The sequence below is a fragment of the Asparagus officinalis genome, chromosome 7 (assembly GCF_001876935.1).
Source record: "Asparagus officinalis chromosome 7, Aspof.V1, whole genome shotgun sequence".
NCBI classification, from domain to species: domain Eukaryota; kingdom Viridiplantae; phylum Streptophyta; class Magnoliopsida; order Asparagales; family Asparagaceae; genus Asparagus; species Asparagus officinalis.
Window position 1 is genome coordinate 47786806 of NC_033800.1, and position 71250 is coordinate 47858055.

General features: G+C 40.8%; 2 protein-coding genes and 1 long non-coding RNA gene across 4 annotated transcripts; 2 read left to right on the top strand and 1 right to left on the bottom strand.

Moving 5' to 3' along the window:
- Positions 2634 to 4462, top strand: LOC109850563. Its single transcript, XR_002249468.1, has 2 exons — positions 2634 to 3033; positions 4121 to 4462. It is a non-coding gene; the product is annotated as an uncharacterized LOC109850563 (long non-coding RNA).
- LOC109847096 lies at positions 14896 to 15543 on the bottom strand. Its single transcript, XM_020416341.1, has one exon. The coding sequence runs from the start codon at positions 15541 to 15543 to the stop codon at positions 14896 to 14898; it is 648 nt and encodes a 215-aa protein (XP_020271930.1).
- LOC109849511 (heavy metal-associated isoprenylated plant protein 5-like) lies at positions 20797 to 22387 on the top strand. Of its 2 annotated transcripts, none has more exons than XM_020419359.1 (3): positions 20797 to 20983; positions 21098 to 21228; positions 21314 to 22387. In XM_020419359.1, exons 2-3 carry the CDS (start codon positions 21174 to 21176, stop codon positions 22057 to 22059), a joined length of 801 nt encoding a protein of 266 aa, XP_020274948.1. In that variant the 5' UTR covers positions 20797 to 20983; positions 21098 to 21173; the 3' UTR covers positions 22060 to 22387. The 2 variants fall into 2 exon arrangements, with proteins under 2 accessions (XP_020274948.1, XP_020274947.1); XM_020419358.1 differs by having other exon boundaries at positions 21144 to 21228.

Consider the following 71250-nt stretch of genomic DNA (forward strand, 5'->3'; position numbering starts at 1 on the left):
GAAATAGTGGAATGAAGCAATGCAATTCAAGTTGAAGATCCAAGTTCAAGCTTCATCCACAAGTTTACCAAGAAGAGCTTATTGAAGATCAAGATCATAGCTTGGGTAATTTAGTTTTAGGTTTATATTATGTGTGTTAAGTACTTTAAGCTCAATCATATACACACACATTATATTGGTTTTTATGTATATATATATATATATATATATATAGTTATATATATATACACATTATAGTTTTAGTTTCTATGTACATATAGTTATATATATACATACATGTTTTAGTTTTATAGTTTTTAAGTTTTAATATAAAATAATTGAATACAATTGAAAATACATTTCTTGTTTCATACTTATATGCATATATATGATTTCATCAATATCAATTTTATTTAGTTCAATGAAATCATATTTATTGTTTCTAAAAAGTTTGTAATATATGAAATTTTGTGAAAATATTGTATTCTTAGTTTTTGGACTTAACAATAATCATATACATCTTTTATTAAGTCTGCAAAATTATTTTGTAATGTTTCAAAACATGGTTAAGCTAAAATGTCAAAAATCATGTGTTTACATTTTCATGTTTTGGACTATTTTAAAAAAATAATGATATTTTTATTTGGGAGATCCTTTTTGAAAACTAATTTTTGTAGCATGTTTATAATCATGTCTATAATCATTTTCTAAAGTTTTATATTTTTCTGAATTTATTTGATATTTTTAAACCCTGTTTTAAGTTAACATGTGCTGTTTAAAACAGCCTGTGTGCATGTCTTGAGTCGACTCATGAACAATGTTGAGTCGACTCATAAACTGTTGTGTAGTTTATATTTTGTTTCTCTTGAGTCAACTCATGAATAACATTGAGTCGACTCATAAACTATTGTGTAGTTTATATTTTGTTTCTGTCGAGTCGACTCATAACATCATGAGTCGACCCATCAGGCTGAGTTGACTCATGATTGTCATAAAGTCGACTCACAAACTATGCTGAAAAATGAGTTTTGTTTCTACTGAGTCGACTCATTATCCTATGAGTCGACCCATGGTTTATGAGTCGACTCATGGATTTTATGAGTCAACTCATAAGTTGGTTTTTAGTCTGTAACGGCTACTTATGAGTCGACTCATGAATAGTACTAAGTCAACTCATAACACTGTAACGGCTACTTTCAGTTTTTGTCTTCTTCTGACTTTTTGGTCTTTTTACTTAGGTTCTTGCTGATGTTTTGGGATGTTATAAATACCCCAGTGCATTTAACATTCTGACTAACCAAGAAATTTGTTTAATTAAGTTTACAAGTGTTTAAGAGGTGTTTAAAACCTTGTTTCAAGCTTTGTTTCAAAAGAGAAGTTTTTCACAAAGAAGAAGCTTTCAGTTTCAATTGAGGAATTCATCCTCATCATCATTTCTTCAGTTCTTTGTGTTTATAGAGAAGTTTATCTAAACTCTTTTATATAGCTTATTGATTGTCAATTTCATATTCATATCTTGCTATATTAAATTGAATTAGAATTTCATTGTTCTCATTTATCACACACACCCTTATTGAGCTTAGATTATTTCATACAATATATTAGTGGGTATTGGTATGTGAATTAGTGAGAGTGAGCTTCCTTGTGTTCTCATTCATTATAGAGAACAAAACATTGTATTTGAACTTATATTGTGAGTATCACTTGTAATACACTTGTACACCGAGAGTAGTGTGTGGTGAGAGACGGGGTCGAATCCAATAGGAGTGGTGTCGGTTGACGAACCTAGGGAGAGGTTGTATCCGAGCACTTGAGGAGGACGACACGGGCTAGAGACCAACACTTAGTGTGTATAGTGTGATTGCATAGTGATTGTTGTGAGAGTTTTTTGGTGAGCTTGAAAACCGAGCGCGTACAAGTTTCGGCTTCCAAACCGGGTTGTGATAGTAGAGATCTCCTCGAGGTGAGGAGCGGAGACGTAGGTCGTGGGGACCGAACCTCGTGAATATATTGTGTGTTTTTGTTTGCTTGGCGTTCATCTTTATTTGTGCTCACATCATATATCGCTTTCATCTCTTTATTGTGTCACATTTAATTTACACTTGTGTTTATATATCCTTGTATATATTTCACCATATAAGATATATCTTTTTGTTCATATTGCATATTCTTATTCATAACATATTATATATCTATCTTGCAAGAATAATTTATTAATTAATTTTAATTGGTATAAAATCGGATTAGATTAGCATAAGACCCTAACCACTCACCCTCTAGGGTGTAACATTTCTTAATGAAGTTGTCACGTTCACTAGTAAAAAAAGTAGCATCCTAGACGGATTATCCTACACGGAAAAATTTCTGTCTAGGATGACGATATTATCGACGGAAAACATCCGTCTACGATATTCCGTCTAGGATGAATTTTCCATCTAAGACACTTTCTAGACGGAATTTTTTTTAACTAATTTCTTAAAAATGTTGGTCCTGCCTTTTTGGACGGAATTTTTCATTTAGGATACTTCCTATACGAAAATTTTTGTCTAGGAAGGTAGGACCCCGCAAAGAAAAGTAAAACACCCAGTTCACCTGTCCTAGTTTTTGAAAATTTGCCCTAAATTCAAAATTTTCAAGAAAAAACTCTTCTTTCTCCTCCTACTTTCTCCCTCTCGATCTCAAACCCTAACCCCACCAATGCCTCTCCCCGAGGAGCTCGGTTATCTCCCCGCTAATGCCGGAATTGACGTCAACCATGCCGACATCGCCGGTTATCTCCTTTAGGAGCTCGGTCTCCTCTCCGATCTCGCGTTGTTTCATATCAACTCGAATCGATTCTACGGCAAGATCCCCCACAAGTTCGATCGATTGAAGCTCCTCTTCGAGCTCGATGTCAGCAATAATCAATTCGCCGGGAAATTTCCGAGGGTAGTTCTCCGGCTGTCGTCCTTGAGGTACCTGGATCTGAGATACAATAAATACCGTTTCTTTGAGATCACTTCCAAGTGGCAAACTTCAAAGGGTCGAAAACTTTAGAAATCTCCTTGATTGCAGGTTAGGGGTTCTTTCTTCTCTCATTTCGATCTCAAACTTTCTTTACTTTTTCTTAGGGGCTGTTTGGTTGGTATCCTAAAAACCAAGAATAGGAAATGGGAGCATGGAAATCTCTCTTTTCCTATTTTCAACCATTTCCATCCCTAAAACTTACCCTAACATTCAATAAAATATTATTTTATCATCCAACTCATCCAATAAAATATTACTTTTATCATCCAACATCCATATTATTTTATCATCCAACTCATCCAATAAAATATTACTTTTATCATCCAACATCTAATAAAATATTATTTTTATCATCTATTACTTTTATCATCCAACATCTAATAAAATATTATTTTTATCATCACATCATCCAACTCATCTCATCTTATCTCATCTCATATTTAAAAATCAATCACATCATCCAATAATATGGTAACAACTCATCTCATCTCCTTAAACTTTCATCTCCACCCATTTCCTCCAAAAAAACAAGGAAATTGATTTCCTTAAGTGTGGGTCACATCATCCAATAATATAATGACAACTCATCTCATCTCATCTATTTTCGTATTTTTAAGAATGAACCAAACACAAGAAAAGAACCTATTATAGGAAATAAGTTTCTTATAATACATTTCCTTTTTTTTAGCCAATCAAACAACCTCAAAACAAGTTTTCTTAAAAAATCACTCACATATAATACATTTCCTTTTTTTTAGCCAATCAAACAACCTCAAAACAAGTTTTCTTAAAAAATCACTCACATCATCCAATAATATGACGACAACTCATCCAAACAACCTCAAAACAAGTTTTCTTAAAAAATCACTCACATCATCCAATAATATGACGACAACTCATCTTATCCCATCTCCTATTCTTTAATTTCCTTCTATTTTTTCCAACCAAATAACCCAAAATAAAATTTCTAAGAAATAGGTTTACTATTCTTTGATTTCCCTCTTTTTTTAGACAAACAAACAGCCCCTTACTCGAATTCTGTATTTTCATCTGATTCACCTTGTACGATTTGGATTCTGATTCAATTTCCCCCAAAAAAAATTAACTGAATTTCATGATTTTTGTCTACAAATAGCTTGATTGTAGGTATGGGGAGATTAAGATGTCTGAGAATGGATTTGAAAATGAGCAGAAGGATGATTTAGATCACGGCATCACAAAGAAAGATGCTTCCTCGGTAATTCTTTCATAATAATTTTGTAGTATCAAGCGTATGCTAGGGTTTATTACTTATTGTAATTTTGTATTGAAGCTTGCAAAGTTCAAAGTCTAAAAGGAAAATATCGGGGTGGCGGCTTATTTCTAGTGTCCCAAGACTCCCAACCTAAATGAAGCTTTGCATGTAGGCGAATCACTATTATTCTAGGCAAATGAACCTGCTAACCTGTTAATATGTGCTATCTACAACTTTAGTGAAGTGTTAATTGCATTTAACCTTGGGGTCTGTTTGGATTTGTAGGGGGTGAAGGGAAGTTAAGGGAAACTGAGAGAAGGGAAGGGAAGGGAAGGGAAGGGAGTTCCCTTCCCCTTGGTTACACCCCAATTTGGGGAGTAACAAATTTTATAGTATTAGGGGGTGAACCAAGGGGAACTAGGGTGAATTAACTTCACCTCCTAAGTTAGTATTAGGGGGTGAACCAAGGGGAACTAGGGTGAATTAACTTCACCTCCTAAGTGTTCCCAAACAAGATTAATGGAGGTGAATGGTTCCCCTCACTTCCCTTCACCCTCATTCCCCTCAATCCAAACAAGCCTTAGGTAACTCAATCCCCACCAAGATGTACTTTCAGGACATCAAGAAGTGCTATGCCATTTTGTTGTGACAGAGTATATGCTATGATGCACGGACACGGATACGGATACGACACAGATACGAGATACGGTAAAATCCAAAAAATAGGATACGGAGATACGGCAAGGAGTTTTTAAATTATTATTATATATAGAAAATTTTATAAAATTCAACTAACAATCTAAAATATGAATCTATCTCAAAATAACAAGTTTGTAAACAAAAATGAATTGGAGTACATACTCATTCTATCACAAAATAACAAGTTTGTAAACAAAAAGTACATCAAGATGAAGTGGAAGCTAGTCTGATGACTTCTTCATTGCCTTCATCATCGGCTGCATAAACTATAATTACAAAATCAATTATTTAGTCATTATCTACCACTATTTGTATAGTTACTCACATTCTTTATACAACAATAGTAATAATAACAAACTATAATCAAATTTAGAACATAAAATAATTATTTCTACATGAATAATTATACCATGCATCACGTGCACCACACATATGGTGCATACATATCACATACTAGTATGTACAAAAGAAACAACAATGGCTTGATGGCTTAGATAGGATATTGCCACGCTTCACTATGCGACCCTTACATACAATCAAAAGATGATTTCTTACCAAGAGGGAAAATGAATAAAATTAAAAAGAAAGAATTTTATAAGTATTTGAACTTCTCAACCAACTCCAGAATGTACGTTCTCGTGTCCTTCAATGCTAATTTCTCCATCAGCACGACTAGAACATCGCTCAATACTTAATAGCTAGCAAGGATTTAACGATATGAGTGCAAAATTGCACAACAAAAGCTTAGAGACTTTGGTTGCTAAATGCAACATAGAGATTCTACTTATTGGAAGGACATAATAATGTAAATGACTTATTGGTAAAAAGTACAATATCACGATATAGGGTCTAGTTGCAAAACTCAACAACATAAGGATTAATTTACAAAAAAACAATAAGAGAACATAAGCCTAGTTGCAAAAATGCAACCATATCCAAGGGTTTTTAATTGCAAGGTTGTAATTCCCCAAGCTGCATAAACAAAAAAAAGTTAGGCTCTGTTTGGCAAAACTAGCTGAAAGCTGCAAGATTATAGCTGAAAGCTGTTAAGCTAGCTGAAAACTGTGAAATTGTAGCTGAAAGCTGTTAGCTGTGTAGCTAGCTGATTGACTAGAGTTAAGCTAGCTGAAAACTGTGAAATTGTAGCTGAAAGCTGTTAGCTGTGTAGCTAGCTGATTGACTAGAGCTGTTTGGCAAAAGTAGCTGTACAACTAGCTTAAATTTGTTAAATGACTAAAAGGGACATGCAATATTATTAATATAAAATTAGAATTATTATGGGCAAAACGGAAGAAAAAAATTGACAGCTACTTCCCAAAGACGAACGCTACTTGAGGTAGCTTTCCAAAAGCTACTTGCAAAAGACACAATCTTTAAAATAATCTCCTCCTATTTTTTGTCATCAAACAGCTCTACTAGCTTATTGACCAAGTCAATAAGACACAAGCTCTTAGATAAGACACTTCTTTGGTTGCCAAACAGTGCCTTAGCCTTTTCAAAAAAAAATTAAGTGAAGCGAGACAGAGAGTCTGAGAAAGAGAGAGAGAGATTGAGAGAGAGAAACCGCATCAGAGAGAAAAAGAGAGAGAAAGAGAATCAGAGAGAGACTCAGAGATCGAGAGAGAGGGACGAGGACTGACCTAGCAGCGACGAGGACGAACGACGAGATCGCAGCGAGAGAGAGGAGACGAGATCGAAGCTATAGAGATCGGTCGAGAGAGAGGACGGGGACTGACCTAGTAGCGACGAGGACGAGGACGAGCGACGAGATCGCAGAGAGAGAAGACGAGATCGCAGCGCGAGAGAGAAGACTAGATTGAAGCTGTAGAGATCGGTCGAGAGAGAGGACGATGACTGACATAGCAGCGACGAGGAAGAGGACGAGCGACGAGATCACAGCGAGAGAGAGAAGACGAGATCGAAGCTGTCGTGGCGGCGTCGGTACTCAGGTGAGTGAAAAATTTAGGGTTTAGTTTTGGGTTTGGGTTTTGTCTTTCACAGTTTTTTTTCTTTTTGTTCGGTGAATCTCAGCCGTGTCCCCGCCTACCCTTGACCGTGTCCCTCCTGGATTGACCGTTGACTCGTGTCGGACACGGATTGATCGTGTTCGACACGTGTCGTGATGAATCCGTGTCCGATTCGAGTCGGACACGGATTTGTGGCCTCCAGGGGCGAATCCATGCTTCAGAGAGTATATGTTCATTATCTTTGTTCTTTTAGTATATCCTATAGAATAACTCTAGTTGATAGCATGTTTTCATATTATGAAATATTGTCCCTGTGGAAATCAAGTCCCTGAAGCCAACTTCCTATATATGATAAAAGACGGGGAGAGTATATTTGCAAGTGCACCTTGGCTTTTAAAAGTATAGTGGCTTTCTGTTTTTCAGATTCGTAAACAACCTTTCCCGTTATACTTTGATTTTAATACTAAAGGAAACTATGAGTGAAATTGAAACTCAAAGGAAACCTGCCACAAGTTCTGAAACAAATCAAGGCCTAAAATTTGCAAGCTTATAATTGAAATTGAAGTTGGAACTTCGGAAGCTCATAATTGAAATTGAAGATGCAGGATACCATATTCCAGAGAGTGCATGCACATCTTTCTAGAGAAATATTTTTATTCTAATACATTACCCCTTTTACAGTTTTAGACTTCCCCGTTGGTTACATGTATGTTAATTTGTACCAAGTAATATAATCCCTTCTCTACTAACTTTGATCGCAGTGTAGTTTTTCAAATCTTCTGTTATATTTTCCACACCTATATGCCAGGAAACCTCTATATTCCTCATCTGATTGATATATTTTAATTTGGACCAAAACCATAGCTTATCAGAAGGTGGAATTATAATTACATAACCAACAAGTGGTATTCTAGTTTAAGAAATTATAGTTATTATGATTGCATATGGATATTTTAGCAGTGGATGTTTAACATTAACAACATTATTGAATAACCATGGACTTAGTTTTAAATAGCATGCCTTTCGCCCATTCTCATAAAGTGTAGCAAATCCTGCTTCTGAAATGCAACCGTTCGTTTTCGATATCCCGAAAAATCCATTCCCTTGGTAAGAGGTTGTCTGATATATGCCCTTTGTTTTGATTCTGCTCGATATCCATACAGGTCAGGAACATTTCCTTCATTTCCTTTTCCTCTTTAACAATATTCAAGCTCGATATTATATTTAAGTTCATTGCATATTTTTGTATGTTTGAATTATCATTCATTCATACGCTAAATAGAATATTAACCACAATATCTTGTTCCTATGAATTGATCTATTTTATGTATATATAATTCCGTATGTAAGAATGTTGGGCGCAGAGTCACGCCCTCACGCCGCGGAAGCGATATCACCTGAGAGATAGCCCTGGCTTTCATTGTCACAAAAGCACAAGTCAACCTCTATATTCTTGTTTCTCAAAGAAAACTAGAATAGATAGTGAAACTATATTCTTGTTTCTCAAAGAAAACTAGAATAGATAGTGAAATTCTTATTTCTCAAAGGAAACAAGAATTGAAAGTGATATATTTCATCAAAGTGGTGAAATTCTTATTTCTCAAAGGAAACAAGAATTGAAAGTGATATATTTCATCAAAGTGAAATATACACTTTCCCTCTCATCGGTTCTAGGACTGAAATGTCGAGGGAACCTACAAACTATGGCAATTCACAGATAAGACAAATACAAACATGAGATTTATGTGGTTCGGCTAACTAGCCTACGTCCACGGGAGGGGGTTTCACTATAAAGGAAAAATACCAAACTTACACAAGTTCTCTCTTCCTCTCTTTCTTTTCTCCCAAAAGAACTCTACACAACCCACTTATTTTTCCCCACCCCAATTTCATCTCACAACCTCTCCTATTTATAGGAGAAATGCTCCCATGTGCATTGCTGGAACCAGCTCAAAATGAGCTTGGTGGAGTATGGGGGAGGCAACGTGCCATGCTTGTACCCACTCTCAGCATAGGGGGAAGCAGAGAGCATGGGTACGAATTCTCGTGTCCTCCCCACGTCCCCCTAAGTACGTTGTACCCACTCACGTTCACAATTCTCCACCTCGTACATCATTTAATAAACCTTAAATTTTGGATGATCACCAGAAGAACCCCACGAACTTCACCAGAGAGATCCAGGCCAAGAAACCAGGCCAAACCAGCTGCGCCACTATACCGCGGCTGCCTACCTACTCTCCACCGGGATCAAGCTAACTATAGTTCTACTATTATTCTCCAACATAATCTCCACCACACCTCCATCACTGCCCCGCAGGGCCATGCTCTCTTGGGCAAATCAACACGGGTTGATATGAAGAAAGTCCAAGCAATGCTGGAACTTGCTACCTGTGACCACCTTGGTTAACATGTCCGTGAGATTCTCATTCGTATGCACCTTCATGAGAGAAATATCGCCTTCCTCTATAACATCCCACACAAAATGATACCTGACGTCGATATGCTTGGTACGAGCATTGTGAACTTGATTTTTCGCCAAGTGAATCGCACTTTGACTGTCGCACCACAAGTTCACGCTCTCCTGCTCAATCCCCAAATCTTCTAGAAGACCCCACAGCCACCGCTCTCCTGCTCAATCCCCAAATCTTCTAGAAGACCCCACAGCCACAATGCTTCCTTCACTCCCTCCGTCATGGCCATGTACTTAGTCTCTGTAGTAGAAAGTGCCACTGTAGCCTGCAACATCGATCGCCAACTAACTGGAGCCCCATGTATCATGAATACATAACCAGTAGTAGATCGTCATCTATCTAGATCGCCCGCATAATCTGAGTCCACATACCCGTCGATCTGACATGTATCTCCATCAAAACACAGACCCGAATCCGCGGTACCTTTCAAGTACCTCATGACCCATTTCACCGCTTCCCAGTGTGCCTTTCCCGGATTCGCCATGAATCTGCTGACCACACTAACCGCCTGTAAAATATCTGGACATGTACACACCATGACGTACATCAAACTGCCAACTGCACTAGCATAAGGAACACGCTCCATGTGTGCCTTATCTTCCGTTGTAGTGGGAGATTATTTACCTGAAAGCCTAAAGTGTGGAGCCAATGGGGTCACCACCGACTTTACACTTTGCATCCTGAACCTCGCGATCACCCGCTCTATGTAGCCCTTCTGACTCAAGAACAATCGCCGATTCGCCCGCTCTCTTCTAATCTCCATGCCCAATATTTTTCTTGCAGCGTCCATGTCCTTCATCTCGAACTCTTTACTAAGTTGAGATTTCAGCTTATCTATTTCCACCCTGCTCATTGAAGCAATAAGCATGTCATCCATATACAAAAGAAGATAAATATAATCACCTCCACGAAGCTTCCGAATGTAAACACAGCAATCGTAATCGCTTTGGGAAAACCCATGCTTCAGCATGAATGAGTCAAATTGCTTGTACCACTGCCGAGGAGATTGCTTCAATCCATACAGTGACTTCCTCAAGCGACATACATGATTCTCCTTGTCCTCAACCTTGTAACCCTCAGATTGATGCATATAGATCTCTTCATCCAAGTCTCTGTGCAAGAAGGCCGTCTAGACATCGAGTTGTTCCAGCTCAAGATCACCATGAGCAACAATACTCAATAGCACCCGAATAGAGGTGTGTTTCACTACCGGAGAAAATATCTCATTGTAATCCACACCCTCTCTTTGTACAAACCCCTTAGCCGAAGGATCTTCCTTTCTTTTATACAGCCACTTACAACCTATAGCTTTCTTTCCTACGGGCAATGGGATCACCTCCCATGTTTGGTTCTTCCGGAGAGATTCCATCTCCTCCTCCATCGCAGCCAACCAACTCTCGCAATCTCTATCCCGAATAGCTTCCTTGAAGGAGACCGGCTCATCTTCCTCTACTGAGAGTGTGTACTCAACCAAATTAATCTGCCCATAGTGCTTCAGGGGTTGATCAGCCCTCAGCTTCTGTACCTGCTTGTATACTCGCCTTGGCCTAGTGGAAGCCAAGCTATCCTCGACCTGCTGTTGTTGTAGTGCCTGTGTATTCTCCCGCTGAACCTCCTCCTGCTCAAGATCATCATCTACCTGATTTCCCACTTGAACATGACTAGAACCTGGTTGGTCTTTAGGTTCTATCACAATAACCTAGGACTTGGAAGTCCCAACAGTCTCAACACCATCATCCTTGGGCACCCTAGCAATCATGGACTTCTCATCAAAGGTAACATCCCTGCTGATTACGAACTTCGAATCTTCTGTACACCAAAGGCGGTAGCCTTTTACGCCCTTTGCATACCCCAAGAAAATTTCCTTCTTGGCCCTCGCGTCAAGCTTTCCCTCGTTGACGTGATAGTAGGCGGTACACACAAAAATCCGGAGCCTCTCATAATCTATATGCTCCCCTGACCACACCCGATAGGGTGTATCACCGTCTAATGTCGAATGTGGTGATCGATTCACTATATAGCAAGCTGTAGCAATCGACTCTGCCCACCATTCTTTACCCAAACCCGCATATGATCGCATACTCACTTCTTTCTCCTGCAGTGTTCGGTTCAGTCTCTCCGCGACCCCATTCTGCTATGGTGTAGATCTTACTGTCCAGTGTCTGGCAATCCACTCCTGATCACAGAACTCCTTGAAAGTACCGTCTGTATACTCTGTACCGTTATCAGATCTCAGTGTCTTTAATTTCTTGCTTGTCCTGTTCTCAACCATCGCCTTCCACTTCTTGAATGTCTCAAATACCTCATTCTTATGTTTCAGAAAAAAAATCCAAGCATACCTAGAATGATCATCTATGAATGAGACAAAATATCTAGAACCACCTTTGGAAGTTGTCGAAGCCGGACCCTAAACATCTGTGTGCACATAATCTAGAATCCCTCTGCTCTTGTGCTTGCTCCTCAGAAACTAGACCCTGTGTGTCTTTCCATACACACAATCCTCGTAAAAATCCATGCAATGTTTCTTCATATTCTTTAGCAAACATTCTTTACCAAGCAGATCCAGACCCTTCTCTGACATGTGCCCAAGCCGCCTATGCCATAACCGTGTGTGCTCACATAGGTCTCCACCACTTCCTTCAGCTCCAACTGCTGCATTTCCCGTCACCGTCGTACCCGAGAGAGTATATAGATTACCATGACGAACACCCTTCATTACTGTTAGGGAACCTCGAACAACCCTCTTTACTCCGTTCTCTGTTACAATCTTGCAACCCCCGGAGTCCAAAGCACCAACTGAAATAAGATTCTTCCGTAAGTCAGGAACGTGCCTTACATCCGTCAAGGTTCGAACAACTCCATCATGCATCTTGATTTTGATATCGCCTAGCCCCACCGTTTTACAAGCATGGTTGTTCTCTATCAATATGGTTCCACCATCAATGCTCCTGTAGGTAGTAAACCACTTTCTATTTGAACACATATAGTAAGAGCAACCAGAATCAAGTATCCACTTCTCGGAGGTATCCTCGCCACCCGTGACGACATAACATTCCTTATCGCTCCCTTTCCCTGAAGCGTAGCTCGCCTCTTCCTTGCCTTCTCATCTTTCAGTCTTGTTGTTGTTCTTCTTCCCACCTACCCTCTTGTTAGGACAATCGACCTTAAAATGCCCAATTTCACCGCATTTAAAACACGCTCGTCCCGCAAGAGGTCTCGATTTAGATCTAGACTTTCCTCCCTTGCCTTTTCCTCGCTCATTGCCTCTTCCTCTGGCAAACAATCCCTACGCTTGTTCTTTGTTACCACCAGTAGTCATATCACTAGTTGTAATTTTTCGAAGATCATCCGCTAGAAGCGTCGTTCTAGTCTCATCCATCGACAAACTGTCGCTCATAAGCATCAGTGTTTGAACCAGATTCTCATAAGATTTCGACAGAGATAGAAGTAGTAGAAGTGTCTGATCCTCATCTTCCACTGTCACCTCAATGTCTTTCAAATCCGATAAGATCCTATCGAACTTGTTGATGTATTCCCGGATTGATGAACCCTCCTCCATCTTGCAAGTATACAATTTGGATTTCAAATAGATCCGGTTCGTTAGACTCTTCGTCATGAAGGTGCTCTCTAACTTTAACCATACGCCCGCAGCCATTTCCTCCCCGTCCACCAAGAAAGCTACATCCCTTTTAAGGCAAAGGATAATCGACACTCGTGCTTCCAGATCCAGCTCCTCCCAATCCTCATCAGATATGTCCTTGTGCTTCTTCTCTTTTCCCACCAAAGCTTTGTGCAATTTCTGCGAAATCAACGAATTTTTCATCTACATCCTCTAATAGAAAAAAATCATTTTTCCCATTGAATTTTTCAATCTCGTACTTTCTAACTTTAATTGTTTTACTTGTAGTTGCCATTTTCCGCTTGTCCGCTTCTCTCAGGAATTTCAACAAATACCTTGTGTTTTACCACACAATAATCAACCATCACCTCAGATCAGTAGCTCAACCACCGCCAATCTAAATAAGGGCTCTGATACCAATTGTTGGGCGCAGAGTCACGCTCTCACGCCGCGGAAGCGATATCACCTGAGAGATAGCCCTGGCTTTCGTTGTCACAAAAGCACAAGTCAACCTCTATATTCTTGTTTCTCAAAGGAAATTAGAATAGATGGTGAAATTCTTATTTCTCAAAGGAAACAAGAATTAAAAGTGATATATTTCATCAAAGTAAAATATACACTCTTCCTCTCATCAGTTCTAGGACTGAAATGTCGAGGGAACCTACAAGCTATGGCAACTCACAGATAAGACAAATACAAACATGAGATTTACGTGGTTCGGCTAACTAGCCTACGTCCACGGGAGGGGGTTTCACTATAAAGGAAAAATACCAAACTTATACAAGTTCTCTCTTCCTCTCTTTCTTTTCTCCCAAAAGAACTCCACACAACCCACTTATTTTTCCCCACCCCAATTTCATCTCACAACCTCTCCTATTTATAGTAGAAATGCTCCCATGTGCATTGCTGGAACCAGCTCAAAATGAGCTTGGTGGAGTATGGGGGAGGCAACGTGCCATGCTTGTACCCACTCTTAGCATGGGGGGAAAGCAGAGAGCATGGGCACGAATTCTCGTGTCCTCCCCACGTCCCCCTAAGTACGTTGTACCCACTCAAGTTCACAAAGAAGGTCCATCCTTTACGAACAAAACAAAACCTTACTATAATGCCTTCATATCAGTTTCAGATTGGGTCTGTACAACTTGTTTTTCTTACACTATTAATATAATGCCTTAGGGCATCTCCAACCCATCGCACCAAAATGGTGCAAATTTTGCACCAAAATGGTGCAAAAATCACATCTAACAGTAATTCATCTCCAACCCACTGCACTATTTTTTTCCACCAAAAATGAATATTCTTAGTATCTTTCTTTTTATCTACTTTTATATTATTATTTTTTATTCCCTATATTTTTAACTATTTCAACAATTAACCCCACATATCAAATTTTATTTTTTCACATATTTTCCAAACAAAATGATTTATTATTTAAAAATTAAACTAATAAAACAATAAAATATTATTTTATTAATTAAAATAACTTGATTGCTAAAATATTATATTTTTATTATTGATATTGCCAAAATATTACATTCAAGAACACAACAGGAAATAAAATACAAGGAAATAATTAAACATTAACAACAATGTAAAAATTACAAATTTAGTATGCACTTAACTATCTGAATTAGTGTATTCCTCCCATAGATGATCTATCAATGCATTACGAAGCGCAATATGGGCATCTTTATCCTTGATTTTTCCGTAACGTGCAATAAATTGAGTAAATCTTGTAGTTTCATCTGCTACCATATCAACTTCTGGTGTTGGTGCTTCCCTCACTTCTTGAATTGGTGCATAAAGGTCACGTTCATCCTCGATTATCATATTGTGCATAATAATGCATGCAGTCATTATGTCATGTAATACATGTTTTTTTCAAAAACGTGCTGATCCTGCCACAATTGCAAATCGTGATTAGAGAACTCCGAACGCACGTTCTACATCTTTTCTACATACTTCCTGTTTCATGGCAAAATATTTTTTCTTTCTACCTTGTGGCTGTTGGATTGTTTGTACAATAGTAGCCCATTTTGGATATATACCATCAGCTAAATAATAATCCATATTATACTCTTTTCCTTGAATAACATATTGAGCGGGAGGAGCAATACCTTGAGCTAGGTTAGAGAAAAAATTAGATGACTCCAGCACATTGATATCATTATTGGTGCCTGGCATACCAAAATATGCGTGCCATATCCAAAGATCATAATCTGCCACAGCTTCAAGGATAATAGTTGGTGACCCACTACGTCCTGTGTATTGCCCAGACCATGTTGTTGGACAATTTTTCCATTTCCAATGCATACAATCAAGACTTCCTAACATTCCTGAAAAACCATGTTTTTTACCAATATAGAATAGCCTAGCAATATCGTTAGCGTTAGGTGTTCGTAGATACCGCTCTGCGAATATCTCCACCATAGCACGACAAAATCTTGTCATACTTTCAATTGTTGTTAACTCACCTATTTTAACGTATTCGTTCGTAGCATCAGCTGGTAGACCGTATGCCAACATGTGGAAAACAGCTGTTACTTTCTGTAATGGTGATAATCCCATTCTACTAAGTCCATCACTTCGTCGTTGGAAATAATGGTCATGATCTTTCACTGCATCAACAATACGAATGAGCAAACTTCTTGACTCCGATATCGACGACGAAACATATCTTCTCCAAAACGTGGATTATCGACAAAGTAATCTATGACCAAATTCTGATGCGCAGTTTCTCGATCGCGGTTAATCACTGCATAACCGAGAGTCGAGCCACCATGGATCGGTTGGTAGTTTTGTTAACGTAAATTGTTAGCGATGATCATGTTGTTGTTGATGTACTCACAAATTACTTCTTCGGTTTCATCAATCTCTGCAATGATATTGGTCAGAAAATTATCATCATCCGAAGATGAAGATGATGATAAATATGATGGACCTCCAACATCGAAATTCATTTTTGGAGTAAGAAAAGAATGATTGAGGTATGCAGAAATAGAGAATAATAATTTTAACACAACAACGAATAATTGTGTGGATGTACCTAATCTAGTATGCTATTTATAAAACTTTGCTGAGCTGTGTATACGTTGGACAATGTGTAAAGCTGACCAGTTTTCAAAAAAATGATTCCCACTCGTACAAAGCTTTCACACAATTCAAAGAAAGCTGACCTGTGTATACGTTGGACAATGTGTAAAGCTGATCAGTTTTTAAAAAATAATTCCCACTCGTACAAAGCTTTCACACAATTCAAGGAAAGCTGAGCTGTGTATACGTTGGACAATGTGTAAAGCTGATTAGTTTTCAAAAAATGATTCCCACCGACAACGTTGGACAATGTGTAAAGCTGATCAGTTTGTCCACAACGATTCAATTTCAAATGTTGACCACCGACAAATTCAAATTCAAACAAAAAAAACAAATTTGGATTGGCTATAAATAACATTCACGGTTTCTACTTCAAACCACCCAATTCGAAGTATTTCTTCAAAGTATTTCTAATCTCCAAACCAACCGCTTTTTACAAAAGAAAAGTCTGTTCGATCATCTGGATACACTATTACTGAAGATGTGCTCCTTTGTCAAGTATTCTTGGATATTTCTCAAGACCCTATTATCGGTAGAAACCAGTCTCGAGATGCATTTTGGTCTCGTGTGGAGGACAAATACAATGAACTTCGAGATCAGCATTTTGAGATGCGTACGAGCCGATCAATTCGTTCTCGAATGGAAATCATAAGTAATGAAGTAAGGAAATTGAATGCGTGCTTGAGACAAGTAGAGAATCTGAATCCAAGTGGTGCTTCAGATGAAGATATTGTAAGTATTTTATTAATTATCATTTAAAATTTATTATTATTGTTGAAAAACATAACTTGATGTTCATTACAATTTGCAGTTAGTTCGAGCAAAGATGTTATTTATGCAAGAACCAAAGTACAAAAAAGGTTTCAAATTTGATCATGTCTGGAATATGGTTAAAAATTTCGAAAAATTTAAAGATGATGTTCCCACAGCAAGACAAGTTGGTCGAAGACAACCCCAAAGTGTGAACTTCGACTCGTCACAATTAGATAATCCCACTCCGGAATCTCCTATATCAACATCTCCTGGACTGTCATCATTTACTCCATCTGAACGACCTATTGGGGTAAAAAAAAGCCAAATTGAAAAGAAAAAATGATGATCATGAGTCAAGCGTAGTGGAATCCATCGAGACCTCCAACAACCGACTTATAGACAGGTTAGACAAGGCGAGCTTGGACATGCAAGTAGCATTTGATATCGAACGAGAAAAGATAGCTATGAAAAAAGATAGAGATGAATGGAAAATTATAATAAAAGATTTGAATTCCATTGCTGATCCAAACGTGTATTAGGATTGCTCTTTATATTTCATGGGACTTTACTTAATGTCTAGATTTTAATATTATAATTAATAATAATGTCTTTTAAATTTTAGCATTATTTTTATTTTTAAAAAATAATTTATTTTGTCCAAATTATACAATTGGGGTAAAATTATAAAATTTAAATATTATTGGGGTTGTTTTATACATTTAATAAAACAATTGGGGTCAAATTGTAAATACATAAAAGTATGAGGTAAAAAAAATTTGAAAAAAAAATAAATGAACAGTAATGCGGTGATGAACAGCGCGACGCCATAGGCGTCGCGCTGTTCTTCACCGTTAAAATGGCGCCCAAAATGACGCTGGGTTGGAGACCTCTCGTAGCGGCAAAATCCAGTTTTGCCTCAAAATGGTGCTCGGTTGGAGATGGTCTTACAACTGTGTCTTTCTTTCCAGGTCAACGGTCTGTCATTTAATCATTTCAATAACTGTATTTCTGCAACGGGATCTGCAGATTCAACACTATCAGATGAGAGCTACAATTATATTTAGTGAGTTGCTCCATTACAATTTATTTATTTATTTGTTTGTTTGTTTTTAAAATATATGAATTGTTCACATGTTTACTTTATAAGAGGAGAACTATTACAAATTGAACAGACAAGCAATGGAATTTAAGCAGCTGAACATCCGTGTTTGTGAAGCCTTTGAGAAAGGGTAGGATATCACAAGCAATGGAGTAGATGATAGAAGAATGTAAAAAGATTATAAATATATCTCATTTCGTTCCAATTGTAAATAAATATATAAATAGAAAATTAGTTATTATCTATGTAAATAATTTATGTATCGCTCTTGTATTTTGGTGAATGTATTATTTGAATATAATTGGATTTTATATTAGAATATAATTAGATTGTGTTGGATATGAATGTGATTTGGTGTTGTGCAATATTGTGCATTGTACATGTGAGATTATATGCCGTGCAAAGTAGATTCTTAAAAAAAAAAACTATTGTAGCATCCTAGACAGAAATTCCGTCTTAGATAGAAATTTCGTCTAGGATGACATCCTAGATGGAATTTCCGTCTATGATGTTTATGTGTTATCCTAGACGGAATTTCCGTCTATCCTAGATGGAAATTTCTGTCTAGAATTATCTTAGACGGTTATCTTTTCCGTCTAGAAATATTCTAGATGGAATTTTGTTCCGTCTAGGATGTGTTTCCGTCTAGAATGGTTTTTCTAGACGGAATTCCATCTAGAATGCCGCATTCTCGACTAAAACTTACTAGACCAACATCCTAGACAGAATTCTGTTAGGGATATTCAATTTAGACGGAAATCTAGCTTTATTCAATATGATCCTCTACTCTGGTGTAGGACAATACTGTGATATCAAAAAATATAAATAATTGTACAATCAGACAAAATATAAAACGCTAATGCATCCCATCTATTCCAGATATATAAGTAAGAGGCAGGGATGACACAATCGATCCCAAATATGAACAACAGACGTAGTCGATTATTCTAATGTCCAGAGTCCCAAAATACTGTAATCAATGATGGAAGTGGGTCCTGACCGATTTATCATCAATATGGGATCAATAACAAAGGTTATCGAAGTTTCTCCATTTGACCATGGACAAGGGCGTCACATAAATATTGATTCATTTTCACACAAAGCTAAGTCTTGACAGTAAAATGTTGAAAATATCTCAAAAAGTTTCCACCCATACCACCAATTAATATCCCACATTTTCCATAAAGTTTCTCCACCAGCGAAGGACGATCATCCTGTGAAGTTGTCCTAAGCCAGTGTGAACTGTGCATTGTCCTAAAAAGGAAAGCACCTTTTGAGTCTTATCGATCGCTAAAATCTTCAAGGAGCTGGCTATGTCGCTATCTATCGCGGAAGGCCCATACCCAGAAAAGGAAAGCTCTTGCAATAACGGATGTAGAAGATGGGAGCTTACGTACTTTGGGGTTGACATGGTTCCCAAATGATTCACTGGCCAATGACAGGCGATCAAATACAGACAGAACAGTCATTCTTTCAGAGTCCCACCGCACTTCAATTGGCATCTAATTACCTCCTCTGTTGGAGAAAGGACTTTGTGCTCACATATCCTTTTCATCTCTCAGGAATCACAATTGGATGTTTTTGGGTTAATTGCACATACAACTCTTGTTGGTTGGTCACTTATTACTCTTTTTTTTTTGCGCAATTAGAGACTTTGATATTCTAATATAATTATCCCTTCATTATTTTGTATATGTACATCTGTATATGTTCAATACCTATAGGAAAATACAGATTTCTCTGTAACACACTATAATATTGGATACCTATCTGCAATATATTGGTAACATGTGCTACCCACACGGAAAGTATAAATAACATATATATAAGTTTGTTTGGACATTAGGAAGTCTAAATGCTGACGAAAAAGATTATTGACGATAAGGGACTAACCCTTGTTATACATGTATAAAGTGTATCTACAAGTACCCCATTCTAGAGAAATTACATGCCTAAGTTCCAGTGTTTGATTAAGAATATATAATAAAACAATTACGTATAGAGAGATGTAGAGACTCATATAGTATGATCCCTAATGGAAAATAAATAGATGAAAGCATAATACATTTAATTACTAATGGTAGCAACAAATTGTGTGCTCAATCTAAGCAATATCTAAGATGAATATACGTCAATAGTTCACCATCTCATTCGTATAGTTAGACTGGACTGGATTACAATACAGAGAAGATTCATGAAATATCTATAAAAAGCAAAATCACACATTTTCTTAGATAAGCCACAACCACCCTGCGAATCAAGGAACACTTTTTTTTTTTAAATGTAACCTCATAATAATTCATTTCATGTTTTAGGCTTTTATCATCATGTGTTCTTGTACTTGCTAACTAACAAGGGCACTTCATTAAGATTCTTAGACATCAAGATGCATCCTAGATGAAGTGGATACAGAAATAGAACAACCTGAGACTGAGATGCGCATAGAAGCCCGTAGGTGCTTGTTTTCCTCCTTGTATACAGGTAAGGGAATCTTAAACGTAGAGGAACAAATATTACAAGATACATAATGAGGGAGAAAAATATCTTCCATGCACATCTCTCACGGGACCTCTCTTGTCCTATAACAAGAGCCATATTTCTCTTTCTCCTCTCTGGATGGGATTCTTGATTAATGGATATCCTTCATCAAAAGTACCTCTACTCTTTTTCTACCACAAAAACCACTTTAATTTTCCTCTGGTCGGCTGGGATATTCTCATCACGCTTTTTATCATAGCCCCAGCAAAAACATAAAGTAAGTTCCCTTGATTAAAATGCAAAGCTCCAAAACTTAGATACTGACTTAAAGAGTTAAAGTAGAGGAGAATAGAAGAGATGGCTTCTTTCAAGGGACCTCCCCCCATCATGTTTTTCACCTCCATGCGCCCAAAGATTCCTTTTGTGCCCATTCAACTTTTGGCTCCATAAATATTCCATTCCTCCGAGTACAAATTAACGCGCAGGCTTTTGTTCTCAGTTCGTCCCTCGGCAAGCTTCTAAGAACCTTAAGGAATTTGCACGCGCGGTCTATTTCCTGATCAGGAAATGGCTGCGGACATGGAGGTATGTTAAACTAATCTTTTATCTGAAAATTTTTTGGGTCAACTACATAAATCCTATTCTTTCATATTTAACTTATGTTGAGCACTTGCCTTCTTTCAAATTTTTTGATCGTAGAAAATAAGATTCTATCAACTAACAAGACATTGGTGTGCTAAAACAGAAAGCTCGAGTAACTGAACTGCATGTCAGAATGGACTGCAATGGCTGCGTTCAGAGAATCAAGAAAGCAATCAGCAGCATCGAAGGTAACCTAGCTCTAGCCTCTGAAAAAAATCAAAATCTCTCCTTCACCCAAACCGTTCCCAAAACCCCTATCTCTGAATCCTACAGGTGTACACAATGTCTACGTTGATCGTCCTCAACAGAAGTTGACGGTTGTAGGGCAAGCTGCACCTGAAACCCTCGTGCAAGCAATCAAGAAGACGAGGAAGATAGCAACCATAAGTTCCCACACCGAGCCTAGCGCTTCTGATCCACCACCAAGCACCGAACCGGAAGCAAAACAAGATAATAACCCACAGTCGTCAACTGATGCTCCTCCGGTGGAGCCGACTACTGATCCCCCAAAAGAGCCCCCACCCCAAGAAAACTCGGCCCCTGATCAGAGCTCTAAACCATCACAAGAAGATCAAGAAGCGAGCAAGAGTGAGGCTAAAGATGTAGAGCAAGTCCATATGATGCACCACTACCCCCATGGCCGTGTTATTAGAGAACATTGGAACGACTACCCTCCTATGGGTCACCAGATTGGGCACGAGGCCCCTTACTATGTCACTCACAGTTATAATAACTATAGGCCATCGCCTCATGTGACGGAGTATGGCTATCTCCGGGCTCCTGCAGAAGATGTGAGATACCGCAGTGTGGAACCTAATGGCGGCGGATACTATCAGAACCCGGTAGATGATGGGTACTACCAGAATAGGCTAGATGAAGGGTATTATCACAACCGAGGAGGTGATGAGTATTATCAGAACCGAGGAGGCGATGGGTATTATCAGAACCAGGGTAGCGATGGAAACCAGGTCTCGTCTATGTTCAGTGATGAGAACCCTAACGCATGCAGGATAGCATAGGTTGTGTTGTGCTTGTCAGCTGCTCCTACATTTGGAACGAACAGAACGAGAGTGTTAATTTCAGAACATACTCAACCAATGCAGTCACTCTTTTGTCACCTGTGATTGTATGATCATCTCTTCTTTCGCTTGAGTAGATGATCGACGACTCACAGCAACGTGGTCCCTTGATTCAATATGCAAAATTAGTCTTTTTCTTCTTTTGATATCTTTCTTTTCATGTGTATCGGTATTTATTTTTGTGGTTAATAAATTCTCTGAACATCTTGTTGTGGAGACTCAAACAAAAAAGTATCGGCTGTAAATGTGTAATGATCGAGAGACAAGATAATGATGCGTAGTTTTGGCATCTGGCAGTAATAAACAATAAATATGTGGAGTTGGAGGAAAGAGAATAAGATTCTTAGCTTGCAGATAGGGAAGAATTTTTCGTGCACTCCACTACATCTAACAATTGCTAATCTGTCATTTTTCTCCTTAAGAATCCAATAAAGTAACTATATTATCGAAGCATTCCTTGGATATGAAAGAAACTTATAAGACTTGAGTTTGCTTTCTAAAAATTGAAATGAAACACATGGTCTTCAAATTTTATTTAGTACGTCACACTTATTTTATATCACTACAAAATACTTAGTAAGTTACAACTTTTATAATGGCATCCAACAACGTTATGATGTTATTCGAGGCAACAACATTTTCAAAAAATGTTGGAATGGGAACTGTGGGCATCAACGTTTTGTTGAAAACGTCAGCACTGCACAAAAAATCGTTGCAGAACTTAGAATGGGTTAGGCTAACATATAGCACTTTTGAAATCAATGAGTGTTGCAAGGCCCACAGCTTACACATTTTTTTAAGGCTACACTTGGTCGTCGACTTGCACTGATGATTTAAACAATTAGTTACTAGGTAGTTTACTCTTTTAAAGCACTGAAAATCTAATTACTTACACCATATGGGTCTAAAAAGGGGATGAGCCTTTTAGAGGGGATGATGAATTCCCATAGTTTTAATTAGACAAAAACGTTGGCAAAATTCCCAATGTTTTCTCTAAAAACATTGGTACATACCAACATTTGAAACAAATGCAGACAGTTAAGGGTTGTTGTCTCCAATGTTTTATGTAGCGTATATGGATGATGCTCATCATTGCAAAAGTCACATGCTGCTGAGAAAATATTGAATAGAATTCTCCAGAATAAAAAAAAGGAGAATCTTACCAAAGTTTGAGAGCTTCTAGTAAATTTCACAGCATTCATAAAGCTGATGGTGAACAAGGAACAGAAGGTACCACCACAACATTTTCTGCAACATTTACTTCAGTTAGAAGCCAGGCATGAACATGGTAAAGAAATTCAGATGCCAACTAAATATTGCAACCAATATGAACTTAGGAAAGATGTCTAAAAGAACTCGGTGAAATTAAACAGTTTGAACCTATACAGATCGATCAAAGTAGTAACATGTAAAGACCTGCCAATGAAATGGTAGCAAAGTACTAGCTCTCAGAAAGAAAAATTCAAAAAGAATTCACAGAAACATTTGAGCATACAAGGAATGCTGAAACAGCAAGCAAAATCAACAAAATAACATAAGAAATAAAAATTAATAGTATTTCTTTTGCAATTCACTAATAATTCATGAATGACTGGAAGCCAACACAAACTTGCCAGGAAAAATATATGTTCAGCATGCCCATCAACATTGCAGCATCGATTGAGCTCTATACCATCACATCAATACTAGCAAAATAAACATATAACAATAGAAATGATTCGACTGTAAAAAATGAGGTGTAGTATAAATTAATTGATTAAATATAAAACTAACATCTCATTTTAATTAAAATTTCAATTAAACAAGTAATATACTTGCAAAAAAACGCTGATTGAAGATAATCATCAACAAACTTAGATGATAGAAAAGTCAATCCATGCCAGTTTTACATGATACGAAACCATTTAGTTTGCAAAATCTCACCAGTACTGGTACCATCTCAGCCCACTAATCGTATGTTGCATTCTGCAATCGGTTAGAAATTTAATCAGAAACAGTAAGTCTAAAACAAAATTTATTTGATAATTTCTTCTTTTTAGTTTAGTGTGGCATGAATAATTTGAAGCTAAATAATTATATTTTAGAAGACGGGCCGGGGTACAATCATGTAGTCATGTTGCACTAGAAAGTCAAGTGGCGCCTTTGTGCAAGCACTCCAACAGGTCTGTTGCTAGCGGTAAGGTACCCATGTCGACCCATTTTTCTTAGCGGGTCTGAGCCGCACTCACCCAACAAGCAGACCCGCATCACAAATCCGTCTCAGTTATCCTTCAATCTCTACAAGATCCTTGCTCCCTCCCAAGGATGAGCTGATGACAGGACTGATGATGTGCGCAGCGGAATAGAAAACACAAACAAGATAGGAGAACAAATCAACAACCAAAACAAGAACCACACAAGCAAGACACCAAATTTACGTGGTTCAGCAATGTGCCTACGTCCACGGAGCAAAGAGGGGATAGATTTCACTAATAAAGAGAGAGTGTGTGCAAATAGAGATTACAGTCACTCAATAATCTCACAAATATAACCCAAAATCAAAACTCTCAAGTCCCTCACAAATTCTCCCACTTAAAGTGCTCAAAAGGCTGCTAATACTCTCCTTAAGACACTCTAAAAATGTGTTTGTATTTATACAAACACCCAATCCCAAACCAAACAAGAAACAAAAAATAGCCCAGAAACCCGTTATCAGTTGACTGATCAGATCATCAGTCGATTGAACGAACTCATCAGTCGACTGATCACCTATCAGTCGACTGAGCAGAAAAGAAATCACAATTCCAAGGTATTTCATGAGTCAACTCATCAATTCATGAGTCGACTCATGACAGACATGAGTCGACTTACGACTGGCTTGAGTCGACTCATGACACTAAAAACAGGTTTTTCTGGGTTTTTCCTTAATTCTTCACCTCGGCAAAGTTTCCAATAAAACTGAGCCGACCCGATACCAAACATCCCACTTGTTACGTCCAATACGAAGTGGACTCAATCCACAACAATAGACTCAATCCACAATAAGTCGGGAACCCAAATGAGAACTCTAACAATCTTCATCATGTCAATATCAACTCATCAAGCTGGCTGCATCAAACTGACTGCCTATGTATCCTCTTGCCCAAGGAATCAAGTCTTACATAGTTTACCCAAATGGCCTCTAAAGGCCATCAACAATGAAGAATGTTCAACAACTCCAAACAATGTCTAAATTTCACCCCAATGATAACTTTGGTCAACACATCTGTCGGATTGTCCTTTGTGTGCATCTTCTCTAATATAATGTCTCCATCATCCAATACATGCATCTCGCACAAAATAGAATCAGATATCAATGTGCTTTTTTCAGGCATGATACACCTAGTTCTTTGCCAAATAAATAGCTGACATACTATTATACTTTACCCTGATGGTATCCTGTGCAATCCCTAAGTCATTCAATAACCCCGTAACCACAAAGATTCCTTCACAGCTTCAATCAACGCCATATACTCTACCTCCGTAGTAAAAAGAGCCAATGTATACTAAAGTGTACATCTTTAACACACCGGTGCTCCTGTTAGTGTAAACACATATCCAATAGTAGACCGACGCTTGTCAAGATCCCTAGCATAATCAGAATCCACATATCCAACACAATCCTGCTCATTTCTTCCATTCTTCTCAAACACCAAACTAACATCCACGGTACCTTTGATATACCGTAGGATCCACTTCACGACCTCCCAATGACCCTTCCTGGGGTCGTGCATGTACCTAGACACCATGCTCATGGCCTGTGACAAATATGGTCTTGTACACACCATTGTATACATCAAACTACCCACAACATTAGCATAAAGAACTTTGGACATGTATTCACGGTCCTTAACTAAAACAGGTGACATCTTAACTAATAGATTAAAGTGGGAAGCTAATGGAGTACTCACCATCTTAACATTGCCATCAAAACTGAATTTCTTCAGCATCTTCTGCAAGTATATCCTCTGAGTTAACTTTAACCTCCCCTTCACCCTGTCTCTCTCAATTTTCATACCCAATATCTTCTTTGCTTATCTAAGATCCTTCATCTCAAATTCGGATGACAACTCCTTTTTTAACTTCCTAATAGCTGAAGAATTCCTGGAAGCAATGAGCATATCGTCAACATATAACAATAAATAAATATACTCATCATCTCGTAGCTTTTGCATGTACACACACGAGTGATATAGGCTTCTCATGTACCCTTGGTCAATCATAAAACGGTCGAATCTCTTGTATCATTGTCACGGTAATTGCTTCAATCCATAAAGAGATTTTTCAGTTTACATACCAAATCATCCTTACCTGTAGCTTTAAAACCCATTGGTTGTGGTATATAGATCTCCTCTTCTAAATCTTCATGTGGAAAGGTTGTTTTTACATCCATTTGGACCAAATCCAAATCCAGCAGTGTTACCAATGCTATAGTATTCTTATTGACGAATGCTTTATAACAGGTGAGAATACCTCTTTGTAATCAATGCCATCAAGTTGGGCATACCCTTTGGCAACCAATCTGGCTTTGTATCGAATGTCCCCATAAGAAGATCCTTCTTTCTTTGCATACACTCACTTGCATCATCCAATTGCTTTCTTGCCATTTGGTAATTTTGTAAGTTTTTAAGTTTTATTTTTCTGAAGAGAATGCATCTCCTCCTCCATAGCTTTCCTCCACCTGATTGAATCAAAGCTTAATTATGCTTCCTTATATGTAGAAGAAACCAAATCATCAATGACCTCTACTGACAAAGCATATGCAATCATCACATCATCATATCTAGCCGGCCGACGAAAGATTCTTCTTGGTCTATTAGCTACAATAGACTCCTGAGCATGACCCTATGACCTTGTTCCTGAGTTCCAACCTTAGCTGTATCCTCCACCTGCTCATCTGTCTTATCATCTCCTCCTAGTGTCATCTCTGTAGGAACTTCAATGGATATGGTGTTATTTGAAGTCAGTGGAGTCACATCATCCTCCACCACCTGTGATACCCCACTAGTCTGGCCTTCCTTCACCTGCTGAGGAATCAGAGGCCTCGTCATGTAAGCCTCATCAAAAGTAACATCTCTGCTAATGATCATCTTCTAGTCTTCTGGATCCCATAATTTGAAGCATTTAACTCCATCTCTAAAATCCACAAAGATTGCTTTTCTAGCCCTCAGATTCAATTTCCCATCATTCACATGATAGTAAGCTGGACACCTAAATATTCGAATCAAATCATAATCACTAGCCACTGAACCAGACCATACCTCTATCAAAGCCTTTCCATGTATCATAGTGCACGACAACCTATTCACGAGATGGCTTGCATAAACCAACACCTTGGTCCAAAAGGATCTAGCTAATCCACTCTGTAAGAGCATACAACGCACCTTCTCCAGCAAAGTACGGTTCAATCTCTTGGTCATCCCGTTTTGTTGCGGTATCTTCATAACTATGAAATGACACCTAATACCATGATCCAGGAAAAACTATAAAAATGGATCACTCTTGTACTCACCACCATTATCAGAACGGAGTAATTTTACCTTTCTATAAAGATATCCAGAACCTCATGTTTATGCTTCATGGTATATACTCAATTCTTCCTAGAATAATCATCAATGAAAGTAACAAAATAATTGGCCCCATCAAGAGATGTGTTCTTGAAAGAACCCCAAACATTTGTATGAACATAATCTAATATACCTTGGGTGTTATGAATTGTGGTGCCGAATTCACTTTTGTCTTCTTCCCAAGTATGCAATATTCACATAATTCCATCTTGCGGGTCTTTGCACCCTTTAATAGCCCCTGTTTTGCCAATGTCTGCAGGGACTTATCACCAGTGTGTCCCAATCTCATATGTCATAAGCCGGTAGTATCATCCTCTGTGGTAATAGAAGCTGTCAGACCCTCTGTTACTGTCTTTCCCTTCAAGTAGTAAAGATTATTTTCTCTGATACCTCTTATCACCACCATGGACCCCTTTGTGACCTTCAAAGTTATATTTTCCAAGATCACCCTATAACCTGATGCGTCCAAAGTTTCAAGTGAAATGATATTCTTTGTCAATTGAGGAACGAATCTTATTTCCTTCAACTTCCTAGTCACATTGTCACACATCCTGATTCGAATTGTTCCAATACCACCAATGGGACATACGTGATCATTTCCCATTAACACGACATCCCCCCTCTCCAACTCCTCAAAGTTAGAGAACCAATAACTCGTAGAAAATATGGTATGTAGTGTCTGTAACATTCCTCTGTAGAGTCTACATAATAAACTGATGGTAATGTTGGGTATAAATAGCCTAAAGAATTTAAATCTGAATTGTCACCACTAACTTTATATTACACCTCTGAAGTATGTCCGACTTTTCCCTTATTCTTCCCGGCTCTATCTCTTAACTTTGGGCATTCATTTTTCCAATGTCCATCCTCTTTGCAAAAGCACATTGATTCCTACCCACACTTCTATGGCCACCTCTTTGTTTCGATTTTGAGCGATTAAATGGACGACGGTTTGGACTACGGCCTCTCACTGCCAACTCATCTCCCGATGCCTTCTTGCAGGGTTCACCATCACTCTTTCTCAACTCATTCACTAATGCTGAGGTCACCTCTTTATAACTGACAGTGGTTCTAACATTAATCATCGTAAGGATAAAGGTATTATAATCATCCTCTGGCAATGAACATAGCAACAATATCGCCTTGTCTTCATCCTCTACCATGATATCCACATTGGCCATATCCGATAGTAACTTTGTGAAGTTATTAACATGAACTCTAATGAAAACTCTCCTTTTCATCTTGAATTGGTAAAACCTCTTTTTTAAATGAAGCCTATTCTCAATGCTCTTCGCAAGTATTTATTATTGAGTGGTTCCCACAACCATTTCGCCAATGTTTCATTCATGACATCATAAATCAAATCCAGCGTCAAACATGATTTAATAACCCCACATGCTCTACTATTTATTTTCTTCCAAACCTTATCCTCCATATCATCGGTTTCTCTTATAATTCAAGAGTCTCCTCCAAATTTTGAGTGTCTAATGCATCCATTACCTGACACCTCCACAAATCAAAATTTATCTTGCCATTAAATTTTTGAACATCAATTTTAATATTAGTAATGCTCAAACCTTATATCGTCTTAGTTAGGGATGATCCGGATGTACTTGCTTCGGTCATTATGACGATCCAATCTCTTCAAACGAGAATCTACACGAAATCCTTCAAATTAAACTCCAGCCAAACCCGAAGCTCTGATATCACTTGTTGGGTGCAACAGAATGGAAAGCACAAACAAGATAGGAGAACAAATCAATAACCAAAATAAGAACCACACAAGCAAGATACCAAATTTACGTGGTTCGGCAATGTGCCTACGCCCACGGGGCAAGGAGGGGATAGATTTCACTAATAAAGAGAGAGAATGTGCAAATAGAGATTACAATAACTCAATAATCTCATAAATATAACCATAAATCAAAACTCTCAAGTATCTCACAAATTCTCCCACTCAAAGTGCTCAAAAGGCTGCTAATACTCTCCTTAAGAAACCCTAAAAATTGTGTTTGAACTTATACAACTACCCAATCCCAAACCAAGTAGGAAACACAAAACAGCCCAGGAACCCGTCATCAGTCGACTGATCAGATCATCAGTCGACTGAACAAGATCATCAGTCGACTGATCACTTATCAATCGATTGAGTAGAAAAGAAATCACAATTCCAAGGCATTTTATGAGTCGACTCATCAATTCATGAGTCAACTCATGACAGGCATGAGTCGACTTACGACTGGCATGAGTCGACTCATGACACTAAAATTAGGTTTTCTATGTTTTTCCATAATTGACTCCACAGTGTGACTTTCTCCGCTGCTACCTAAAGGGCCGAATGCATGAAAGCCAAGAGTCTCGTTGTGGCCGTTGTCGCCTACCTCTAGCAATTGTTAGCTGATTCACCATCAAAGATTCTCTAGGACCAAAAGACAAGTATCACCCCTGACCACTCCCATCATTACCGACCTTGCATGCAAACATGATAAATATGAAGAGAAACAGCAATATTCAGGAAATTATAGTCGGACAGATTTTGTTTCTATCCGGTCGTCCGCGACCAAGGATGCGATTGACCAGAAACGTGCACGAGTACAGGGTAATTTCTGGATTTCTATTTGATCGACCGTGACCAAGGGTGCGGTCAACCGCGAACCCTATAAACTCAAAGGTGATTTTTTGTGTTCTGGCCGGTCGACCGTGAAGATTTGGCTGTCGACCGCGCATCGGGTTTAGGCCTGGTTTTTTAGTTTCCTATTCTATTTGGGTTTGATGTTTGATATAAATAGAAACACGATTTTAGGGTTTTGTTTATCAGAAAATAGAGAGTATTCTGAGCACTTTGAGAAAGAGAACTTATGAGCAAGTTGAGAAATCATTGGTTAGGGTTTGCTCGAGTGTTTGAGTTATTTTAACCCTTTTGTGCTCTCTTCGATATAGTGAAATCTCCCTATTCTCTCCCCATGGACGTAGGCAAATTGTCAAACCATATATATCTCTGTGTTTGCAGTTGATTTGTCGTATTTGTTTGGATCATGCTCGTGTTTGGTTTGTTAATCTTCACCCGTAGCTTACAGACTCGTTCAGTGTGTGAGCATGCTTCTGCAAAGGCGCGCAACAATTTGGTATCAGAGCTCTAGGGTTTCAAATCTGGCATTTTGACATTGGGTGGAGAAAGATTCATAATAAAAGCTTAGTTCTTGGAATTCTAGGCTTCGGTGGAGATAGCATTGTGGAGTTACGATTGAAGATTTCACTTTCTCGTGTGGTTAGGAGATCTATTTGGAATCCAATCTAGGGTTTAGTTAGGTAACTTCTTAATTTTATCAATGTTTGGGTCTTTCTTTACAATTGGAGTCCGTGAGTATGGGTGAAGAAGTTAGTGAAAGCAGCAAGATGGTGGGTACAGTTCAAGTTAATTTTTAGAACACCAAGATTATTATGGTTAAATATAACGGTAAGATTAATTTTGGTTTGTGGATGAGCGACGTACAGGATGCATTCAATACTCAGAATTTGGAGAAGACCATCATGGTCCATGAGAGGCTACCAAAATATGAAGAGGTGGTATGGGAAAAGATGAATAGGAATGCTTGTGGGATGATCAGGTCCTGTTTGGAATAGGAGCTGAAGTATAATGTGATTTGGGTGGCGTCTACAATGAAGATGTGGGAGATTCTCAATAATAAGTATCTTACGAAGAGTGTTGAGAACTATTTGCACTTGCTACAAAGATTGTTCAGATTTCAGATGTTCAGGGGCACCTCGCTTGCAGTTCATATGAACAACTATATGAAGTTATTGTCGGACTTGACGAACGTGGATGAGAAGATCACGGATGAGTACAAGGCTATCATTCTTTTAGGCTCCTTACCGGATGAGGAATATGATACATTTATGCTTACCTTATTGAACAGGAGATCTTCTATCACATATAGTAAAGTTACTAATGCTTTGACGAACTATGATTTAAGGAGGAAGGACAAAGAGACTTTCCATGCTAGTACTTCAGGAGAGGCCTTATCGATAAGAGGTAGAAGACCATATTCGAGAGGTGGTAATAAGAGTAGGTCAAAGTCTAGAGCCCATCACCAGTTAGCTAAGAACCAATGTGCATTCTGCAAGGAACAAGAACATTGGAAGAGAGACTATACGAAGCTCAAGGAGAAGGATAATAACAAGAAGAAGGGCCCGAAGGCCAATGAGGTAAATATTGCGAAAGGCGATGATTCCGATGATTAGAGCTTTTCTCTATTGATTACTCCAGAGGTGAACCATATGAATGCATCAGATTGGATACTTGATTCTGATGCTACTTATCATGTGACTCCTAGGCAAGATTGATTTGCATCATTTGAGAGACTCGATGGGAGTGTTATTAACATGGAAAATGATCAATCATGTGGCATTTGTGGGATAGGTACCGTGAGGATTCAGATGCACGATGGAGTGGTCCGTGAATTGAAAGAGGTAAGATTTTTTTCTTTAGCTGAAGAAGAATATTATCTCTGTTAGAGCTTTGGAGTCAAACAGATTCAAGGTGACCTTTGAAGACGCTGTAGCAAATGTTACTAAGGGATCTTTGGTGATGATGAAGGGAGCCCACAGTCGAAACTTGTATTATCTAAAGGGGAGCATCGAGGTTGGTCAGGTAGCTTCAGCTATTTCAGAGACAGACATGAGTAGACTTTAACACTATAGGTTAGGGTACACAGGAAAAAATTTACTGCAGGCTTTGTGCAAGCAGGGGCTATTGAAGGGATCCAAGAGTGAGAAGTTTGAGTTCTATGAGCACTGTGTTCTTGGCAAAAAGATGAATGTGAAGTTTGGGACAGCCATCCATAGGATGAAGGGTATCCTGGATTATGTGCACACAGATGTTTAGGGTCCTATAAAGACTGCATCTTGGTTCGTTGCGTTTGTTGATGACTATTTTAGGCGTTGTTAAGTGTACATCATGAAGCATAAAAATAAAGTCCTAAAGTTATTTGTAGAGTGGAATAGAAGATTGGAACTACAGACTGGGAGAAAAATTAAGACGTTGTGATCCGATAACAACGGTGAGTACACATCATACCCCTTTCAGCAGCTATGTCAAGACTAGGGCATAGAGAGACACTTCACAGTTAGTCAGACATCATAGCAAAATTGGGTGGCGGAAAGGTTGAATCGGTCTTTACTGGAGAATGTTTGATGCTTATTCTCACAGAGTGATTTGGAAAAGATTTTTTGGGCTGTGATACTATCATATGTGAGCCACCTCATTAACAGACTCCTAAGGAGATGTAGTTGAGAGAGCCAGCACACGACTATGACCAGCTTAAGGTATTTGGGTGCCCTGCATTCTATCATATGAGAACAGATAAATTGGAACCTTGAGCTAGGAAGACCATATTTGTAGGATTCAAGCATGGTGTCAAGGGATACAAGCTATGGGATGTAGTGGATAAGAAGATTGTGCTGAGTAGAGACGTCACTTTTGATGAGGCTTTTATCTTGAAGCTTCCTAACTCTCACCAGGTGAAGAGCACCCCGACAGAGGAGATATTGTAGGTGGTGGAGATTGATGCAGCTCCACAGTGTCCAGGTGATATCGTTTCCATTAGAGTGCTGACTAAGGTGATGTCAGGTGAGCACGATGGTGATTTGGAGGGTACAAGTAAAGATGAACAGGATCAGGGACCGACAGCTCAGGTTCGGGATTCTATTACAGTTCGGAGACAGAGGAGTGACATATAGATGCCAGCACAGTATACAGACATAAAGTTACGTATGCACTTTCAGTGGAGAGTATCGATGAGATGGTGCCTACTATATTCAGATAGGCTGAGCAGAGTTTAGAGACTGATTCGTGATAGGTAGCTATGCAGGAGGAGATGGAGTCTCTTCATAAGAACGATACATGGGAGCTTGTTGAGCTTCCAAAGGGGCAGAAGGCAATTGGTTGCAAGCGGGTATACACGAAGAAGGAGGGCATTGAAAGCACTCCAGTGAGGTTCAAAGCTAGGCTGGCTGCGAAGGGCTATGCACAGGAGGAAGGTATTGATTACAATAAGGTTTTCTTTCCGGTGATGAAGTACTCTTCGATTCGAATTTTGCTAGCTTTGGTAGCATAGTATGGTTTGGAGTTAGATCAGTTGGATGTGAAGATAGTATTTCTTTATGATGATCTTGATGAAGAAATATATATAACTCAGTCATTGAGATTCCGAGCTGCAAGGAAGGAAAAGTTGGTTTGTAGATTAAAGAAATCGCTATACGGTTTAAAGCAATCTCCTAGACAGTGGTATAGGCGATTTGATGGTTTCATGATCGGTCATTCATACAGTCGAAGCCAGTTTGATCCTTGCGTGTATTACCGTAAGTTAAAAGGAGTTGCGTACATTTATTTATTGTTTTATGTCGATAACATATTGGTTGCTTCTATTTTTAGATCCGCGATAGATGAGTTAAAGGAACAACTTTCAAAGGAGTTTGAGATGAAGGATTTGGATGAAGCAAAGTATATTTTAGGATGGTGATCGACAGATACAAAGAGAATGGCAGAATTTGTTTAACATAGGTAGCTTATTTGAAGAAGGTTCTATAGCGGTTTAATGTTAGCATGGATACGAAACCAGTTAATGTACATTTAGGAGCCCATTGAAACTTTCAACTGACCTTTCACTGAAGATAGTTAAAGATAGAGAGTTGATGTCGAATACTCCATATGCAAGTGCAATTGGGAGCTTGATGTATGTGATGGTATGTATAAAGCTGGATTTGTCACAGGCAGTAAGCATGGTTTCGAGATACATGCACGATCTAGGAGTGGGTCATTAGGATGCCGTGAGATGGATTTTGAGGTACACTCTCAATGTTGGTTTATTTTTTGAGCAGGACACTAGAGGTGGGTAGTTATGCATTGGCTATGTTGATTCGAATTATGCTGGTGTTTTAGATAAGCGCCGGTCTACGACGGGATATGTATTTACTTTGACCCTATACCGGTGTGTTGGAGATGTACCTTACAGTCTATGGTGGCTTTGTCGACGATGAAGGTAGAGTATATGGCAATTATGGAGGCTATCAAGGAGGCTTTTTGGCTTCAGAGACTTTTGGAGGAACTTGGTATATCGCAGCGGTACGTGACTCTTTATTATGATAGCATGAGTGCTATCTATTTAGTGAATAATCAGGTTTTTTCATGCGAGGACGAAGTACATTGACGTTTTTTATCACTTCGTTCGAGATGTTATTGAAGATGACGATGTAGACATTGTGAAGGTCCACACGAAGGATAATCCGACGGATATACTCACAATGGTGGCTTCCAGCAACAAGTTTGATCATTGTCAAAACTTGTTACATATTCGTGATTGTTGAGGCTGTTAACAGCCATTTGGATGAATTACAGACGATTTGATCCCTTGGGAGAGAGTGTATATAGGTAGTCATTTTGATGCAGCCGGTTTGATGAGCCGATACCAACATTTTTTGGAGTTTGTTCGCATTCTTATTTGGGTTCTTGACTTGTTGTGGATTAAGTCCGTTATCATGGATTTATTCCACTTTGTACTAGACACAACAAGTGGAACATTTGGTTGGTATTGGTTTCGGCTCGGTTTTGGGAAAACTTCACCGAGGTAGAAAATTGAAGAGAAACAATAATATTCAGGAAATTGCAGTCGGACAGGTTTTGTTTCTGTCCGGTCGATCGCGACCAAGGATGCGGTCGATCGAAAACGTACACAAGTATAGGGTAGTTTTTGGATTTCTGTCTAGTTGATCGCGAACAAAGGTGCGGTCGACCGCGGACCCTGTAAACTCAAAGGTGATTTTTTTTTTGTTCTGGTCGGTTGACCATGAAGATTTGGTGGTCGATCGTGCGTCGGGTTTGGGCCTGGTTTTTAGTTTCCTGTTCTGTTTGGATTTGCTGTTTAATATAAATAGAAACATGATTTTAGGGTTTTGTTTATCAGAGAATACAGAGTATCTGAGCACTTTGAGAGGGAGAACTTGTGAGCAAGTTGAGAGATCATTGGTTAGGGTTTGCTCGAATGTTTGAGTGATTGTAACCCTTTTGTACTCTTCTTGATATAGTAAAATCTCTCTATCCTCTTCCCGTGGACGTAGGCAAATTGCCAAACCACATATATCTTATTGTGTCAAAGACACAGGATCCACATAGCACCCGAAAAGAACAAGTGATGGGTTTTCCATGTCGAGTATACTCAAACAAATGCCTCTAATCACCCAAAAAATAATTACAGAAAAAACTATGAGAAAAGTACGAGAGAAAGATCAGAGACAGACTATTCTTTTGCATTGATATTTTTGTTGCATGTTGCCACAACCTCTCACATATTGGATAGCAGGTTCCTAATTTGTTTTGGTAACAGGTTATTAGGATTCCTAATCTGTTTTGGTAACACGGTTCCAAATCTATTTTGGTAACAGGTTATTAGGATTCCTAATCTATTTTGTTTTTTGTTTTAGAATTCCTAGTATGTTTTGGTTTTAGGATTTCTATATATATGGAATAGTTTAGAAAAGAGAATTAAAAAAGAGTTGAAAAGGGGTTTGTTTTGTGCACAGAAAAGAGAGTTTTCTGAGCAATTTGGTTAGAGTTTTGTTTGAGACTTTTTGAGAGGTTTGTTTGAGAGATTTTAAGTGAATTTGTAATTTCTATTTGTACTATCCTTCTCTATTAGTAAAAACTCATCCCCTTCTTGTTCCATGGACGTAGGCAACTTGTCGAATCATGTAAAATTTATTTTTTTGTGTTCGTGCTATTATTTTGATTGTGTTTGGCCTTCTCTCTCAGCGTTTGTGTTAGACCTTGGAACCCCCAACAAGTGGTATCAGAGCAAGGCTACGCTTGGGACTAGGTGGAGGAGTAGATCGCTTTGGAAGCTCGTCTAGGGTTTTAGTTGGTGATAAAGGTGGGATTTTTACTATTGTAGATCTTATCTTCAGATCTTTCAGAGGCTCTTGTTAGGGTTTTAGTTAGAGGTGAAAATCTACCTTTGTTGCAGTTTGGATCTATTTTTTTAATTTGTTCTGCATTGGTTTGTTGGTGTTCCGAGGAAAATAGCTGGGAAAGAAGGTGTTGAGAGTAGTACTTCTGGCATGAAGACCGTTCAAAGTTTAAATATCCACTCTATGAAGATAGATGTAGATAAGTTTAATGGCATGAACAACTTTGGCTTATGGAGATGTGAAGTTTTGGATGCGCTGAACGCGTAAAATTTGGAAGACACTTTGGAGTTGGACGGCAAATCGGACGACATTGAAGAGAATGTTTGGAAGAAGATGAATCGGACAGCATATGGTATGATTAGGTCTTGTTTAACGCGGGATCTAAAATATGATGTGATCAATGAGACTTTTACAAAGAAGATTTGGAAGATTCTTAAGAGTAAGTGTTTGACGAAGAGTGTTAAGAACCGCTTACATTTGAAGAGGAGACTTTACCATTTTTAGTTGAAGAAGGGAATCTCAATTAGTGATCACATGAACAACTACACGAAGCTTCTTGCGGATTTGGTAAATATGGATGTTATGATCGATAATGAGGATAAGGCGTTGTTGTTGTTGAGCTCCTTGTCGAACGAGGAATATGAGACATTTGTTCTTACCCTAATTAATGGAAAGACATCTCTTTCGTATAGTAAGGGCACCGTTGTACTTGTGAACTATCAGTTTATGAAGAAAGACAATGAGTCTTCTAATGATGTAGTAGTGTAGGCATTGACCGCAAGAGGGAAAGTCCAAACCGAAATAGGAGGTCACAGTCTAGAGGAGCACATCCTTCAGTTAGTAGGAATCAGTGTGTTTTTTGTAACAGAGATGGACATTGGAAATCTGAATGCCCAAAGTTGAAAGAGCGAGTCGGGAAGAATAAGGAAAAAGTTATACAATGTTCAGAGATGAATGTTGCCAAAGCTAGTGGCGACAATTCAGATTTGGGTTCTTCAGGCTACTCATGCCCTGCACTACCGTTAGTTTGTAATACCGACTCTATGGAGTGGATGTTAAATCTGGGTGCTTCATACCATATTTGCCCTAGGAGTGATTGGTTCTCTAGTTTTGAGGAGTTAGAAAGAGAGGATGTCGTGCTCTTGGGGAATGATCATGAATGCCCTATTGTTGGTATTAGAATAGTTCAGATCAGAATGTATGATGAGGTGACTAGGGAGTTAAAGGAAGTAAGGTTCGTTCTGTAGTTGTCGAAGAACATCATTTCACTTGGAGTTTTGAAAGTATCAATCTATAGGGTAATCTTAGAGAATGCATCTCTGAAGGTCACAATAGGGTTAATGATTATAATGAAGGGCATCAGAAAGAATAATTTATACTATTTTATTAGGAGCACAGTGATAGGTGGAGCGCTAACGACTTCTATATATTCGGCTAGACTGTGGCATTTGAGGAGGCTCAGACAATCGAGTGTTGATTCCGTGCATGGATTGGAAAGAGGTTCTTTGACCTACAGATTGAAGTCCTGTGAATATGTTGGTGTGAGCAAGAAGACCAAGGTGAAGTTTGACATCTCTATTCACCGAGCGAAGGACCTTCTAGATGATGTTCACATAGGCATTTGGGGGCCTTCCAAGGAGGTATCATTGGGATGTAATAGGTATTTGGTTTCCTGTGTTGAAGACTGTTCTAGGCATTTGTGGGTTGCAACTAAGTCTCGTTTGAGTGAAGTCCTAGTAGTCAACAACATGTGGAAGAAGTGTATAGGCAGAAAGATAAATTTACTTAGTTCTGATTTTGATAGGAAGTACAATAGGGATCCTTTTCTGCATTTGTGCCTAGCTCAAGGCAGTTTAAGACACTTCATTGGAAAGTAAATATTAGGGCAACGAGATGAGATGGCAGATTTGATGGTATGTTCCTTGCTGAAGGAGGATCGATGTTTGATGTCAAGCAGTAGTTTGTAGAGGATTTTTGGTACTGAGGCTTTGACATATTAGAATTATCTTATTTACAGGTTTCTGTCTACTGTGATTGGAGTATTTTGATCTGGTGAAGATGCTTCAGATTTTGCGTTACTTTGGATATTTGGATGCCTAGCATATTGTCACATCGAGAATGTGAAATTTGATTCGAGTGCACATTTGGGATTCAAAGGCATGTTTGGTTACCAGTTATGTGATTCTGATATTGTTCTGAGCATTACTATAATATTTGACTCTCAGCAGGTGGAGAATGTAGGACAAATTATTGGGATATCATAGCGGGTGAAGAGTAATTCTACTTCATGTTGGGTGGAGATTACTCCACATTTTCTAGATTATTCTGTATCGTTTGGGATTCCAGCTGAGATGATACAGATTGGGGATCATGTTGATATGGATGTAGATGATGAGTTTGTTGATTCGGGTGCAGCTAGTGGACACGGTTTAGATTTAGCTATGGTCGTTGGTTCACCTCAGGTGGAGGTGTTTGGTTCGTTTCACTTTGAGGCCAATGGGAGAGTTATCAGCTACATATTTGTTGGTGATGATCGTGAATGATTGAGAATCCTTCTAGTTGATTGAGGGCCTTTGGAGGCCATTTGGTGAACTACGTGAGGCTTGATTCCTTGGGCAAGAGGATACGTAGGCAGTCATTTTGATGCAGCCAGTTTGGTGAGTTGATACCGACATTTGGAGTTTGTTCGCATTCTCGTTTGGGTTCTCAACTTGTTGTGGATTGAGTCCATTGTCGTGGATTTATTCCACTTCATACTAGATGCAACAAGTGAGACGTTTGGTTGGTATTGGTGTCGGCTCAGTTTTGGGAAAACTTCGCCGAGGTGGAGAATTATTGGATAGCAGGTTCCTAATATATTTCCTAATTTGTTTTGGTAATATGTTATTAGGATTCCTAATCTGTTTTGGTAAGAGGATTCCAAATCTGTTTTGATAATAGGTTATTAGTATTCCTAATCTGTTTTGTTTTTTATTTTAGAATTTCTAGTATCTTTTTGGTTTTAGGATTTCTATATATATGGAACGGTTTAGAAAAAAGAATTAAAAAAGAGTTGAAAAGGGGTTTGTTTTGTATACAGAAAAGAGAGATTTCTGAGCAATTTGGTTACGGTTTTGTTTGAGACTCTTAAGAGGTTTGTTTAAGAGATTTTGAGTGAATTTGTAATCTCTACTTGTACTCTCCTTCTCTATTAGTGAAAACTCATCTCCTTCTTGTCCCGTAGACGTAGGTAACTTGTCAAACCACGTAAAATTCGTTTGTTTGTGTTCGTACTGTTATTTTGATTGTGTTTGGCCTTCTCTCTCAGCGTTTGTGTTAGCCCTCGGAACCCCAACATCACGCCATCCTAGTAATCATCCATCCTCGTAAGACCTTCTATCTAACTCTGTCCCTTCATCTAGCCCTTCTCATAGGTTAGCTTCTTTCTTACCATTAGAACTCAAAAGGAGTAAAAGAGGTAGATTTATGAAAATTTTCAAACAAGATTTTTTTTTCCTTTCTCATAGAAGGAGATCCTAACACCTCTGAAGAAGCTATCCATTCTTCTAATGTGTCTTTTAGGAAAGAAGCTATAGACAATACGATATCATCTATCATGGAAAATAAAATACGGACCTTAACGGATTTACCATCTAGTTGCAACTCCATTGGATGTAAATAGATTTTCAAGAAGTTGAGAAACAGATTTATTGAGAGATACAAGACTAGATTAGTAGCAAACATAGAATACTCAAAAGAACGGAATCGACTACCTTGAAATGTACTCCGTTGTTATTAAGATATCTACTATTAAAGTTCTAATAGTCAGTTGTATTTCTCATAAGATGATCATTCACCAATTAGATGTTAAGATTACCTTCTTAAATAGCGATCTTGAAGAAGAGATAAACATGGATCAATCTGAAGGATTTATAGTTAGAGGATAGAGAAGAAATTAGCAAATTGGTGAAGTCACTATATGATCTTAAACAAGCATCTAAAAACAACGGCATCACAAGAGTTAGTATGGATTTTGGATTTACCAAAAATCAATATGATAAATGTGTCTACTCTAAAGTGATGAACAATAGATGTGTGATATTACATTGTCACATCTGTATGTCAAAAACATACTTATCTTTCCAAACAAACTGAAAGATATTATGGTAATGAAAGATCATCTATCAAAATAATTTTGATATGAAAGACTTGGAAGAAGCTGATATGGTCCTAGGAATGAAGAATTTTAGAACTTAATGCAAGTCTTTCTCAATCTATTGAGAAGATATTGAAGAAGTTTGATTTCAATAAACTCATCATGTTGAAGAATAATGATGGTGAACCTATATCACAGCTCAAATACTCTCCATTGATTGAATCTCTCATGTGTCTCATAGAATCAAAACTGATATGGCATTTGTTGTAGGTAGGGGCGGATATAGATGGTGCCCTGGGTGGGCAGCTACACCTTTAAATTTTTACCAAGTCACCCAATAGACAAGCCCATTCATTTAAGCTTGAACTCTATAGACATAAGCCCAAATGTTCAAAAAGCCCAAAACTAAAAAAGCCCAAATTAATATTACCCAATGAACTGATGAAGCCCATGTCCTTTGATCCATTCCCCAGATCAAAAACTCAAGGACACCGAGGCCGACGGAGCAATCCCTAGTTCGAGGGTCGTCGGTTCTTCTCTGTCTCCATCTCCCGTCACATTTCTCTCGTTGACGTGTCATCACCTTGACTGCCTCCGCCTCCTGTGTGGTGAGTGATTCCATGACCTTTCTTCTTCTTTTTTGTTCTTTTTTCCTTTTTTTTTGTTTGCTTAAATTATTTGATGAGATGAATGATGAAGATTTGATTAATTATGATGTACCAAATGAGTTCATGTATAAATGCTTGTCCCTCAGTGTGAGGCTCGTGAGCCTCTGTTCATCTTCCTGAGCCCATCCCTGGCCATGGCCATGACTTTGATGAAGCTTGAGAGAAAATAGACAGAGAATTGAGAGAGAATTGAGAAGAGTTGTAAACTAAAAGGAAGAAGATTTATATTATTCAACTTATATTCTAATCTTTACATCTTCCTATTTATACAATCTCAGCTCAAGAATTCAATCATGTGCATGAACAGTGATGTGCACAAACAGAATTAACAAAAAAACAACAACAGCCACTGTTTGTTAACTAAAATATCTAAGCATTTATTACAAGCCCTTGAACTTTGAAAGTCTTGCACGATAGCCCTTAACTTTTGTGTATCAGTCCTGAACTTTGCGTATCAGTCCAATAGCTTCTAAGTCTTCAGCTTTAGCTTCCAGGTTCTCAGGTTTAGCTTCCAAGCTCTCATCTCCCAAGGCTCTTGACTCACTCGACTGGTTCCCATCAGCTCCTGACAATTTTCCTCCTCTTAAATTTGACCTTGCCTCAAGGTCAAATGTACGAAACCTCTTAACCAAGTCCTAATAGGATTCCCATGTAGAATCCATTGAAGGCCGTTGCTTCCACTTGATGAGAACTTCAAAAATCAAACAATTTCCTTTAATGATTGATCTTCTGTCCAAAATTGCTTTAGGTTCATCAACTATTTTTGCTACATAGCTAGGAAAACCACTCTGAAGGACAACATCAGAACCCATCCTTCGTTTAAGCTAAGAGACAGGAAAAACTGGGTGGATTTTAGCTTGCTCATGGAGAGCTAACTTGTAGGTGACTTCACCTATCCTTTGTAAAACTTGGTAAGGACTATAATATTTGGGAGAGAGTTTGTGAGGCTTGCATGAAGATACACTGATTTGCTTGTAAGGTTGGAGCTTGAGGAAAACCCAATCACCCACATCAAAGCTCTGATGACACCTATGTGTGTCTGCAAATTTCTTCATTTGTTCAGTTGTCTTCTTCATGCTATCTTTCATGAATTGTAGAGCTATATCTCTAGAAAAGATAACAGCATCCACTACCTCAACCTTGCAACTCTTAGGAACATAAGTGAGCAAAGAAGGAGGTGGTCTACCATAAACTGCCTCAAAAGGAGTAGTATATGTAGATATTTTTTAGGTTGTATTATACTAAAATTCAGCAAGAGGCAGCTACTTACTCCATTCCTTAGGCTTGTGGCAACAAAAAAATCTCAAATAACCCTCTAAATTTGTTAATGATCTCAGTTTGCCCATCAGTTTGAGGGTGATAGGCTGAACTGAATATCAGTTGACTCCCTTGTAATTTGAACAATTCCCTTCAGAAGAGGCTTGTAAACAAGGGGTCTCTATCACTCACTATAGACTTAGGCATGCCATGTAGTTTGAATATTCCTTGAAAAAACACTTGGGCTACTGACTAAGCAGTGTATGGATGTGAGAGTGGAAAAAATGAGCATATTTGGATAACCTGTCAACCACCACAAAAATAGCATTTTTATCTCCACTCTTTGGTAACTGTGTAATAAAATTGATTAATAGATCTTCCCAAATATAATCTGGAATAGGTAAAGGTTGTAGGAGCCCTGAGGATGCTATATTCTCCCCTTTAGCTCTTTGGCAGATGTCACAAGTTTGAACATATACATGAACATCCCTCTTCATACCCTTCTAGTAAAAAGCCCTCCTCAGCCTCTGTAGGGTTCTAGTGATTCCAGAGTGTCCTGCAGTAGGACTATCATGGTGCTCCCTTAGTAAAGAGGATTTGATATGTTGATCATTAGGGCTAATCAAAAGCTTACCCTTGTAGTAATAAATTCCCCCTTTCCTGTAATATTTCTCAATATCCAATTGCCCTTGCTATAACTTTGCATCAAGCTCCTTAAAGAAATCATTTGTAGAACACATGTGCTTGACCTCCTCTAGCCATTCACTATTAATAGTAGTGATAGCTAAAACCTCAGTGGCTTGTGCTTGAATCTCCTCCTCACTATCATGAATCCTGGATAATCCATTTGCAACCATGTTCAATCTGTCTAGCTTGTACTCCACACTATAGTCATAGCCATGTAGGTTTGCAAGCCACTTATTCTAAATACATGTGTGAATTCTTTGCTCAAGTAGATATTTGAGACTTTGATTATCAGTTATAATAACAAATTTCCTCCCCGGTAAATATTGTTGTCATCTTTTTGTCGACAGAATAATTGCCAATAGCTCTTTCTCATAAGTTGAATGTGTGACATTCCTCCCCTTTAAAGCAAAGCTAAAATAAGCTATAGGCCTTTCCTTTTGCATCAACACAGCTCTAATTCCTAAACCAGAAGCATCACACTCTATCACAAATATCATGTTAAAATCTGGTTTCGCTAGGACTGGAGGATTGGTTAGTGCAATCTTTAAAGCTTTAAAAGCTTCTTCAGCACATGTATGCCAGGTGAAAGCCCCCTTCTTCAAAAGTTGTGTTAAGGGTTGTGCTATTGCTCCAAACCCCTTGATAAATTTCCTGTAATACCATGCTGGCCTAAGAAACCCCTCAATCCCTTCAATGTTTTTGGTCGTGGCCATTCAACAATAGCCCTAATTTTATTAGGGTCAACACCAACCCCCTCTTTTGATACAATATGTCCCAAATATTCCACCTATTTTTTTCCAAAGCTGCACTTTGACATTTTTGCCACCAATTGATGTTCTCTAATGATCTGAAATACTTGTCTTCGATGGAGTAAGTGATCCTGCCACCTTTTACTATACATCAATATATTATCAAAGAAAACCAGGATGAACTTCCTAAGCAAATCTTTGAATATAGCATTCATAAGAGCCTGGAAATTGGACGGAGCATTAATGAGTCCAAAGGGCATGAACATGAACTCAAAATGGCACACTATGTGTTCTGAAAGTAGTTTTTGGGATATCTGACTCATGCATTCTGATTTGATGATAACCAGATTTTAAATCAAGCTTGGTGAAAAATTGTGTTCCATGTAGTTCATCCAACAGTTCATCTCTGACAGGAATGGAAAATTTGTTTTTGATTGTAGCTTGGTTGAGAGACCTGTAATCTATACACATCTTCTAACTACCATCAGATTTTTTTACCATAACCACTGGTGAAGAGAAAGGACTATTGTTGGGTCTGATGATGCCCTTTTTAAGCATCTCTTCCTCCTGTTTTTCAATTTCATCCTTGACATTAGCATGCCTATAAGGTTTGATACAGATTGGTTTTGTTCCCTCTTCTAATGGAATTTTATGGTTTATATTTCTGCTAGGAGGAAGATGAGGTAGTTCTTGGAACACAACTTTAAACTCTTGTAACCTATGATGCACAGATACAGATACGGGACTCGGATACGACACAAACATGGATACGGGATAAGATAAAATCCAAAAAAATAGGATACGGGGATACGGCTAGGATTTTTTTTTTTTTTGAATTATTATTATATATAGAAAAAATTATAAAATTCAACTAACAATCTAAATTATGAATCTATCACAAAATAACAAGTTTGTAAACAAAAAGGAATTGGAGTACATACTCATTCTATCATAAAATAACAAGTTTATAAATAAAAAGGAATTGGAGTACATACTTTACTCATTCCATCATAAAATAACAAGTTTGTAAACAAAAAGGAATTGGAGTACATACTCTACTCATTCCATCAGAAAATAACAAGTTTGTAAACCTCATAATGCTCATAACCCACTGTTGCATAGAACTCATATCATTCTAATTGTGCAAGAGACCGGTATACTCACTGTAGGCATCAAAAATTGCCTATAGGTCCTCGAACACAGGTCGAGATGGAGATAAGACGACGAACGTTGTTATCTGAATCTAAGAGGATTATCTGACGCCGATAAGCGCTTAAAGCTAAACGGCGAATCAAGTGACCTACGCGCTCGACAGTCAGCTCCCACCCGCCAATTAGCTCGCGTGTGTCAATCAACACGTGCGCGTCAATCAGTTCATGCGCGTCGATCAACACACACGTGACAGTCAGTTCATGCACGTCAGTTAACACGCGCACGTTAATCAGCTTGCACGCATCGGTCAACACGCGCGCGTCAACTAATTCATGCGCATGCGTCAATCAACACGCATGCATCAATCAACACGCGTTCGACAGTCAGTTCCGCAACGAAGCGTACAAGTCAATAAGACGACCAAATACACGAAACGGGAGAAACTACAAATCTCGGAAGAGTCGAAAAACCAAAAAAGTGTCAGACTTCAGAACCCGCGCCGATGCGGGACAGCCAAAACTGACCCGCACCAGCGTGGGTCGGCCGAAACGGAAGAAAGAAAACAGAAAAGGGAAAAAGTCGGCGAACCCGCGCTAGCGCAGGACGGGGTGATCCGACCCGCACATGCGCGGGTCAGATCAGTCTGCCGCGCAGTTCGACCCCTGTTCGGTTTTTTTGACGGTTTTCTCAGGATTTATCTGTTTTAGGGGGTCCTAACTGACTTGATATCATCCCCAAACGTGGTTAGGCGGTTATTGACTGAAGATAAGGCCAAATCACTCATTCTCATCCACAAACCCACATCCGGAGCCCTATAAATACAAGCATAGGGCCTCCTTTCAGCGGGGGACGAATTATTATCAAGACGTGGAGGTGCTGCTGGATTGAGGAGTCAAGGAGCACAAATTTCAGCGAAGGCAAATCAGATCCTGGCAAACTTTGGCATAAAGAAGGAGCAATTCGAAGGATCTGAACCCCGTCCGTCCGTCCCTTGAGATTAGGCTTGGTCTTAATCTCGAAAAGAGCCCTGATTTCGCTTGGTCAATCTCAATGCTTTAAATCAAATACTTCCTCGGTGAAGACGAAGCTCTGCCGAATTTTTCATCAACCGGATCCAGATCAAAGGCGGTCTATGGATAAACCCCGGCACAGGTAAAGATCTCACGCAAACAGAAGGCCGATAAATGATCTCTGCGTTTGTTTTGACGAGAGTTGTAACTTTTTGTTTTCATTGTGTAAAAGTCTTAAAAAAGACAATCTTTTTGTTTTCATTGTAACGACTAAAGTTGTAATAAATACCGTAATGAATACAACAACTTTCGACGCAAACAAACTGGCGACCACAGTGGGAGCCAACGGTCTCGCTGCTGAGGCCGTCGTATTGCAACCTCGGATCTTCATCCCGGTTGAAGAAGTGGTCGAATACGAGTTCGACCAATTGAAGTTCGAGGAATATCTGTCGTCCTCCTCCTCTAGATCCTTCGCCTCTCGCAAGCGCAGGAAGATCAAGACCCCCGTTGCTGCGGTAACTGAACCTCGTAACGCCTTTCCGGTCTCCAACGAGTCCGGATCTGCAGATATGAACTTCTCCTCAATCAAGGAGTTGAGTACAGAAAGCGCGTCCATTTTATCAAAGAGAGCTCGCCAAAGGCAGCGCCAACGCCTTACGCGCCAACTCGCTAGGGCTTTGGAGTCAATTGACGGGATCCGTTACGAGGCGGATCTGAAAATTAGGCAACGTCAAGCACCCCAACAGTAGACAAATGCCCTCTCCTCAAAATCACTAACAAGTGAATGGGTACAAGTCAAAAGGACCCGTTCAACTCTTGAAGAGCGGATCAAAAAGCACCACGCACTGCTTGCGCGCGCGTGAATTCTTGCGCAAGAGGTCAAAAGATTACAGAGGGAAGAAGTGGAAAAGAAGCCACCAAAACTATACAAAGTTTGGAGGCCAAAGTCCAAGACGGCGGCCGAAAAGATCAAAAAATACGAGTCACTCAAATCCGACCCGTCGGTCCGCGGGTCACTCAAATCTGACCCGCCGAATCGCGGGTCACTCAAATCCGACCCGCCGAATCACGGGTCACTCAAATCCGACCTGCCAATCTGTAGGTCACTCAAATCCGACCCGCCAATCTGCAGGTCACTCAAATCCGACCCGCCAATCTGCAAGTCGCCCAAATCCAACCCTCCAAATCACGAGTCACTTGGGTCCAACCCTCCACTTTGCGGGTCACCCAAATCCGACCCTCCATTTTGTGGGTCACCTGGATCCGACCCTCCAACTCGCGAGTCACTCAAGTCTGACCTGTGCCAGGGTAAAGACAGAAGACGTTATGCACATGTTTCGTCGATCCCTTCGAGTTTCGTACCTCCGGCGGGGCACCGTGATAGCGTGGATTTGTCTCGATTCAAGGTGAGAATAGTCGATCATCTGGGTCCTTTGCACGAGGATCGAGGCAAAGTTCTGATCGAAGAACGCTTGGGTCCGGTGACTGAACCCCGAGCGGCTCGTCGAGCTGGGGGTCGGACATGCCCTCGCAACAATTTCAAGCCTTCTCATAAAGGGAAAACTCCAATTTCCACCCGCCTGGGGGTGTGTATCCAAAACCAAGAGCCTGTTGAGATCCTGCGCTCCCAAAAGTGTAGTTCTAAACACGTGACTCTTAAGAATGCTAATAAAGCGGAAAATCCCCTGAAAGAAACGTATTCATCTGATGATAACAACGTTATACCATGGGAGTGATGTCAACACACGATAGGTTGCTCCGGTCATCTGACCGATGAGTTGTACTATTGGGCTGGGGGTATGAACGAGTCTTGGAAGAGATATGCCCGAGAAACCAAATCTCACTGCCCGTGCGCTGAACTAATCAGGGCAGTATTATCAGCGTGTAGTTGCCCCAAGACCGCTCCGCAGAGGGTCTCGGTATCCGAGAGGATCTCCAACGGAATGACTAAGTCTAAACCAAAGCGTCTTCGTAAAAAGTGATCGGTTATTCAAGGTGACGAACTCCCGGAAGTCACAATAAATATGGCTGATAAGGGAAAGTCGATTCGACCTTGTAGCTCTGACCCGCTTATATCTCATCGTCTAACCCGGTTGCGATCAGGGACCACTAGACGTAGGGACTAAAGCATCAGATGCTAACTCGGCAATCGCTTCGGATAATACGGTATCCAGTAAGGGACAATCTCGCGAAGTGTTCATGATAAACACCGAGCAAATTGCCAAAATTCTTGAGGATGCCCTAACCAAGCAAAAAGAGGCATTCAAGATCGAAATGGAAATGGCTATGCTACGAATGAGGGAAGAGCATGACCAACAAATTCGGGCTCTGTCCAATCAGTTTGGTGAATCCAGCCGTCGCAACTGTGCTGACCAAGCAGGTAGCGATTCAGATGTGGATGAACGTCTTAATGCTGAGAATCCTCCCATTGAACAGAACACTGGGTGTGGCCCCACTGAAAATAATAACACCAGGGGTAGACCCACTAAAGATAACAACGCTGGGGGTGGTTCCACCGAAGATGACAATGTCGGGGGTGGCCACATTATTCCTCTTAGGAATCGTCCAAACCTCAATACGAGCGAGGATGAGAAAATGAAAGATCTAGAGAGCAAAATCAACGCTCTAATGTCTGATCGAGAGGTAAAGAGGACTGACATTCCATGTCCTTATCCAAGAGAGTAGGATTCAATAGCATACCCGGCGAAGTTCAACCTGATTAACTTCACGCCGTTTGACGGGAATGGTTCGCCCACACAGCATCTGATCTACTTCAAGTCCCACTTGGGCATGATCTCCGGTAATAAATCCTTGATGGTTCGGTCATTCGTTGGCATCCTTCGCGGGCCCGCCTTTGATTGGTACCTCCGTCTCAAGCCTGGAAGTATTAACAACTGGGACGATATGGAGAGCTAATTCCTCGGCAGTTTCTTTGATGACGATGACGAGGTATCCATCAGGACACTTTTCGATGAGAAACAAGAAGATGACGAGACAGTCGACGACTTTGTCAAACGCTTCAGGAATAAGGCAATGAACTGTCGAGATCCAATCACGGAGGACTTCATCCTCCAGACATGTCACAACAACCTATCTATTGAGATATTAGGAGTTATGGGAGTCACGCCGTCCAACACTTGGAAAGACTTGAAGGTGCGCGGTGAACAAGCTGAACGCTTCCTCCGAAGGAAGAAGGCCGAGAGGAGCCAACCGACGGCTAATCCTCCGAACTCGAACTTCGCCTCCCGTGGTAAGGGCAAGGCATATGCAGCTGCTGTTGGTGCTAATCAAATGTCACAACAGTAATCCCGAAGGCAGCAAAAGACTTCGGACCCGAAACTCCAAAAAGAGTATTCCTTCAAGGACGAAGACGTTCCAGCCATCTTTGAATCCCTCCTTGAAAACAGCAAGATCAAGCTACCACCTATCGCAAACCAGGAGGAAGCCGACAATACTGCGGATCCGGAGTACTGTGCATACCACAGGAAGGTCCTTCATCCCACCAAGGATTGCTTTGCTCTCAAGAATAGCATCCAAACCTTGGTTGAAGCCGGCGTTATATCACTCAATTAAGTCGAATGAAGACTCCGATAAGTATAAGAATATAAACTGCTCCTTCCTACACTCTAAAGAGTATACGAGTATAAACTGTTTCTCGGTCATCCAACTAAGCACAGTGTTAAACCCGGTTTCGTAAAGGAAGCTGGGGGTGGATGATTTATGTAACGGGAAGTTCCTAGAGAATCTTATATTCTTAAGGATAACCCGAACATGCGACTGAGGATAACATACTCCTCGTTACACCCAGTGTTGCAAAGGAAGCTAGGGGTGGATAATTTGTGTAACGGGAAGTTCCCGGAAGAATGTTAAATGTAATATTCTTAGGGATAACCCGATCATTATGAACAAAGTGATAAACACTAAACTCCTATTATGATTTTCGAACACTTTTTTGCTGAGATGAGATTCGATCACTTCATTGGATTAATTTTCCCTCACAAAACTCTCATTGGTGTTTGATGACTCATAGTTTCCCACCACAGAATCCCCCACCGATCAGACTAATTGATGGTGGGACCATCAAAATGATGTCCTGTTTAATCCATTCAAACTTCTGCTATGTTCGTGCACTCAACACTTTCATGGTTAGAGTCTGGATATAATGCTTGGAATTTTAATCTATCAGTCCTTGACGAATCGTCAAACCCCTTCGTGTTAAATCCTTATCACTTAACACCGAGAACCCCTACTGAGTGATTTGTACAGGTCAACACTCCCACTGTGATTTGTACTCCCACTCCCACTGTCCACTTGGTCAAACCTTCCTATAGTTAGGACCACAGTCAAAATCCCCTCTCGATTCATTCAATGAACGAGAGGTCTACTAATCGAGTGATCAAACCTATAAAAGTTAGGGTCATATCGCACTCCCACTCTCATTTGGTCAAACCTTCCTACAGTTAGGATCATAACCAAAATCCCTCTTGATTCCTTCAATGAACGAGAGGTCCGTTTTTAGATCAAGCGATCAAACCTTCCTACAGTTAGGGTTGTCTCAAACCTCCCACCTGGTCAAACCTTTCTACAATTAGGACCACAACCAAAATCCCCTCTCGATCCCTTCAATGAATGAGAGGTATGTTTTCAGATCGAGTGATCAAACCTTCCAACAGTTAGGGTTGCCTCAAACCTCCCACCTGGTCGAACCTTCCTACAGTTAGGACCACAGCCAAAATCTCCTCTCGATTCCTTCCATGAACGAGAGGTCCACTTTCAAATCGAGTGACCAAACCTTCCTACAGTTAGGATCACCTCAAACTCTCGTTTTGTCAAACCCTCCTACAGTAAGGACCAAAACCACAATTCACTCTTGATAAACGAGAAATTCATCTTTAGTTCGATAATCAAACCTTCCGACAGTTAGGATTATCCGAATCTTTTTTGATTCTCGGAGTGGAGATCTCACTCTTAGTTTCATCTTTTCAGACTTTTGAAGTGGAGATCCCACTTTGAGTTTCCTTTTATGACTGGAGATAGAATATAAAATTCTTCTTCTTCAGCTTTGGGAGATAGAATATAAAATTCTTCCTCTCCCGCATCAGGTTTATCTTTGCCCCAGGAGAAGATACCACTTTCCGGGCCTCACATGCCTGGAAAATTTTATCCCGAATCCTGAGTAGGGATAAGTCAACGCCTAACACGCATTGTCGGTTTAGTCTTTCACCGATTAAAAAAGACACCAGAATCCAGTCTAGGGCATTTTATCCCGAAGCCTAAGTAGGGATAAGTCAGCGCTTAACCCGCGTTGCTGGGTGGTTCGTTCCTGTAAAAAACGACCGAGTCTATGTATTCAGCATCGTAGCAACAAAAATCCATGCCTTTTATGCATGGAGAATTCTATCCCGAATCCTGAGTAGGGATAAGTCAACGCCTAACACGCGTTGCCGGTTTAGTCTTTCACCGATTGAAAAAGACATCAGAATCCAGTCGGGGGCATTTTATCCCGAAGCCTAAGTAGGGATAAGTCAGCGCTTAACCCGCGTTGCTGGGTGGTTTGTTCCCGTAAAAATGACCGAGTCTACGTATTCAGCATCGTATCAACAAAATCCACGCCTTTTATGCATGGGGAATTTTATCCCGAATCTTGAGCAGGGATAAGTCAATGCCTAACACGGGTTGTCGGTTAGTTCTTAACCGTAAAAAGAGCAAAAGCCCACATATTCGACATTGTGGCAGGTTGTTATTCATAACGCCAAAATCCGTGCTTCACATGTACGGGGAATTTTATCCCGAAGCCTAAGTAGGGATAAGTCAGCGCCTAACACGCATTGTCGGGTAGTCTATTCCCGTAAGAAAGACGAAGTCTACGTATTCAATATCGTAGCACTAAGAGAGTTAACTCTCTTAGCACAACGTCACATGAGGAACGGACTTAAACAATCCGCATGCAAGCCCAATTCAAACAGTAATCGGTAAAGGCACGTCAAATCCGTTGAAGGCTGAGGATTTGCCAAAAATCCTAAGTCTACGTCTGATACACGTTGCTGTTTAGTCTTTTCACGGGAGAAAGACGAAGTCTACGTATTCAATATTGTAGCACTAAAAGAGTTAACTCTTTTAGCATAACGTTACATGCGAAACGGACTTAAACAATTTGCATGCTAGCCCGACTCAAACGGTAGTCGGTAAAGGCTTATCAAACCTGTTGATGGCTGAGGATTTGCCAAAAATCCTACATATGCGAAAGTCACTGACGCACCAGCCCCATTAGTTGGTCTCGTGACTTGGACATCTAACAAATTTGGGATAAGATCCACACGTGCAGATGAATCAGCTTTAATAGTTGGTCCTGCAGCCTAATATTTAGGACCGCCACGCTCCAACGTCTTAAGAGCTTAAACTGTGTAGACTCCAGCAAACGTATGAGTATAAACTATGTTAACACCGGTCAACGCGTTACAGCAAAGATCGATGCCGGTCAACGTATCAGCAATCTCACCAAAATAAGGCGAACGATGACTTCAGAGAGTTCAATCGCATTCAGATATGAATTTCTGACGAAGATGATCAGTTCAAAGTCAACTCAACGGCACGAGCTAAGTTCAGAAACTTACACATCAACTTTAATTCAAGATTTCGACAACGGTCAGACGATAAACGCAGCACCGGAAGAACTTCATCTATTCGACAAAACACTGAATAGACTAAAGGCTGAAGGAGTCAACAATTGAAGCAGTTCACAGGACCCTCTACGAGATCGAGGAAAAGGTCTATCCTATCCAAAGCATTCCAGACTCTCCTATAAAAGAACGAGTCTAAAATTCTTCGGAGGGGGTATCTGTAGGCGTCAAAAATTGTCTATAGGTCCCCGAACACAGCTCGAGACGGAGAGAAGACGACGAACGTCGTTATCTGAGTCTAAGAGGATTATCTGACGCCGACAAGCACCTAAAGCGAAACGGCGAATCAAGTGACCTACGCGCTCGACAGTCAGCTCGCACCCACCAATCAGCTCGCGTGTGTCAATCAACACGCGCGCATCAATCAGTTCATGCGCGTCGATCAACACACGCGTGACAGTCAGTACGTGCACGTCGGTCAACACACGCACGTTAATCAGCTTGCACGCATCGGTCAACACGCGCGCTTCAACCAATTCGTGCGCATGCGTCAAGACGCGTGCGTCAATCAACACGCGTTCGACGGTCGGTTCCGCAACGAAGCGTACAAGTCAACAAGACAACCAAATACACGAAACAGGAGAAACTACAAATCTCGGAAGAGTCGGAAAACCAAAAAAGTGTCAGACTTCGGAACCCGCGCCGATGCGAGACGGCCAAAACTGACCCGCACCAGCGCGGGTCGACCGAAACCGACCCGCACCAGCGCGGGTTGGCTTTGGCCGACCCGCGGTTGGGCGGGTCGGCCAAGGCCGACCCGCGGGTCAGCGGGTCGGCCAAGGCCACGACCCGACGCGCTGTTTCGTCCCCTGTTTGGTTTTTTTTACGGTTTTCTCAGGATTTATCTGTTCCAAGGGGTCCTAACTGACTTGATATCATCCCCAAACGTGGTTAGGCGGTTATTGACTAAAGATAAAGCCAAATCACTCATTCTCATCCACAAACCCGCATCCGGAGCCCTATAAATATAAGCTTAGGGCCTCCTTTCAGTGGGGGACGAATTATTATCAAGACGTGGAGGTGCTGCTAGATTGAAGAGTCAAGGAGCACAAATTTCAGCGAAGGCAAATCAGATCCTGGCGAACTTCAGCATAAAGAAGGAGCTATTCGAAGGATCTGAGCAAATCAGATCCTGGCGAACTTCAGCATAAAGAAGGAGCTATTCGAAGGATCTGAACCCCGTCCGTCCATCCGTCCCTTGAGATTAGGCTTGGTCTTAATCTCGAGAAGAGCCCTGATTTCGCTTGGTCGATCTCAGCGCTTCAAATCAAATACTTCCTCGGTGAAGATAAAGCTCTGCCGAATTTTTCATCAACCGGGTCCAGATCAAAGGCGGTCCACGGATAAACCCCGGCACAGACAAAGATCCCACGCAAGCAGAAGACCGATAAACGATCTTTGCGTTTGTTTTGACGAGAGTTGTAACTTTTTGTTTTCATTGTGTAAAAGTCTTATAAAAAGACAATCTTTTTGTTTTCATTATAACGACTAAAGTTGTAATGAATACCTCAATGAATACAACAACTTTCGACGCAAACACTCACTAGTGTAAAGATTAAATTTAAATTTCTAACCATGCATATCTAGATTAATCCATAATTTAAGCATTCCCAGTCACTAGTTAAGTCATAGACCTAGGTATAAACCTCATAATTCAGTCAATCAAACTTAGTCCATGTATAAACAAAATAAAGTGAAAAGATAGATAGACTCAGAGAGACAAAGATATTAAGAGAGAGACTGGGATATTGAGAAGTATCCAGATGGTATTTTACATCAACAGTCCCTGTATATAGCCCAACCTCATCAATAGGCTTCATCATGCCACTAAATTCACTAAATATCTGCCTCAATGGCTTCCTAACAACATTACCCAACACATTAAGTCTTCCTCAATGGATAAGAAATTCTCAAACGGATATATTGAGAGAGAACCAGAGAGACGAAGAGAGAGAGAAGAGAACCAGAGATATTGAGAGAGAGAAAGAGAGAGAGACAGAGATATTGAGAGAGAGAGAGAGAGAACCAGAGAGATGAAGAGAGAGAGAGAAGATAACGAGCGGCGACGGTGGAGCTTCCGAATCGACCAGATCGAGAGAGAGAGAGAGAGAGAGAGAGAGAGAGAGAGAGAGAGAGAGAGAGAGAGAGAGAGAGAGAAGAGAGAGAGAGAGAGAGAGAGAGAGAGAGAGAGAGAAGACAAGATCAAGATAGAGATATTACCTAGCACGAGAGAGACCAGAGAACGAGTAGCGTCGGAGAAGACAAGATCTGAGGACGAGATCGAGCGGCGTCGACGTCGGAGATCTGAGGATGAGATCGAACGGCATCGGCGTTGGAGATCGAGGACGAGCGGCGTCGAAGATCAAGGACGAGCGGCGTCGACATCAGAGATTGAAGACGAGATCTGAGGAGTGAGGACGCACTGAGAGAAGATGAGGATGAGCGGCGGTAAGTGATTTTATGGTTTCATTTTGGTTTTTTGGGTTTTGGCTACGGGTTTTGTTCTCATTTTGTTTGGCGATTTTTTGGATTTGGCGAATCCCACCCGTATCCTCCCTACTTTTGACCATGTCCGTCCTGTTTGACCATTGACCCGTGTCGGACATGGTTTTGACCATGTTCGACATGTGTCGTGCATGTGTCGGGGCGAATCCATGTCCGATTCGAGTCGGACACGGATTCGTGGCCTCCGATTGAAGACGAGATCTGAGGAGTGAGGACGCACTGAGAGAAGATGAGGATGAGCGGCGGTAAGTGATTTTATGGTTTCATTTTGGTTTTTTGGGTTTTGGCTACGGGTTTTGTTCTCATTTTGTTTGGCGATTTTTTGGATTTGGCGAATCCCACCCGTATCCTCCCTACTTTTGACCATGTCCGTCCTGTTTGACCATTGACCCGTGTCGGACATGGTTTTGACCATGTTCGACATGTGTCGTGCATGTGTCGGGGCGAATCCATGTCCGATTCGAGTCGGACACGGATTCGTGGCCTCCGGGGGGAATCCATGCTTCATAGCTTGTAACAACTCTTGCATGTATGTAGGTAGTTCCTCAGGTGTACACTCTATTGTGCATGCTTGTAAGCCTACACTGTACAGCTGAATTAGGAATCCTTGTTCCCGTTCTCTGAGTGTTTTGGTAATTATTCTACTGTCAACCAACTGTAATTCATTTGGAAGCACTCCCTGCAATGTTTTTTTTAATCCATCATTCATGAATGTCACATGTAATTTTTTGAAGTTCAGAGTAATATCCTCCAAGGTTCTCATCCAGTCAGCTTCTAATACAACCTTACTACCCCCATGGGCATGACCAACAAATTGATTTGAATGTTCACGCCTTGGCAATCTAAGGGCACTTCTTGGCATACTCCACCCCCTTTAGTTAACTCCCCACTGGCCACTAAGACATCAAAACTATTGGATTCTGTCACTGTTATCCCCAGATTCTTAACCAGATTTGCATTAATGAAATTATGTATTGATCCAAAGTCTATTAGGATGCTAACAGCTTGACTTTTGTAATAGCCTACCACCCTAATTGTGTGGGAAGTAGTGATTCCACTGAGGGCTTGTACTGAGATAGATGGAGCTCCTTTCACCAAGCTCTCAGCTAACTCAATTTCCTTATGATCTTCTCCTCCCTCTCTAGACTAGAGCCAACCTCACTCCTTTCCATATCACTTTCTAGGACTCCCTCCAACACAAACAATTGTTTCCCCTTGCATTGATGTCCCTTGTGTCATTTCTCATCATAAGTAAAACATAAGTTTTGACTCCTTCTTCTTTGTATATCATCAGGGGTAAGTTTTTTGAATTAAGGAGAAGGATGGGGGTGCTCTCTTATAGGAGGATTGTGAGATTGGTTCATTGAAGGACCTCCTGGGTTGAAAAAAATCTAGTTCCCCTTGGATTTCTTTTTATTTTTCTGCTTATCTTCAAACAATTTTGCTAAAGATATAGCTCCCCTCAATGAAGTTGGTATAGCAGCTGCAACTTCATACTTCAGTTCATCTTTAAGTCCCCCTATGAATCTCTCAAGAATGTGTCTTCTAGAGGGTTGGTCATCTAACAGGCCTAATGCTTGTTCAAATCTTCTCAAATACTCCCTAATTGAAGAAGGTTGTTTCATGGTGGAGAAAGCATCATAAGGCCTTGAGAGCTCACTAGGACCAAATCTGGTAATTAATTCCTCTCCAAAAAAGTTCAATGGTTGTAATTTTCAATATTTCTAGTAAGCCATCTATACCATTGTAAAGCTTCGTCCCTCAAATAGTATGAACAAACTTTGACCCATTCATCATCTTTGATATCATAATAATCAAAGATTTGTTCAGTTTGTTCTAACCAAGCTATTACATTCTCAACACCAAAGAAAGAGGGAAAATCTAAATGCAGAGACTTTGGTTGAACAAGTTTTTGATTGCTAAAGAAAGAATTCCTTTGAGTTGAGAGGTTATCAAAACTGTGAACAGGTTAAGATTCTCCATTGAAGTCAGCATTCCTTTGATTTTGAGTGAGGTAATCATTATTGCAATCATTCTTACTTGATTCTTTAGCTCCTGATCTTGATATTTCCATGTTCCCTCTTGATCCTGAACTCAAGATTTGATGATCTTTCCTTGGTCCAGAACCCGAGATTCCTTGGTCAGGATTCCTGAAGTTCTTGAACTCCTGAATCAGAAACTCCAATTTAGAGGAGAGCCCACCCATTTGTGCCAAAATTTGCTGATTGTATGAACTATTTTGAGAAACCGCATCCTCTACTCGAGCAAACCTCTCATCTGGAATCGTCTCGTCAGCAGAAGCTTCTTCTTGATCGGCCATGAAATCTCTAGGTTCAGGTTCATATTCTTGTTGCTCTGATACCAATTGTGAGGCTCGCGAGCCTCTGTTCATCTTCCTGAGCCCATCCCTGACCATGGCTATGACTTTGATGAAGCTTAAGAGAAAATAGATAGAGAATTGAGAGAGAATTGAGAAGATTTGTAAACTAAAAGGAAGAAGATTTCTAGTATTCAACTTGTATTCTAATCTTTACATCTTCCTATTTATACAATCTCTGCTCAAGAATTCAATCATGTGTACAAACAGAATTAACAAAAAAATAGCAACAGCCCCTATTTGTTAACTAAAATATCTAAGCATTTATTACAAGCCCTTGAACTTTGAAAGTCATGCACGATAGCCCTTATCTTTTGCGTATCAGTCCAGAACTTTGCGTATCAGTCCAATAGCTTCCAAGTCTTCAGCTTCAGCTTCTAGGTTCTCATCTTCAGATTCCAAGTTCTCATCTTCCAAGGCTCTTGACTCACTCAACTGGTTCCCATCAGCTCCTGACACTCAGTGGCACAATCCCTCCAACTGAAATGCATTGCAAGCAAAATATGATGCAATGTAACTCATAGTGTATATTGAATGCATTCACATGAGGTACTATAATTTTTTTAATTTTTTAATTTTTTATTAGATGAATAGATACTTGTCACCCCACCCCCAAAAAAATGAAAATATTCTTGGATCCACCACTAGTTGTAGGTAGACTAAGTTGATTTACTCGCAACATAGTGAAGAGCATTAGATAGCCTATGGAGGATATCCAGACACCTCAAAGGTACTTAGGAGTATAAGTTAACTTACACTGAATATCCAGATGTGATTGAGGGATTTAGCGATGCAAACCGGATTACAGATTCTCATTGTGTTAAATTCACTACGAGATTTGCATTTATTCTTAGTGGTGGTGGGGTTGTGTCGTGGAGATCATGCAAGAAAAGTTATTGCTAGAATACTATAGAGGTTAGGCTTATAACTTTAGACAACACTTGTAGCTGAAAGGTTGAAAAATCTTACTTCAGAGCTATCTTCTATGTGTGGATCAGTTATTGCTATATCAATAAATACAAATTTCTAACTTGTTAACGAATTGTTAAAACTAGTGACTATGAGCAAGAAGTTATACAGACATTTGCACGTCACACTTAACATTTTTTTAAAGCCTATTGGGCAAATGTGTAACTCTAGATTTTGTAAAGTTAGAGAAAATCTCACAGACCACTTGGCAAAGGGTCTTTCTAGAAATGCAGTCTTAGTATCATTGAGGATATGGGGTTAAGCCTATAAAGAAAATCCCTGGCAGTGAAAACCAACCTTCAGAGAGCTAAGTTGTTTGCTTGAAGAAGGTTCAATGTGGTTGAAACATATTGCCTTGTGATGCTTGTGCGGAGCTGAATCCTAGAGTTGTACTCCTATTTGCAGCACTTTATGCATTTATATCTTGCACTATGAGTTACTACTACCACATCCCTATGTTGTCAGTGTTCTTATGTGATCAGCTAGAATGAATTATTCTCTTAATAAGTCTTAACGCACTTGTGAAGGGGTTATTGTCGATTGTAGGGATCTTTAGAGAACTTGCTTACATGAGAGGAATCGTTGAGGGCTTCTTTTGCTTGCCTGAGACTTTCCCTTTCCCCAGGGTTCTGTCTCATTCGCAGTAAGATGTGGAGCTTCTTTTGCTTGAAGTCGGCCAAAAAATAATGTACAAATTTTTAGTTGGGTTGTTCAAAGCTGTGGATGAACTTTTTATCTAATGAGTTCTACCACATTTTAGCATTTTCCGTCAAGGTGATAGGGGAGGCTCTACAGATGATCGGCTCGATCACCTGCCGCATGTTCATCAGACCATAAAAATTTTGTGTATGCTCTGCCGAATCTCACTCGCCTTTATTCTTCTTAATATACGACATCTTGAACTTGGCACACGGAGCATTCATGATCCAATTGGTGAGCGGAGTGTTCCCTCCGATGGTGTCTTCAATGGTGTTAAACATCTGGTCATAATCAAACGCGAAATTAGTGGTGGCGGAATTCATAACAGCATAAGGATATCTGGGGCCACGCAAAGCTGTCCATGCAATGCGCTCATGGTTGACATGGTCGAAGCTGAGGCTTTTCCCCTTCACCTCTATGTATTGCTAGAGCTGTCGAGGAAAAGCGGCGATGCAAGATGTTGGTGAGGCAGAGGAGAAGTGTGTTCGGGATAATCCTTCAACACTTGTTGCTCAGCTTGACACACAAGAGGAGGAGGAGGAGGAGTGAACGATGGAGATGGTTGCTAGGGAAGAATCCTACCGAGAATTTTATTTGTGAAGGAAGCAAATTATTACTGAAGGGATTGGAAAATTCTTTGGGTGGATTCCTCTAGCTGGGCTTGAGTGATATAGCCCGTACGTGTTTCTTCAATGAATGGAATGGAGGATTGGTTTGACAATTAGAACTAGCTATCTTGCATAAAGAAGAAAAAGAGGCCCCACGGTGGGCGTCAAATTGTTGATGCTAGATATTAAATAGGGGAATAGGTATGGATTTTTTAGTGTGTTAGGGTTCCTCCATCTTCTTTGATGGCTGGTTATGGAACAAAGGATTCAGTCATGCACACAAATAATAAGTGAGAGGATTGGAGTTAGGATCTCCGATAGTTCCTCCGACGATTAAGTCAATAGTGAGCATGAGTGGAGAAAAAGTATGAATGCAATGTGTTAGTTAGCAAGAGATTGTTCATCTTTATGTAGCAGACGGTGCCTCTATTTATAGTAGGTCCAAAGGGGCAATTGCATAACTTTGACTGGGTCCAAGTAGGTGGCTTAGTCAGCAAATACTTTACCGATGTCGACTACAGATGGGATGAGTCACCCATGCGATTAATGTGATGGTGACAAAGGAAGCATAGTGCTGACAGGGTTTGATGAGTCATAAAGACTTTTGAGACTGAAGTAAAATGATTCGGACCATGCATTTAATGTGATGGTGATTGATTATCGGTGGGGGGTTCGAGGACAAACCGCCTCTTATCTTGGTGTTGCGAGAGGGCAGATAAATGATTCCTTTTTAGTTAGCCATCTCTGACTCAAAAGTTCTCGACCCAGACTCTAAGAATCAAGGGGCACAGTGTCGATCCTAATAGCGGAATTCGAGTAAAGACACCTTTCGACTCGGCCACTCTTGGGAAGGATCGATTGTAGACATTACTCGAGTAGTCTCGCATAGGACGAAGTCCATCTAGTGTTTTGTTAATATGGGATAAGTATTAACTCCTGGGGAGGATTAACACTTAGCCATTTCTGTGGTATAACATTGAGTAAATAGGTATCACTCCATATTGTTGGTTAGTATGTAGCTGACATGACACACATCCAGACCACTATAGTCTAGATCACTAACATTATTGAAGACTTGGATATATGTTTCATTAGCAAGGAAATACTTAGATCTAGCCTATAGTGGCATGAATAGTGTCACATAAATGATGCATTAGCCAACAATATGGAGGGGCATAATAACCCTTGTTTTTTATATGTTTGTGTACTTTTTGAAGTTGGACACGTTTTATGTTTCCTTAATTATTTTTCTTGTCATTCCATATTACAGATATGTAACATATATTTTTCAACACAGTTTTTATTTTATGATGTAGGACACTTGACGGATAATTTTACGGAGGATAGAGATAATCACAAGCTAAATGTGCATACATACATATTATTAATTTTTGAAAAAAACGATCATATATCCCAATCCACAAGGTGGATTATGACATATTGTATATGTAAATTGTCTATCTCGTCGAGACGAAGCCAACCGGGTTGTCATATTTCTAAAATCTCATCAGTATCACCAATTATTAGCAGAAATCCAAAAATAATTAATATTTAGTTTATTTTTAGTAATAAAGTTTGAGTCTATTTAGACTAGGAAATAAATTTAATTTTGATTCATGTTGGACTGATTTGTTTCCTCTATTATATGGAGTCTTTTTAGGGTATGATTTGATACTTTCTTTTTTTTTTGTAATTCTAGTCTTATTAGGAGTTTGTTTTATTTTTCTATTTAAGAAGAGTCATGTAACATTAGAATGAGCAGATCACTTTTATCAATAAAATTCTCTTTTATATTATTTTGTGGATTCGAAGTTGTCTCTTTGTTGATTCAAGGTTGTTCTTTGTGGATTCAGAGAGCATCCCTTGATGGATTTCGAGGTTTATCACTTTCGCACTATGTTAATTGGTATCAGAGACTTGTTTCTCCAAATCGATGGCATGTGATGAAGCTCATATTACCCGAATTGAGTTCGATGAGTTAAAGAGGGAAGTTACTCAGATGAAGACTTTCATAGGCCGACTTGCGTTGGCAATGGACTGACTAAATTTGGGACGAGTTCAAGATCACGTTGATGGTTGACAAAAATGAGATCTGATTCTGCAAGACAAATCCTACGGCGATGATCGTAGAGATTACAAAAGAAAGAAGAACTATGATGCTAGAGGATTAAAGATATCAACCTTCAATGGAAATCTTTATGCTGATGATATCCTTGATTGGATTGATGAAGTGGATAAATATTTTGAGTATGAGATAATCCTAGAAGATTAAAAAGTTTAATTAATGGTTTACAGACTTAAAGGAAAAGCATCAGTATAGTGGGATGAAGTATTAATGAATCGATATCATCAAGGGAAGGATCTTGTTCGAACATAAGCAAATATGAAGAAATTATTGAGTGATTGTTTCTTACCTTCTAACTACAAATAATTTCAGGTATCTTTGAACGATTCTTTTACCTTAGCCGACATAATCTGTCTAGCAAAGAAAGTGGAGTGAGAACTAGAGCAAAACATAAAGGACCTTCATCATGGATGTTTGTTAGACCCTAGAGGGGGGTGATTAGGGTCTTATGCTAATCTAATCCGATTTAAATGCTAATTAACAAGTTATCCTAGCAAGTATAAAATATAACAAGATATGTGAGCTAGGATAAGTGATATACACAAGGGTAAACAAACTAAGGGCAATAGAAACACAAATCAATATAAACAAGATAGTGGATAAAATACGCAATGAGTAATAGACAATGACGAATAGAATGAGATAAGCAATGAGCACAAATAATACGCCAAGGCAAAACTCAAATACATGATATGATCACAGAGTTCGGACCTTCCGTCCTACGTCTCCGTTCCCCACTCCCGGGGAGAAATCCACTATCACACCCGGGTTTTCTACGTTCACCCGAATAACGTTTACACCACACAATACGGTTTTCTAGTTTACTAAAAACTCTATAACTAACACACTCTTATAATCCCACTCTACACCCTCTCAAGTGTTGAACTAGACATGTCTCCCTCAAGTGCTTGGATACAACCTCTCCCTAGGTTCGTCAACCAACGCCACTCCTCTTGGGACGATCCCCGACTCTCGCCACACACTTCGCTTAGTGTACAAGTGTATTACAAAGTGAATCTCACAATAAACACAATACAAAGTGTTTGTTCTCTGTAGGCATCTAAAAATGCCTATGGGTGTCCGCACATAGCTCAAGACAAAGAGAAGGCGATGAACATTATTATCCGAAGCAAAGAGGATTATCCGACATCGACAAGCGCATGACGCGAATCGGCAAATTGTTGATAATACGACAATGAACCACCACAATGGCAAACGCCAAGTGGACCGCACGCGTTAAACAACTCAAAGCGTACAAACGTGCCCAACAGTCAGTTAACACGCACGCATCATTCAGCTTGTGCATGTCAATCAGTTCACGCGTCAATCAGTTCGGGCGCGTCGGTCAACACACATGCATCAATCAAACACGCGCGTATATCAACCGACGCGTGTTCTACAGTTAATCCCGCAACGAAGCGTGCAAGTCAACAAGACGATCAAATATGTAAAACGGGGAAAAATACAAGTCACGGAAGAACCGGAAAACACGAAAGTCAGCGAAGCCCAAAAGCGCGTCGCGCGGTACGGACCAAACCGACCCGCGGAGGCGCGGGTCGGCCCAGTCTGCCGCGCTGTTTTGACCCCCTGATGTGTATTTCGTGTTTTTTGACGATTTTCTCGAGATCTTTTCAGTTCCAGAGGTTCCCAATTGACTTGATATCATCTACAAACGTGGTTAGGCTGTTATTGACTAAAGATAAGGCCAAATCACTTGTTCTCATCCAAATAACCGCTTTCGAAGCCCTATAAATACAAGCCTGGGGCCTCCTTTCAGCGGGGGACGAATTATTATCAAAACGTGGAGGTGCTGTTGGATTGAGGAGTCAAGGAGCACGAATTTCAGCGAAGGCAAATCAGATCCCGACGAACTTCGGCATAAAGAAGGAGTTATTCGAAGGATCTGAACCCCGTCCGTCCGTCCCTTGAGATTAGGCTTGGTCTTAATCTCGAGAAGAGCCCTGATTTCGCTTGGTCGATCTCAGCGCTTCAAATCAAATACTTCATCGGTGAAGATGAAGTTCTGCCAAATTTTTCATCAACCGGATCCAGATCAAAGGCGGTCCACGGATAAACCCCGGCACAGGAAAAGATCCCACGCAAGCAGAAGACCGATAAATGATCTCTGCGTTTGTTTTGACGAGAGTTGTAACTTTTGTTTTCATTGTGTAAAGATCTTATAAAAAGATTATCTTTTTGTTTTCATTGTAACGACCGAAGTTGTAATGAATACCGCAATGAATACATTAATTTTCGACGCAAACAAACTGGCGACCACAGTGGGAGCCAACAGCTTCACTGCCGGAGCTGTCGTGTCGCAACCTCGGATCTGCATCCCGGTTGAAGAAGTGGTCGAGTACGTGTTCGACCAACTGAAGTTCAAGGAATATCTGTCGTCCTCCTCCTCCAGATCCTTCACCTCTCGCAAGCGTAGGAAGATCAAGACCCCCGTTGCTGCGATAGCTAAACCTCGTAATGCCTGTCCGGTCTCTAACGAGTCCGGATCTGCAGATCTGAACTCCTCCTCAATCAAGGAGTTGAGTACAGAAAGCGCGTCCATTTTATCGAAGAGAGCTCGCCAAAGGCAGCGCCAACGCCTTGCGCGCCAACTCGCTAGGGCTTTGGAGTCAATTGACGGGATCCGTTACGAGACGGATCTGAAAATTAGGCAACGTCAAACGCCCCAACAGCGGACAAATGCCCTCTCCTCCAAATCACCAACAAGTGAATTTGTACAAGTCAAAAAGACCCTTTCAACTCTTGAAGAGCGGATCAAAAAGCGTCGCGTACTGCTTGCACGCGCGCGAATTCTTGCGCAAGAGGTCAAAAGATTGCAGAGGGAAGAAGTGGAAAAGAAGCCACCAAAACTGCATAAAGTTTGGAGGCCAAAGTCCAAGACGGCGGCCGAAAAGATCGAAAAATGCGGGTCACTCAAATCCGACCCGCCGGTCTGCGGGTCACTCAAATCCGACCCGCCAAATCGCGGGTCACTCAAATCCGACCCGCCAATCTGCAGGTCAGCCAATCTGCAGGTCACCCAAATCCGACCCGCCAATCTGCAGGTCGCCCAAATCCGACCCGCCAAATCGCGGGTCACTCGAGTCCGACCCGCCAATCTGCAGGTCGCCCAAATCCGACCCTCCAAATCGCGGGTCACTTGGGTCCGACCCTCCAATCTGCAGGTCACCCAAATCCGACCCGCCAATCTACAGGTCGCCCAAATCTGACCCTCCAAATCGCGGGTCACTTGGGTCCGACCCTCCACTTTGCGGGTCACCCAAATCCGACCCTCCACTTTGCGGGTCACTTGAATCCAACCCTCCAACCCGTCGGTCACTTAAATCTGACCCGCGCCAGAGTCAAGGCAGAAGATGTTCTGCACCTGTTTCGTCGATCCCTGTGAGTTCCGCACCTCTGGTGGAGCCCCACGACAACATGGATTTGTCCCGATTCAAGGTGAGGATAGTTGATCGCCTGGGTCCTTTGCACGAGGATCGAGGCAAAGTTCTGATCGAAGAATGCTTGGGTCCGGTGACTGAACCCCGAGCGATTCGTCGAGCTGGGGGTCGCACACGCCCTCGTAACAATTTCAAGCCTTCTCATAAAGGGAAAACTCCAATTTCCGCCCGCCTGGGGGTGTGTATCCAAAACCAAGAGCCTGTTGAGATCATGCGCTCCCAAAAGCGTAGTTCTAAACACGTGACTCTTAAGAATGCTAATAAAGCGGCAAATCCCCTGAAAGAAACGTATTCATCTGACGATGACAACGTTATACCAGGGGACTCATGTCAACACACGATAGGTTGCTCCGGTCATCTGATCGATGAGTTGTACTATCGGGCTGGGGGTATGAACGAGTCTCGGAAAAGATATGCCCGAGAAACCAAATCTCACTACCCATGCGCCGAACTAATCAGGGCAGTATTATCAGCGTGCAGTTGCCCCAAGACCGCTCCGCAGAGGGTCTTCGTACCAGAGAGTGTAGTCATATAAAATTGCTTATAGGTGCCACTTAGCACAGCTCGGAGGCAAAACGCGACGAACAACGAGCGCGACCAGAGCGTGACGAAATCGCACACAAGCAACGGAACATACATCCATTCGCGTGTGGCAATCAAGCGCAAAGGGTTTGAAAAAAGTCAACGAGTCATCCAACCAAAGGCAAGCTCAGACGAATCACGGATCGAATTCAGATCAGTTCGGACTCGAACTCAGAATGTGGATTTACTGCCAATCAGGAATCGGATACTACTGCGCAAATCAGATCAACAAATCAGAGTCTAAAGTCAACGCGAAAAATGGAAACAAGGGAAAAAACAACAAAAAATAGAAACGGCCTAAGGGAGCTGCTGGCCAAAGTCGAGCCACCATGGTGGCTCGGCCAAGAAGCCGCAGCCAACCTATGGCGTGGCTGCGCCCAACGTTGCCAGCCACCCATAGAGTGGTCCGACCCAGTATCCTGTTGCGCTGGGCACAGTTCAGAGAGCCTTATAAATAGCCCCCGCCCTTCTGTTCATTTGCAGAGGTTGTGAACTTTGAGAGCCGTTACTCTGCCGCATTTGAAAATTCGAGTTTGGAGTTTTTACAAGACTTGAGGACTTGAAGATTCAGATCTGATTCTCGGCGAGCGTCCACGTCACAAAAAGGCAGGAGTTCGAGAGAGGTAAAGATCAGATCTGAGATCTACACGAGATCATACTCCGGATCAAAGCTTGGCCTTTGATCCCGAGAATTAAGGGCGATTATTTCCTTGGTGAACTAATCCCCCTCGGCTATTATTTCTTTCGCGAAATAATACCCGTCGAATCATGTAGATTCGACCGGATCTAGATCGCGCGGTGGTCCACGGATTAACCCCGGCGCCGGCAAAGAACCCACACAAGCGAGCGACCGCAAAACAGGAGCTCGCGATTTGTTCTAAAGGAGAAAGTTGTAATCTTTTTATTTTCTTTGATTTCGTTGTAACCGGATCTAAAAAAAGACCGGATCTTTTGTAACTCAAAAAGTTGTTATTTAAGATAGCAATGAATTCAATGAAGGCAATTTTTACCGCGAACAATCTGGCAACCACAGTGGGAGCCACCGATCAATTACTTGAGATAACAATGAATTCAATGAAGGCAATTTTCACCGCGAACAATCTGGCAACCACAGTGGGAGCCACCGATCTCGCTGCCGAGATCGTCACATCGCAGCCGCGGATCTCAATCCCGGTCGTGGAGGAGGTCGAGTATGAATTCGACCAAGCCAAGTTCGAGGAGTACCTTTCTTCCTCGTCCGGATCAACCTCCCCCCTCAAGTCCAAAAAGCTCTCCTCCAGGAGAAAAGCTCGTTGGTTCGAAGAAGTCCAGAATGCCAACGACGAAGGTCAAACCTGTTCTTGTTAACGTTTCTACTGTTGAGGGCGTTGTGACTCTCTCGAAGAGAGCCCGCCAGAGGCGACGCCAACACCTTGCGCGGCAATTCGCCAAAGCGATGGAGTCTACAGACGGAGTCCGCTACAACGCGGATCTGAAGAATAGGAGAGGCAAACAGCCTCAATAACTGAAAGATGGCGGTTCCTCCAAGCCGCCGACGAATGAATGGATCCGGGTCAAACGGAACCGTTCGACACTCAAAGAGCGGATTTACAAACGCCGCGCACTGCTTGCACAAGCAAAAATCCTTGTGCAGAAGGCCGAAGAGTTGAAGAAAGAAGGAGTGGCCAAGAAGCCGCCATCAACCCGCCAAGTTTGGAGGCCGAAGCAGCCTCCAACCAAAATTCAACTTTCGGTGAATCAACCAAAGTCGCCGGTAATCCCAATGGCTTCTCCGGGAGATCATGCAGAATCACGGTCCGATTCCCGACGAGAGAGGCAAAGCTCCTGTTCAAGATCGTTTGGGCCCGATGAAGAAGCCCCAAACGACGCAACATGCTGGGGGTCGTCGTCACCTCCAAGATAACAAAGAAATCAGGGCAGCTACGCGCACCAATTTGCGCATTGAAGTTCAAGAGCCCGCTGAGAACTCACGCCCAAAAAGGCATGTTTCGAGGCACGTGACCTTCGAAAACCCTAAGAAAGCAATTCCCCCTCAGAAGGAAACGTTATTGTCTGATGACGATAGCGTTATACTTGAGAAGTCGTGCCCACACACGATAGGTTACTCTGATCGTCAAGCAGACGAGTTGTACTATCATGCTGGGGGTACGAATAAAACCAGGAAAAGGAGTCCCAGAGAGCAGGAAACTCAGTGCCCCTGTCCTAAACTCATTCGGGCAGTATTGTCTGAATGCAGCTGCATTAAGGCGGTCCCCGAAAGAGTTTCGATTTTCAAAAGACTTAGTACCGAAACGCCAAAACCAAGGCCTAGACGTTTCCGACGAAGAATAACGGTGGTTGAAGATGGAGAATTTCCGAGGGTCACCACCAACATGACCAGTAGGGGGACATCGGCGCAGGACAATATCGAATCAATTCTGAAAGCATCCCGGCCTAGAACCCGTCTACAGTCTGGAACCATCAAGCGAGCAACCTATGGTAGGGTTCGGACAAGACTCCCTTCAGAAGATGAAGAATCTGATGCTGGCTCCGTGGTTGCGTCAGATAATACGGTATCCAGCGAGGGACAACCCCGCGAGGCGCTTATGATAAGTGCGGAGCAGGTGGCCAAAATGCTGGAAGACGCCTTGGCTAAACAACAGGATACCTTCAGGTTCGAAATGTAGATGGCCATGCAGAACATGAGAGAAATACATGAGCAACAAATTCAAGCACTGACGAACCAGCAAGGCGAACCAAGTCGTCGCAACCAAGTTCATCACCCTCCCGTCAATGCAGGGGGTGGGAATGAGGATGCCAACGAGGATACAAGTGAAGACTTGAAGATCAAAGATCTCGAGAGCAAAATCAACACATTGATCTCCGCTCAAGAGACGAAGAAAACAGGCATTCCCTGTCCATACCCACGAGAATGGGAATCGATCCCCTATCCGGCGAAGTTCAGTTTAATCAACTTCACGCCGTTCGATGGGAAGGGTTCCCCCACTCAGCATTTGATTTATTTCAAATCGCACCTGGGTGTTATCTCCGGCAATGAGCCTCTGATGGTGCGGTCATTCGTCGGTACTCTTCGCGGAGCCGCCTTCGATTGGTATCGCCACCTCAAGCCAGGTAGCGTAAACAGCTAGGACGATATGGAGACTATGTTCCTCACCAATTTCTTCGACGACGACACCGAGATATCTATCGGATCATTGCTCGATGAGAAGCAGAAGGACGGGGAGTTAGTCGACACCTTCGTCAAAAGGTTCCGGAACAAGGCGATGAATTGCCGGGAACCCATGCTAATGCAGTTGATGCTAATCAAACCTTTCAATTGCAACCTCAGCAACAGCAGCAGCAGCAACGAGCGCCACAACAATCGCAGTCACAATGGCAGCAACAGCCTCAGAAACAGAAGTCTTCAGAGCCAAGATTTTCCAAAGTGTACTCCTTCAAAGATGACGAAGTCCCCGGCATCTTTAAGTATTTGTTGGAGAACAACAAAATTCAGCTGCCAGCGATTGTAGATCAAGAAGGGGCTGGCAAAGTGACGGATCCGAAGTATTGTGCATACCATAGAGCGGTCCATCACCCAACGAAGTCATGCTACCACCTCAAGGACAAGATCCAGGCGCTAATTGATGTAGGCGTCATAACCCCGAAGCCATCCAAGAATGTTGGAGCAAACGCGGTTTCAATCAGCTTTGGACCAGTGCCCACAGCGTGGTTTGAACCGAAACGCGTCACCAAGGTGGGGATGAAGACAGTGAATGATGACCCACATGGATAGCGCCAAAAAGGGCTTGTGCCACACACAGCCCCGAACGGCGAAATCCTCTGGGTTCATCCCGACCTGATTGAAGATGAACAATAGGCCGGGTCGTCATCCAAGAAGAAGTCCAAAGGGAAAGGAAAGTCTTGCTGCGGAGTCTCTGCTATCCCAGGAGAAGATGATGAAAGAATCCTAGCTTTCTCGCTCTCTGAAGAAGAACAAGAAGTTTTTGCGACCCGAAGCGGAAATGAGTATCACTACAACTATCCACCACCTAGTGAGCAGGGGGTGAGTAAACGGGGACCAGCCAAAACTCTCACGGAGATGGAGGTGATTACAAGTCCTACACCGGGCGAAGAGGCTCGACGACAGCCAGTGAATAAACCGAAAGAGAAGAATCCCCAAGAAGTTCAGAATCCGAAGCAGTCTCGTTTCAGTCGCCCGATTGGAAAAGACAAACCGGAAAGCTCGAAGACTCCGCAAGTCTTCGATATAATGGCTCAACTAGCTAATATTCCAGCACGAATAACGCTGTATGAATTGCTGCGGCTGTCCAAGGAAACCAGGGAGGCCTTGCAAGAAGCGTTGGCCAATTCAGAGGTGTTCCTGACTCAAGTCAAGCCAGTACCTGAACAGCCGGAATTGCTGAGTCAACATTGCAATATAGAGACTAATAACCTTCCCTGCATTACTTTCACCAAAGAGGACATGCAGACGAGGAATTCGAACCACGATCAACCGCTATACTTCATCGGATACATAGGCTCCAGCGAAGTCAACCGAATCCAAGTGGATCCGGGTTCTGCTGTGAGTATTATGCCGCTTCGCTTGATGCACTTCCTTGGTATTCCAGTTAGCAAGTTGGCGTCCACAGGCACTGTTATCTACGGGTTTAATACCAGCGGGTCAAGGCCTTTGGGAAAGATCCGGATAAAGTGCCAAATGGGTGATCTGAAGACGGAAGTCACGTGTTATGTGATTGATGCTGAGACATCATATAACTTACTACTGGGTCGACCTTGGATCCATAGTAATGTTATAATTCCCTCTACTCTCCATCAGTGTTTGAAGTATGTCGACACTGACAATGAGGTTAGGACGGTGGTCGCGGATAAGCAACCATTTAAAGGGTTTGAGAATTATTTCACTGATTCTCTCCTTTATGGTAAC

Excerpts from the sequence above, each read along its gene's own strand:
- LOC109847096 (XM_020416341.1), bottom strand. The coding sequence starts at position 15,543 with ATGGGATTATCACCATTACAGAAAGTAACAGCTGTTTTCCACATGTTG.
- LOC109849511 (XM_020419358.1), top strand. Across the intron at positions 21,229-21,313 it reads AGCAATCAGCAGCATCGAAG|GTGTACACAATGTCTACGTT; the intron begins GTAACCTAGCTC and ends TGAATCCTACAG.